Genomic DNA, 68,651 nt, shown 5'->3' on the forward strand with positions numbered 1-68,651 from the left:
AAGAGGAACATCTAAGGGGAACACCTGTGCAGCCCCCGAGAAGAGCCGGCCGGCGGTGTGCCGCTCCCCTGCGGAAGTGGGGAATGTGGCCAGGGGGAACTGCCCTTCCACGGAGGTGGAAGGGATAGTAGCCAACCCGGGAAGAACCAGCAGCAAACCCGGGGAGGGCCGAGCAGACGAAAGAACAGCGCAGGGTCCTGTGTCGTTCCTCCACGAAGAGGGGGAGCGACAGCTCAGTAGCTTAATCCTCTGCCTGCGGCGCCGGCATCCCATATGGGCGCCAGTTCTAGTCCCAGCTGCTCCACTTCCAATCCAGCTCCCTGTTACAGCCTGGGAAAGCAGTGGAAGATGGCCCAGATGCTTGGGGTCTCTGCACCTGCATGGGAGACCTGGAAGAAGCTCCTGGCTCCTGGCTTCAGATAGGCACAGCACAGCTCTAGCTGTTGCGGCTGACTGGGAAGTGAACCAGCAGATGGAAGACCTTTCTCTGTCTCTCCTTCTCACTGTCTATAACTCTATCTCCCAAATAAATAAATAAATAAAATCTTAAAAAAAAAAAAAACAGAAACAAGAACTTGGGTCTCTGCCACCTGCAGGGGAGACCTGGATGAGCTCTGAGCTCCTGGCTTCTGTGTGACCCAGCCCCGGTCATTGGTGGTGTCTGGGGAGTGAACCAGCAGATGTGCGCGCTCTCTCTCTCTTTGTAACTCTGTCTCCCAAACAAATGAATCTTTAAAAAAGCAAATAAATCATAAATAAACAACATCATGAGTTTGCGGAGGAGGGGACCTCACGCACATTTGAGAACAAGGTTACCCCGATGGGGCTGGCACTGTGGCTCAGCAGGCTGAGTTGCTCCCGGCGACACTGGCGACCACATCGGAGCAGTGCCCGTCAAGTCCAGCTGCTCTGCTTGTGAGCCACCTTCCTGCGCATGCGCCTGGGAAAGCAGGGGAGGGTGGCCCAGTGCTGGAGGCCCTGGGAGACCCAGACGGAGTTCCTGGCTCCTGGCTGATCCTGGCCTAGCCCCAACCATTGCAGTCACTTGGGGATTGGACCAATAGATGAAAGATTCTCTCTCTCTCTCTCTCTCTCTCTCTCTCTCTCTCTCTCTTTCTGTCACTCCGCCTTTCAAATAAATAAAATAAAATGAAATATTGAGAAAAACTCTATCAAAAGCCTCCCAGAACCAGGACCTGGCACCAAGGCCACCGGAACCTTGCACAAAATCGTTCCCGAAGGGCCAGCAGCTGCTTGCTTCATCTTGGACAGCGCCCCTGTCCTCGAGCCTTGAGGCCAAGGATTACTGCTCCCAGAGCTGTGTGCCGTCCTGCCCACCCCACCCCCGCCTCGGCCCCCCTGAATACACTCGGAGGTGACGGCAGGCTCTGCGAGGCCGGACGCGACCTCAGCTCTTGGGAGACCCTTAGGTGACAGGCTACCAGGCCGCCGGGTGTCAATGCCTCAGGGCGCTGCTGAGCCCATTTCACAGATGGGGAAAGTGGCATTCCGAAGGTGGCGGCCTGTGGCCCTGGCCGGCGTCCTAGACTCTGAGCTCGGCGCTTTTGCCATCCGCTCTTCCCGGGTGCTCCCCCGTGGGCTCGTCCAGCCTGGCTCCTGCCTGTCCTCGGGCTGCCTCCTCAGGAGGCCCTCCCTGATCACCCTGGCCATGTGGGCTCCCACAGGCGCATATGCGATTCCAAGTTTATTCACTCGGGGGTACCTGACAGTCATCGCCTCCTTCGGACTGTGAGGTCCTTGAGGGCAGGGACCCCGGCCATCTTCCAGGGCTTCAGCCTTGGTGCCGAACGCTGTGCCTGGCCCAGGGGAGGAACTCACCGCACGCTGTTTACAGGTGGCTGGGCTGGACTTGACCCTGAGCCCCTCCGCCCCGGCCCCCTCCCCAGTTCCCACAGTGGTCTGCCTCTCTCCCAGAACCAGCTGGAGCTAATGTGGCGGGGTGGAGGAGGGAGGGAGGGCCTGGGTGCCCTCAGGGTGTGGGTGAGGCTGCCCCCCGCCCCCCGGGGCTGAGCTGCCCTGGGCACACTGACCTGGGCTTGAACCTGGGCTCTGCTCTCACTTCCTGTCCCCCAGTGACCCCTCCTCATCCCAGGGTCCCTTTCTCCAGGCTCTGACACCACTGGGAGAAAGACCAGAAGGCAGGGGGTGAAATTGCAGGGGCGGGGGGCCCTGGTGAGACATGGAGTTGCGTCTGCCGACTGCGGGGACTGTCACCAACACCCGGGCGGGAGGAGGAAGCTAGAGCCACAGAGTCTGCTCCCTGAGCGGGGTGAGGAACTGGATGAGCGGTGGCTTGCAGGGGCGGGGCACAGGGGGATGGACAGGATGACCTCCGGAAGCCACTCTCTTGGCTCAGGAGCTGCTCTGAGGGCTGGGGAGCTGATCAGGATGGAGAGAAGGGGTCAGCAGCTGGGCCTGGCACTCTGGATGCTGGCGTGGGCATGGGGGGAGAGGAGAGGCACATGGCAGGGGACAGGAGCCGGGCTGGCCTGTAAGCGAGGTAGTCAGGTCCCAGGGGCTTCGGAGCCCCCTCAGCTGGGTGTAGGGAAGGCAGCTGGGGCTTGAGCAGACCAGCCTGGCTTTGTGTCCTGCCTCACTGCTCACAGGACAGGAGCTCTGGGCACGGCACTGCCTTCTCTGGGCCTCGGCTTCCTCATCTGTGAAGTGGGAATAATAACGCGGATTGAAGGAGGCAACACCTAGGAAAAGGACTGTGCCGAAAGCACTGGTGGGACAGACTGGGCGGGGCTTTCTCTAACAAGGGCCGTGTTCCTGGCCTCAGCTTAGCCAGGTGCCAGGCGGCCGTCACTCCATCCTTCCTTCAATGGATATCCCGTTGTGGGAACAGCGTCCTTCCCGATCCAACCACCAGAGGGCAGCAAAGCCCAGGGCTGGGGTGGTGGGGGCCCTAGAGTCAGGCTCTGTTCTTGGCCCAGGTCTCTCAGGCTGGGTCCTCCCTATGCTTGGCTATGCCCACCTGGCAGGGGCACGGAGCTGGGGCCATGCTTGGGGCAAGGGGACCCTCCGATCACAGAAAACAGGTGCCACGTGCCCAGTCCCCACCTTAGCTTTGGGGTTTCTTTCTTTCTTTCTTTTTTTTTTTTTTTTTTGACAGGCAGAGTTAGACAGTGAGAGAGAAAGAAAGAGGAAGGTCTTCCCTCCATTGGTTCATCCCCTAAATGGCCGCTACAGCCGGCGCACCACGCTGATCCAAAGCCAGGAGCCAGTTGCCTCTCCTGGTCTCCCATGGGGTGCAGGGCCCAAGCACTTGGGCCATCCTCCACTGCACTCCCGGGCCACAGCAGAGAGCTAGCCTGGAAGAGGGGCAACCGGGACAGAATCCGGCGCCCCGACCGGGACTAGAACCCGGTGTGCCGGCACCACAGGCAGAGTATTAGCCTAGTGAGCTGCGGGACCGGCCAACTTTGGGGTTCCTTAAGACCAGAGGGTGCTTACCCTAAGGGCGCTGAGACCACTCCCTCGGCCCTGCAATGTCCCAGTCAGTCCCGTAGGCCAAGTTCTTGGCTGGGTGCTGGGACAGAGAACGTGCCCACCACCGCGCCCCGAGACCTGAACCACGTCGCTGGCACCAGGATCCTTCGATCCCTGTCGCAACCCCAGAGCACGCTCTCGTTTGCATCCTCCAAATTTTACAAAGGAAGAAGCTGAGTTCCAGAGAGGGCCAGCGACCTGCCTGAGGCCACACAGCAAGTTACAGGCGGACCTCTCTGCGCCCGCTCCCCTGACCCACGGCCTGTCCCTGCAGCCCTCCCCTGACCGACCTCCCCCAACCCAGTGGGAGCTCCCAGCTCACCAGCCCCCAGGGTCCCACAACAGTCCTGGGAGGCAGGCAGGTGGGGACAGGGCGTGTGCACCTGTGCTGTCCGGAGCCCACCCTCACGGGCTCTTCGCAGTATCACAGTGGGGTGAGCTGGTGGTGCTGGAAATGGCCGCGGTAGGCCTTGCACAAGGGAAAGCAGCCCATACCAGAACCTGTTGTTTAGCTCTTCCCAGCACTCCCCTGCGTGAGCACGGGGCCCTGAGGCTTGGAGGGGGAGCCCACGGGCCCTCAGCCTGGCCTCCCGCGTGCCTCTGCACCCTGCTCTTTGCCCGCGCCCTGTTGGCTGTGGTGATGATGCAACGTCTGTGGGAGCGGAGCCCCTGATCCTGTTACCCCTCCCAGGCGTGACAAGGGCCCTGCCTGGCACCTGAGGACCGGGGGTGATCCTGAACTTGGCCTTTTTTCTTGACCCCAGCTGATGCCTCGGACCCAGTCCCACAGAGGCCTTGGTGCCCGTGGCAGAGGGGCACTGCTGGCCCCCAGAGAAGGGGTCAATGAGAAGCTCCTCTATCAGGCCCCTGCAGGAGGCCAGGAGGGCCGTGCTCCCCGGGAGGCCATGCCATCGGCGGAGCTGCTGGTGGCAGCACTGGTCACTCGCAGCCAGCCCCACCCCCTCGGTCTGGTGGCCCTGGGCGGTGTGGACACACAAGAGAGGCTCCTGGGGCGCCTGGGGGCCTGGGGCGTGCAGGTGCTGGGGGAGGGGCTGCAGGGCACGAGGGGGTGCCCACACTCCCCGTTCCCAAATAGGAGCCTCCCGTTTTCCAGGAAAGGGCTGAGGCGTGCTGAGTTGGCGGAGCGGGGCTGGTGTCACCTGGGCGGCTCGTCCTGTCGAGCCTGCTGCTTCCAGGGCCGGCGCCTGGCCAGGCTCCCGCTACCCGCCCTGCACCACTTCTGCCCGGCACCTGGCCCTGCCTCTCCCCACCACCCCACCCCGCAGCCCAAACATCACCTCCCGCCCAGCCCAGCCTCTCAGTCCCACAGCTGCCAGCCTTGTGTGTCCCCGGGGGCAGGCCAGGCGCCCAAAGACCTGGGCTTGAATTCCAGGCCCACGCTCCTGGCCGCGTGGCCTGGAGCACTTTCACCTCTCCGTCCCTTTGTAGGAGGGGCACGCTGTCATCCCTCGCCCCCTGGTCGTGCTGCTAAGTTATCCAGTGTCCCGCACGGCGCCCCCACACGGCGCCCCCAGCACGACCTGTTCTCCCAGGGCTGTGGGAAGAAGGAAGCCCCTACAGCTAGCATTCGTCAGCGTGCAATCATTATGCGCCACACACAGCTTCGATCATCCTCTGGGGAGATGGGCTGGCGTTTCGGCTCCTGTCTCAGCCGGCTCCGGGTTCCTGGCTCCGTACCAGGTCTGGGGCTCCCAGTGCCAGTGGAGCCAGAAGCACCAGTGGATGAGGGTGGGATGCAGCCTGTCAGGGAGGGGAGTGGGCGAGGCTGCCCCGCGGAGGGCATCGGCCAGGTGCCCGCAGGCTGGAGGCCCGGCCTCCTCCCGGCACCTCTGGGTGCTGGCGCCCGGCCAAGCAGCCCAGGGAGAGGCTCCGCGCCCCAGCCTGGTTCTGGTGCTCGCACGTCGGAGCTCCTTCTTGGCTGTCAGGGGCCGGAGAGGAGTTCCTGAAATTGTGGCAGGCATTGTGCAGGACCGGCGTGGGGAGCAGCGGGCCTGGCCCACGGGCATTTCTCAACGGATGACGGGCGAGGAGGGTGTGAGGCCGCGGTGGAGTGAATCAGTGAATGAGTAAGTGAGTGAATGAACGAATGTGGAAGCGAGGGACTGACGTCAGCGGGGAGCCCAGCACCCATGAACCCCCCGGAGGCAGGCGGTGTCATGTGCTGGGGGAAGGACGCCAGTTGTCCAAAGTCCCACAGCTGGAGAGCGACGGAGCTGGGACTCGAACCCAGGCCCCAGACCCAGGGTCTCTGGGCCCCAGCGCAGACCACAGCTCCAGGACTGTGCAGGGCGCTTGCAGCCCAGGGCAGGCGAAGCCTTTGCAGGCTGGGCCTTTGGACGTCAGTGGGTCCTTCATTCATTCCTCATTCCGCCGTTTTGCTGGCCACTCACTCGTTCACCCACTCCCTGCATGCTGGCTATGGCGGACCGGGGTGAGATCAGGCTCGGGGCAGTGGGGGCTGGGGGAGGGGCTGGTGGTTAAGATGTTCAGCTCCCACAGCAGAGGGCGTGGGGTTGGACCCTGGCCCCACCCCTGGCTCCAGCTTCCTGCTGCTGTGGCCCAGGGTGGGGGGGTGGGGGGGTCAGCAGTGGCGGCTCCCATGATTGAGCTCCTGCCATCCACATGGGAGACCGGGAGGCAGTCCCCAGCTCCACCGGCCCGGCCCAGTCCTAGCTGCTGCAGGCACTTGGGGAGTAGAGTAGCCAGTGGAAGCTCTCTCTGCCTCTCAAATACATAACAAATAATGATAATAAATAAGAGTCTGGCAGAATGTGCCCTTCTGGGCTCCATTCAGATGCTGCCTCCTTCAGGAAGCCTTCCCGGACTTCCTCGGCTCTCCCAAACCAGGCAGGGGAGACAGCTGTCTTTTATTTATTTATTTACTATATGAGAGGCAGAGAGAGAGACAGAGGCAGAAAGAGAGAGGGAGAGAGAGAGAGAAACAGGGATTCTTCCATCCGCTGGTTCGCTCTCCAGATGGCTACAATAGCCAGAGCTGTGCCGATCTGAAGCCAGGAGCCAGGAGCTTCTTCCGGGTCTCCCACATGGGTGCAGGGGCCCAAGGATTTGGGCCATCGTCTACTGCTTTCCCAGGCCATAGCAGAGAGCTGGATCGGGAGTGGAGCAGCTGGGACTGGAACCAGCGCCCATAGGGGATGCGGGCACTGCCGGCGGCGGCCTCCCCTGCTACACAGCAGAGCGGCCCCTAGACTTCTGTCTTGAATTCTTGGAACACCCTGGATGCTCCGAGTCCTGTGAGGCATCTCCCTGCTGCCCGGCCTCCTTCCACTCCCTCCTGCTCGCTGCTCCGTCTCCTCACCCCTGCCAGGACACTCTGGTTCCCAGGCAGAGCCCCAGGGGCCCCTGCACCCCCAGTGCCCTTCCCACCCCCACCCCCCAGTGGAGTGGAAACTCCCCAGGCACTGCTTCCAGGCGGGGGCCAGGGCCGGCCATGGGCCTGGGATTCACCCCTGTGCAGGGGAGGGAGGGACCTGGGCCCGCCCTGGCTCGGAGACCAGCAGCAGCCTCTTCCTTCCCTGGCTAAATGTTTGTTTTCAAATTCCTGAGGCCTGCGTCACCCGCCGTGTGTCCGCTGGCCCCGGCCTGCCTTCACTTCCTTCCTCCGCCGCTGGACCAGGCTGGCGTGCGGGGTGGGGCTCCCTCTGCCCGCAGCTAGGCCCAGAGCCTTGAGCCGGGAGGCCCAGAGGTTGGTGGAACACAGGATACGGGCCCGGAGAGGCCTCCCAGTCACTGCTCGCCAGGGGACGGAGCAGGCTGGCCGGCCGGTGGCCGCAGCGAGTTGTCTTCCAGGCTGAGTTAGCCAGGTTGGAGAAGCCCTGATGAAGGCACCCTTCCGCCCCCCCCCTCCCTGCCCCGCCCTGCCCCGCCAGCACAGGTGGCCCAGCACAGGTGAGGCCTCTCTCAAGGCCTCTTCCCGACTGGGAGTCTCGAACCTGCAGGGCGATGGACCTCAAACTTGACCTTTGTATGGCAGGAGCAGATGAAAGTGGGATAAAGGCACAGACCCGGGCCCCCGCCCCTGAACAGCCGCCGTGAGCATGAGCGGAGTTGGGGGAGCAGAGCCGTGATTCTGTAGCCAGAGGCCCGAACTGCGGCAGGGGCCTCCAAGCCTAGCTGGACAAAGCTGTGTCACACAGAGCAGGCTTCTGACCTCAGCTCCCCACTTCACGGACGGGGCTGACCTTCCAGAACCTTCTAGAACAGGCCTGCCATTCCCCGGGGCCACAGGGATTTAACTTACAGTGAAATCAAAGTCAAGTCGCTCTCGGCGGCACTGTCCGTGTCCCGGTGCTCAATAGCCGCGGTGCCCGGCAGCAACGCTGCAGCGCAGACCCCGTGCGTCCCCCCAGCCCGGAAGGTTCTGGATGGTGCTGTCCTCCAATGTCAGATCGACAGAGGCAGAGAATCTGTTACTGCTGCCACAGCATCCAACCCAGTGCCTGGAACCAAGCTGTGGATCCACACAAGTTTGTTTCTAGTTCTTGTTTTATTGTAGCAAAGTAGACAGAAGGCTTACCATTCTTTTTTTTTTTAAGATGCATTTTATTTGAAACGCACAGAGAGAGAGAGAGACAGAGAGAGAGGATATCTCCCATCTGCTGGTTCACTCCCCAAATGGCCCCACCATCTGGTGCTGGCCAGGTAGAAGCCAGGAGCCCGGAACTCCATCCCGGTCTCCCTCGCAGGTGGCAGGGGCTGAAGCGCGTGGGCCACCTCCGCCGCTTTCCCAGGCGCATGCGCAGGGACCAGCCGGGACTCGAGTCGGTGCTCACGGCTGCACCGCAGGCAGCAGGCTGACCTGTGGCACCCCACGCGGGCTCCAGGTTTCCTGTTGTGGCCATTTGTGCATGTGTAGCTCAGTGGCGTTCGCACTGCCGTCAGCCGTCACCCCCGACCCTCTGCAGATCTTTCTCAGCCTCCCAAGCTGAAACGCTGAACCCACGGGCGAGGCCATCAGTCAAGAACCTGGTTCAAATCACCGCGCCTCTCTGGCCTTTGGCTTCCTTATCTATAAAATGGGCGGCAGGTGTGTTGTGAGGATCAGCTGTCCTCACCCAGGCCCTGCGCTCCGCACATGCTCTTCAAACACGAGCCGCCCCTGTGTGATCGCCGCAGCCGGCCGTATTTCCGGCAGATCCCACACCCCGGCCTCCGACCTCCGGACGCATGGAGCATAGCTCAAGTCAACAGAAGTGCCCGCACTGCCGGTGAGCGAGCGTGAATCACGCGGGCGTGTTGTGTCTCCAGGGCATGAGTTACTGCCCATCCTTTGTGTCCTGGCCAGACTAATTACCCAGATGACCAGCGGCCTCCTGTAGGGCGCTGCAGCAGGTACGGAGTGGGAGGAACCCTTCCGCAGGTGCAGAAGGGAGGCCGAGGCCTGGGGTCGCACAGGAAGCCACGGCAGAGCCAGGACTCGGGGCAGGAATCCGCTTTCCAATCTCCATCCAAGCCCCCGGCCGGCACGCCACCCCTGGTAGGCACGGACAGACGCATGAATGAGGAGCGGGCACAGCCAGGCAGGCTGCCTCCACCGCGCAGCTCGGGGGCAGGCTCAGGGAGGTCCAGTGTGGTGCTGGGGACGCATCCTCGGAGCTGTGACGGAGGGCAGGATTCGCCGGTGGGGAGGGGCTCTGAGCCTGTAGTCCCTCCAGAACCCGCCCCAAACAGGAAGCTGTCACGGTAGAGCAGTGGAGGAGCTAATCCTGGCGTCTCAAGGAAGGGAAGAGAGGCTTGGCGCAGGGCGCAGCCGGCCTGAGCCCTCCCACTCCCTGAGCAGGGACCCTCCCGAGACGCCTCAAAGCTGGGGCCTGCGCCCGGGGAGCCGGTCAATGCAGAGCAAGAAGCAGGCAGCGGGCGCTGCTTGCAATCCCAGCTCCCTGCTCATGCGCACCCCGGGAGGCAGCGGGTGATGGATGGCTCAAGCACTTGGGTCCCTGCCACCCACGAGGGAGACCTGGATGGAGTGCGGGGCTCCTGGCTCCAGCCTGGCCCGGCCCTGGCTGTTGCAGGCATCTGGGGAGAGGACCAGCAGATGGGCCGTCTCTCTGTGGGTCTGTCTCTCTGCCTTTCAAATAAAATGAAAATAAATTAATTAAAAGTCTAAAGGAAACAAAAAGAAGACGATGGGTGAGTCAGAGAGAACTCTACAAGCCACGCCCAGCGCGGGTTCGCATCTTTCGCTGCGTGCTACAGTGGAAGAGTTCTCAGCACAGGTGACTGCACGGTGCGGGGGAAGCCAGGCCCCAGGAATCCACGCACATCTCCCCAGCTCCACCCAGGCAGGCCCCGCCCCTTCCACGCCTCACTGACCTCATCTGTAATGTGGCGCTTAGGGGTTCTGTCTGTGGCTGCTGGGAGCACAGAATGAAGTATTTCCCTGCCCCGACCCGAGGCAGAAGGGTCGGTGCCATGGGTGGGGGCTGTGGAAGGCCCCCTGTGCCAGCCCTGCCTGTAGGTGGGGAGTGGTGGGGCTGTTGGCGGGGTGGGGGTGGCAGAGGGGAGGCAGGAGCGTGAGCTGTGGGGGCCCCCCGCAGCTTATCCTGCCCTGGTAAGCAGAGGTGACCATGCAGGGTCCTCTTTTCCTTTAGAAGGCAAACAAGGGGAGTCAGAGCAGCCAGGTCTGGACAGAGGTTGTCCAGACCTGGGAAGCCAGGCTGCCCGCAGCTAGGCCCAGAGCCTTGAGCCGGGAGCCCCAGAGGTTGGTGGAACATAGGATACCGGCCCGGAACACAGGATACGGGCCCGGAGAGGCCTCCCAGCCACTGCTCGCCAGGGGACGGAGCAGGCTGGCCGGCGGGTGGCCGCAGCGAGTTGTCTTCCAGGCTGAGTTAGCCAGGTTGGAGAAGCCCTGATGAAGGCACCCTTCCGCCCCCCCTCCCCGCCCCGCCCTGCCCCGCCAGCACAGGTGGCCCAGCACAGGTGAGGCCTCTCTCAAGGCCTCTTCCCGACTGGGAGTCTCGAACCCGCAGGGCGATGGACCTCAAACTTGACCTTTGTACGGCAGGAGCAGATGAAAGTGGGATAAAGGCACAGACCCGGGCCCCTGCCCCTGAACAGCCGCCGTGAGCATGAGCGGAGTTGGGGGAGCCCTGGTTTGCTGGTCCTGCCCCTCTTACCCTGGCTCGCTGGCTGGCACTGTGGGAGATGAGGAAGTCCCCTCCGCACGGGCAGCCCCTCCTACCTCGCCTGAGCCCCGGCATGGCCCTGGGCACGAAGAGGGCGGCGCCCCCACTCGGCTCCCCTGCCTTTGGCTGTGGCGTCTGAGGACAGGGTGCTGGAAGCCCAGGGAGGCGGCCTCCCCGAGGAGGGTCCGTGGCCCCTGGGAGGGCAGCATCCCTGGCAGCGCTGTTCCCGGAGGGTGCTGGGCGGCCGAGGCAAGCCCGTGTGACAAAGACGGGAGGACCGAGGCCAGTGGGCAGAGCCACACAGACCCAGAGGCTGAGCTGGACCTGCCTGCCTGCGCCCTGGACAGCCAGTCCCCTCCTGGCGTCTCCCTGCCTGGCAGAGGACTGAAAAGGTGGGGCACCCAACAACGTGGCCAGCCAAGGCCACAGCCAAGGGAGTTGTCCCACACACCCGTGCTGGGTGACCCTCGGGGGATGGGCTCAGCCCCCGGGAAGGAGCCCCCAGCCCCGGGAGCACCCAGGAAGCTGAGAAGCACCGTGAGCATGGCGCTGTGGGACAGGTGAGGCTGCAGGCGCCCTCTTCCTGCCTCCCCGGGCGGCCTGAGCAGCGCGTGGGCCCCTTGCCATCCGCCTCTCTGGCTGGTTGGGAGCCGGCCTGTGGTTTGGAGCTTGTCTTCATCGACAAAATTATTTTCTGCCCACAGAGGGACAGAGCCAGGGAAGCCGGCGCTTGGGAGTGGGGCCGGGAGGTGGAGGAGTCGGGCCTAGGGCTGGGGCGCTCACCAGGGCTTTTAGGGCAGGGGTCGGGCCTCGCCTCCAGGAGGGACTCCCTGGCACCCAGGAGCTGGGGGAAAAGAGATGGAGAGAGACAGAGAGAGGAGCAGAGGATGCAGGCACAGACAGAAGCTGTGCAGGGAGAGATGGGACGAGAGGAAGAGGGGAGAAGAGAAGGAACACATGTTTCCACTCAGAGCCCTTTGCTGTTGAAAATAAACCCGATCCAATAATCTGCACTGCTGACGGTTGGCACGAGCCCAGGCCCCAAGCAGTGTGACCGCGGCCTCCTGGCCCCAGGCCTGGAAACTCGAGTCATTGCTGCCCAGGGGAGCCCTGCTCTCCGCACCTCTGCCATGGCGCCTTGTCCCCTGGCTCGGGTCTGAGGGTCCCAGGAGACACCCGCCCCCTCCCCCCGTCTCCCCAGATGCCCTGAGGGGCCGCGCCTGCCAGGGCATTTGGTTCTTCTGGGCTGGAAGCAATCAGCCAGGGCCTGAGGCTGAGGGCCAGGCTGGGGCTGCGGCCTGCAGAGGGCTCGAGGAGGGACAGGCTCAGGCTTGGCTTGCGTCTCTGGGGACACAACCCCCACCCTGCAGCCCCAGGCCCAGGACACTTGACTGGGAGAGAGGCTGGAGCTGGGAGACTTGGGGAGGGTGTGGTGGGAGGAAGAACAGGCAGAGGGCAGCCGGGTCAGGGGGCTCGGTTCCCGGCACACCTGGCCTGGCTTGCCCCGTGCCCCTCCCCCCCACCCCCACCCAATGCACGTATATTTTGATCTCAGACTCAGGGTTTGTTGTGCCTGAAGCCCCACGTACTCAGGCAAGACTGAGGCTGGTCTCGGGGCTGGCTGGCGAGTTAAGTCACTGCCTGCAGTGTTGACATCCCATATGGGCGCCAGTTCAAGTCCTGGCTGCTCCACTTCCGATCCAGCTCTCTGCTATGGCCTGGGAAAGCAGTGGAGGATGGCCCAAATCCTTGGGCCCCTGAACCTACGTAGGAGACCTGGAGGAAGTTCCTGTCTTCAGCTTGGCCCAGCCCTGGCTTTTGCAGTCATTCAGCAGATGGGCGACCTCTCTCTCTCTCTCTCCTCCTCCTCCTCCTCCTCCTCCTCTCTCTGTAACTCTGCCTTACAAATAAAGACATCTTTAAAAAACAAAAAAAGATGAAACTGGTCTCACAGCAGCTGCCACCTGCGGAGCGCACACTCGGGTGCAGGCCGTGCCAGCCCCAAATGATCAGCTTGAGGAATCCTCACCCTGCCCGAGGCTGGCACTATTATAATGTCCACTTTACAGACAATGAAACTGAGGCTCAGGGAGGTTAGAATGCTTGCCCAGGGGGAGGTGTTGTGACCCAGCCAGTTAAGCTACCGTTTGGGATGCCTGCACCTCATATCAGAGTGCCTGGTTTGGGTCCTGGCTCCTCCACTTCCTATCCAGCTTCCTGTTAATGTGCACCCTGGGAGGTAGCAGATGATGGCTCAAGTGCTTGAGTGTCTGCCCCCTTGGGCAAGGCCTGGATGGAGCTCTGGGCTCCTGTCTTCCGCTTGGCCCAGTCCCACCTGTTGTAGGCATTTGGGGAATGAACTAATGGATGGAGGATTTCTCTTTCTCTCTCCCTCCCTCTCTCTGCCACTTTGCTTCTCAAATAAATACTTTTTGAAAAAAGACTTTTTAGCCGGCGCCACGGCTCACTAGGCTAATCCTCTGCCTTCCAGCGCCGGTACACCGGGTTCTAGTCCCGGTCGGGGTGCCGGATTCTGTCCCGGTTGCCCCTCTTCCAGGCCAGCTCTCTGCTGTGGCCTGGGAAGGCAGTGGAGGATGGCCCAAGTCCTTGGGCCCTGCACCCCATGGGAGACCAGGATAAGTACCTGGCTCCTGCCATCGGATCAGCGCGGTGCGCTGGCCGTAGCGCACCAGCCACGGCGGCCATTGGAAGGTGAACCAAAGGCAAAGGAAGACCTTTCTTTCTCTCTCTCTCTCTCACTGTCCACTCTGCCTGTCAAAAACAAAACAAAACAAAAAAGACTATTTATTTATTTGAAAGGCAGAGTTACAGATAGGCAGAGGCAGAGAGAGAGAGAGAGAGGTCTTCCATCTGCTGGTTCATTCCCAAATGGCTACAAATGCCAGAGTTGGACCAATTGGAAACCAGGAGGCAAGAGCTTCTTCCAGGTCTCCTACGTAGGTGTACTTGGGCCATCTTCCACTGCTTTCCCAGGCCATAGCAGGGAGCTGGATTGGAAGAGGAGCAGCTGGGACTTGAACCGGTGCCCGTATGGGATGCTGGTGCTGCAGGCAGATACTTAACCTACTACACCACAGCACCAGCCCCTCTCAAATAAATATTTTTAAAGATTATTTATTTATTGGAAAGGCAAAGTTACAGAGAAGCAGAGGCAGAGAGAGAGAGAAAGAGAGAGAGAGAGGTCTTCCATCCACTGGTTCACTCCCCAAATGGCCACAATAGCCAGAGCTGGGCGGATCTGAAGCCAGGAGCCAGGAGCTTCTTCCAGGTCTTCCACACGGGTGCAGGGGCCCAAGGACTTGGACCATCCTCCACTGCTTTTCCAGGCCATAGCAGAGAGCTGGATCAGAAGAGGAGCAGCCAGGACTTGAACCCGTGCCTGTATGGGATGCTGGCACTACAGGCGGTGGCTCAGCCCACTAAGCCACAGCACCGACTGTCAAATAATAAATCTTAAAAAATGCTGGAGTCTCACGATGGCTGATATGGGATCTGAGCCCAGATGGGCCCAGGGACCACAGCCCCGCTCTCTGGGTGGTGGGGAGCTCCTGGGGTGTGGGGGAGCAGAGCTCACCGCTCACCGCTCACCGCTCAGCCTCAGGCCCAGGCTTCGCTCTCTTCCGGAGCTGAGAGAGGCAGGTCTGAGAACAGCTGATCCCAGGTTTTGTTCTTGGCACAAAGGCGCCCGGATCCAGGCTTAGCAGTGAATGGCGAGGGGCCCGCAGCCCCCTCCCTAGGGCAGGCCCCGCCCCTGCCCGCTTCCCCTGCAGCCCGTGAGCCCTCAGCTTCCTGTTCAGAACCCGGCTCTGCCACCCGCAGGGGTATCCCAGGCAGGCTGATCTGGATCTCAGAGATTAGAGGAGGCAGTGCAGGGTGGGGGGTGAGGAGGGCGGGCTGGCAGAGGGCCTGGGCATGCAAGTGGGATGCTTGCTCTCCAAGGACCTACTATGTGCTGGGCACTCGTGCTCCCATGTGCGCGGTGAGCAGCCCTCACCCAAAAACCTGAAACTGGACATTTGAAAAAAGATTTATTTACTTATTTGAAAGTCAGAGTTAGAGAGAGGGAAGGGGAAAGAGAAAGAGAGAGAGAGAGAGAGCGAGCTTCCATCTGCTGGTTCACTCCCCAAATGGTTGCAACAGCCAGGGCTGGGCCAGGCCAAAGTGAGGAGCCAGGAGCTTCTTCCAGGTCTCCCACGTGGGTGCAGGGGCCCAAGCACTGGGGCCATCTTCTGCTGCTTTCCCGGGCACACCAGCAGGGAGCTGGATCAGAAGTGGAGCAGCCAGGACTGAAACTGGTGCCCATATGGGATGCTGGCCCTGCAAGCGGTGGCTTTACCTGCTACAGCACAACATTGGCCCCTTGAAACCTGAAACTTTTCTAAGCCCGGACACGACACTCACAGCGTTTCAGATTTTGGAAGATTTTAGAATTTTGGATTCAGGATGCTCAGCTGGTAAAGTCTACGCAGAGTCTCAAATCTGAAAGACTTCTGGCCCCAGCCTTTCGGATAAGGGAGAGACACCTGCAGGTAGCGGGAAAGGGATGGCGGGTGGGAGGGGTCACCAGCAGGTCTGGCAGGCCCAGCTCCCAGGCGAGGGCTCCTGGCAGGAAACAAGTTTCCCACGTGCTCAGGCGTCCTGGGAGGAAAAGATGGAGGTAAAAGTACGCGGAGGGGGACCCTGACCAGGGTAGCCCTGGAGGGAACAGAGCGGGGAGACAGAAGCCCGAGGTAAGGGTCTGCCCAGGGAGGGGCGTGGGCCCGGGGGGACCTCACTGACCCGAAACCCAGACTTGTACAGGAGAGAGGGGGTACGGGTCTCACTGCCAAGGCTCTGTGGAGGGTCAGGGGCCAGCTGGGCTCTGGGCCCAGCCCTGCTGTGTGGCCCTAGAGAGGTGCAGAGCCCTCCAGAGCTAGAAGGCCTCCCTCTCCCTGTCCTGGGGGGTCAGGCAGCTCGTGCTAAGCCCCCCACCCCTGACCTGCACTCCTCCATCAGTCCTGGCAGCGGCTCCATCAGAAGATGGTGCTATTTCCTCCTTCTCCCACTTTGCAGGTGAGAAAACTGAGGCCGAGAGAGACCTTGCCCAAGGCCGCACAGCTTGTCCATGTCAGAGCCTCGCTGCCTTGCTCTGGCCCCCTCCCCTCAGGATGCTGGGCCCTGGCTCTGAGCATGCCCCCCACCCCCCCACCCCGCAGGCTGGACCCAGCGCTGTGGTGTGAGGGATCCCTCCTGCCGGGTGCCAAGGTGGCAGAGGAAGGAAGATGCCTACCTGGCCCCCAGCCGCAGGCCGCAGCACCCCCCAGGAATGTTGCTGCATTCCTGTGGCGGGGGTGTGGCTGCCCAGGGCCGTGTTTGCCGCAGGCTCTGCCCGTTGCTAGGCTAGCCCCAGCTCCGGGTGCTGAGTCAGCAGGCTGGGCAGCCCTGTCACTCCCAGCAAACCCCACAGCACCAGGAAGGTGGTGGCAAGAGGGGGAGGAAGTTGCACTTCCCTTGCAGGAGGGAGGGGTGCCTTGGGGTTCCCACCTGGGGAGGAGGCTGGGGGAAGTGGACCCGGCGGCGGTGGCAGGGGCGGCGGCCCCCCTTCCCAGGCGCAGGCAGGGGCAGGTGCACGGATTCGGAGGGCAAGGAAGAAACTGCTCGGCAAGCACCCTCTCTGTGCCCGGCGCCACGCTGGCTGCTGCACCATGGCCCCTTATCTCCTACAATAAAACTGACTCACGCCTTTAGCCTGGGTTTGTCTTGTGGGGAAACTGAGGCGTGGTCTGCGCCTCCGCCAGCAGAGCACCCGGGTCTGGGATGCCCATGTATGCCGGGACTCCCCGGCCCTCCCACTCCACTCCTCCCCTCTGGGCCTCAGTTTCCCTTCCCGGAAGCCCCGAGGAGGAAGGTGAGAGTGACAGCCCCACGGCTCTTCGCTCCTTGCTGGGGACAAGTGACTTCCCTCGTGGCCTCTCCCAGCAGGGGCCACCCTCAGCCTCAGCCCCCAGGATCCCTTTCTTTCTGTGAGCCAGGCCTGGCCCATCCTCCCCCCCGCCCCCATTCCCCTGCCGTCTACACTGCCATCAGAGGAAAGAAGAGTGGGGCTGGGAGCCGGGGCCTGCGGCGGCCTCCTGGGCCAGCTCTGCTGCGCTCTGGGCTTCCTTGGAGCGCAATGGGCAGGGTGTCGGTGCCGGGTGCCAGGGTGCGGCAGACGGGGTGTGGAGGTCAGGAGGCCAGGGAGTTTCGATGGCTGGTTTTGAGGTGTGTGTGTGTGTGTGTGTGTGTGTGTGTGTTTGATAAGCGGACCCAGGGGTGTTCAGAGTCGCTGGGAGACAGGGTGGGCCACAGCAGGCCGGGGCAGGCGGGGTCCAGGCTTCTGATTCCAGCCCTGGCCGGCCAAGCTTCTTGCCCCAATGCAGGAGACCTGAGCCAGGGTCTGAGGAGCTGCTGGGGTTGGGCTCGGGGTCGGGGCTCCAGCAGACGACTCCGATGTGGGGAGGGGGTGGTCAGGGCTGGCAGAGGCAGTAGCTGCTGGCGGAGGTCCCCATCTGATGTGTGATGGCCCGGACTCTGCCCCACCTGCACACCGGCTGCCGGAGCCGGAGCCGGAGCCAGAGCCAGAGCCAGAGCCTGGCTGGGGGGGAGGGGAGGCACACTGCAGGCTGCAACGGGAGGCGGATCTGCTGGGCAAAACAGTCATTACCTGCGCTCCTCCTGGGCCAGCGAGACAGGGAGGGTCTATCACAAGGCTGGAGCCGCGCAGCCCTCCCAACGGCCACTATGCACAGCCCCACCTGCGCCCCCGGGCACGCGGGCTGGCTGTGTGGTTTTGAGCAAACCCTCGCAGCTCCCCAGGCCCCAGTTTTTCTGTCTGTGAGTGAGGAGAACAATGCGCAGGCATGCACAGGCCGTCCTGGGACAGTCAGATCCCCAGGTGTGGACACACGGGGACCCCACATAGCCAGTGCTCCCATACGCCCGCACAGCCCCGCTCAGCCCCTGGCACACACACGCACACGCACGTGTGACAAGCACACACACAGGTGTATGGGAAGCTGAAGGGCCATGGCAAGGACCCCAGGACCCCAAAGGAGCCCCCCCTCTGCCAGCGGTAGCCTTTTTGTTGGGGGCAGGCCCCCAGGACAGCCAGGGTCTGTCTGCAGGTTCTGGGCCCGTTTTCCTGTCTTCCAGGCAAATATCGATTTGTCAGGAGGAGAACAAGCACATGTGGGAGCCCCTCATTCTGGCTTCTGATATGCCTGAGCCTCAGTGTTCTCATCTGTGGAATGGGGATATGAGAGTCATGGCGGCCACCCGGGGAGGGGTAGAGGTGGGTCCTGGGAGCAGATCTGTGTCTCGGGCGATGTGATTAAGCGCCTGGAACAAGTAGACGCTCAGAACGTGCTGGTTGGGTTGACTTGGGAAACCAGGGCCTATCTGGAGTGTGGACGAGATAATTATCAGGTGCAATCAACAAACCTGTTATATTCTAGGCCCTCAGCTGGGCTCTGGGGCCTCAGATTAAAAGCAAAGCAAACCCAAACCAAACCCATGCCCCTCCCTCCCTTGGGGGTGCTCAGTGGCCAGTTTGAAACCATGAGGCATGCTGGGAGACAATGAGAGGAGGCGGGGAGCCATGAGGCATGCTGGGAGACAGTGAGAGGAGGCGGGAGCAGGGAAGACCTGGGCTGCCTTTCGCCAGCGGGTGAGGCCGATCAGCTGACTTTCCCTTTTTCTAAAAAAAAAATATGTATTGGGGCCCGTGCTGTGGCACAGTGGCTTAAAGCCCTGGCCTGAGTGCCGGCATCCCTTATGTGTGCCGGTTCTAGTCCTGGCTGCTCCACTTCCAATGCAGCTCTCTGCTGTGGCCTGGGAAAGCAGTAGAAGATGGCCCAAGTCCTCGGGCCCCTGCACCTGTGTGGGAGATCCAGAGGAAGCTCCTGGCTCCTGGCTTCGGATCAGTGCAGCTCCAGCCATGGTGGCCAATTGGGGATTTAACCAGAGGATGGAAGACCTCTCTTTTTCTCTCTCTCTCTGCCTCTCCTTCTCTCTGTAACTCTGCCTTTCAAATAAATAAATGTTTAAAAATTATTTATTTATATATGAAAGGCAGAGTTACAGAGAGAGAGAGAGAGAGAGAGAGAGAGGTCTTCCATCCGCTGGTTCACTCCCCAATTGGCTGCAATGGCCAAAGTTGGGCCCATCCGAAGCCAGGAGCCAGGAGCTTCTTCCAGGTCTCCCACATGGATGGCAGGGGCCCAAGCACTTGAGTCATCTTCCGCCACTTTTCTAGGCCATCAGCAGAGAGTTGCATGGGAAGAGGAGCAGCCGGGACTTGAACCGGCGTCCATATAGGTTGCCGGCACTGCAGGCGGTAGCTTTACCCGCTACACCACAGTGCTGGCCCCTGACTTTTCCTCTTTGACTCAGTTTCCTCACCTGTAAAGTGGGCATGAAATCTTCATGCCGCTATTCAGTGTCCAGGCTCAGGAGGTGTTGGGCATGCAGCCACGCTCGCCAAGCGGGAGGGGGGACGAGTCTGGTGTGGCTGCTGCCCGGAGGTCACCTCGGTCTCTGAGCCTGTGCTGCAGCGAGGCGCTGTGTCCCAACGGCGGAGCCCGCGGTTTCACTAAGAATCCAGAACCTGGGAGCCCAGATCTCGGGGAGGTGAGGAGCTCAGACGGCCCCTGGCACGTGCTTGTCCAGGGAGAGGCGTGGTCTAGCAGCTCCAGCCTGCCTTTGGGCATTTCTAGTGACCACAACGCTAGGGGCCTGGCAGAGTCACAGTGACACTTAGGAGTGCCTAGTCTGATGGGGGAGGCACAACCTCTTGCCCCAAGGAGCACCCAGTCGGAAAGAGGAGGAAGTGCAGCAAGTCACTGGAAGACCTGAGGCTCCTCAGGATGTCGGAGGTGCAGGGGTGTGTGGTGCAGGGGCTGGAGTCGCTGGCATCCCACCTGGCAGTGCCTGGTTTGAGACCCGCCTCTTCCGCCTCTGATCCAGCTCCCTCCTAGTGTGCATGCTGGGAGGCAGCGGATGATGGCTGGAGGTCTGGGCTCCAGGCTTCGGCCTGGCCCAGCCCCATTTGGGGGCACTTGGGGGCGAACCAGCAGCTGGAAGATTTATCTCTCTGTCTCTCTGAATGCTGGAGCTGGAAGGCCCCATAGAGGCGTCTCTATTTTAAAGATTCATCTATTTATTTGAAAGGCAGAGTTACAGAGGGGGAGAGAGAGAGGGATAGGGGGAAAGAGAGGGAGGTCTTCCATCTGCTGGTTCACTCCAGCAAGTGGACACAATGGCTGGAGCTGTGCCGATCCGAAGCCAGGAGCCAGGAGCTTCTTCCGGGTCTCCCACTGCAGGGGCCCAAGCACTGGGACCATCCTCCACTGCTTTTCCAGGCGGCTTAACCTGCTATACCACAGCGCCAGCCCCTTAGAGATGTCTCGATGTCTCTTGAGTCGCCGCCAGCTGGGCTCTAAGAGGCCACTCAAGGGAGGGACGCTCTGGGGGCAGGGCTGGGACCGTGATGCCGCAGGCACTGTGCAAACCAGAGTCTGTGTTCTCAGACAAGAGGCCCCAGAATCAGAGTGGTGCCCTCTGCCCGCCTGCCCACCCCGCGGTCACTGGCAAGCCCTGGTACAACCTTCCTTTGTTACAGATAGGAAAATGGGCCAGGTGAGGAGGTGATCACCTCACCAGGAGACCCTGACCAGAACGTCTTCCAGCCTGCGTGTGAACAGGGACAAACGCAGCCCATCCCAGCACCGGGAGCTTGAGGACAACGGACCGAGCGCCAGCGCCAGCTCCCATGCGGCGATTTTTCATCATTTTCATTACCGAGGGCCAGACATGGTGGCAGAGCTTGAAGACCTTCTGGAGGAGGTGACTTTTAAAGGCAGGGTGACCGTTTGGAGCGGAGGGGCGGAGAGAGGGGTGGGGCCCACGGGGCTGATTAGACCCGAGGGGAGGGGCATACAAACAATATGCAAAGTGCGCCCTGGGAGCGCCAGGCCCGCGTCTCGCAGGTCCACCCCGTGCAGCCCCCGGCCTCCGCAGCCGTCACCCCGGGGCCGCCCCCGTCTCCATGGCTACGGAGGGCCTCGACCCCCATAACGAGGCGCAGGGGCGGTTCCTCACCGCGGGGAAGCGGCTCGGACCGCGCCATAAACCGCGCGCGGCGACCCTCAAAGGCGGCACCTGCAGGGTCGGAAGCCGTGGCGGAGGTGGGGGAGTGTGTGTGTGGGGGAATGCTGCTGGGGGAGGGGCCGCCCCACCCCCTTCTCTCTCGTCTCCACGGAGCGCTTTCTGCCTGGGGAGCCCGGGGTCCCCCGACACGCTCCCTAGACAGGTGGGGCTCCCCGCGGGTCCTGCTGGGGCGCAGAGTTCCGATCCCTCCATCGCACCCCGGGCCGGAGCCACAGTCCCGCCCCGCTCCCCGCCTCTCCTCCACGTGGCCCGCGCTCCTCGGGTGCCTCGGGTGGGATGGCCACAACGCCCTTGGGAGGAGGAGCTGAGTGGCCCCTAGTCGGGGACTTCCGGCCAAGTTTTATGGAATCAAGGTCTGAGAAAGGGGCTGGATTTTTTTTCTTTGCACCTGGTGAGAGTGCAAGCAGTACCCAGGAAGAAACCAGTAAAACAGCCCCTCCCACACCGGAGGTTCCCTGCTACCCCCACAGACTCCAGGGCACACAGACTCCTGCAGGCAGCACCGGTCCAAATCTCAGGATTCCACACGGTCGTTCGAACGCGGGTGCCCTCCACACGGGCACCTGCGCGCACACAGGTGCACACCCCTCACACCCAGCACCCGGCGGGGGAGCCAAGAAAGGACAAGTGGCCTGTGGCATGACGGATGGGCTGGTGGACAGATGGATGGATGGGCTGGTGGACAGACAGACAGCTGCCCGGAGGTGACTACCTGGGAGGTGATGGATGGGACAGAGAGAGAGAGCTGAGAGGCCTGGCTTGTGTAGGGAGAGGAAGGAAGTAGGGATGGATGGATTGACAGACTGACAGATGAGGGAGACAGATGAGGAGGCTGGGGCTGGCGGGGCGGGGGTCTGGACGAGTGATGAGAGACCCTGCTGGGGACGGCACAGGGTCTGGCGGCGGCGGGGGGGGGGGTGTAGCAGAGAGGAAGGACGGGACTGGTGAGGAGGACTGACAGAGGGACCCCTGCAGGGGTGGGTGGAGGGGCATGGGAAGGGGCCAGAAGGGTCCCTGGGGACTCCCTGATGGCGATGGATGGACAGCAGGCGGGGGGACAGGACAGGAAGGACGAGCAGGGGGAGCCTGGAAGAGGACCCCATCCTGTCCCCAGGTGGTCTCTGCAGAGCCCCCCGCCCCCGACTCGGCCGTCAGAAGCGCTGTTTTGTGATCCCTGCTTGTGGCACATCCTAGTGTGTGTGAATAGATTGTGTGTGTGTGCACGCACACGTGTCTGAGCTGTGCACAGATCTGCGAGGGAGCTCTGGGACTCACGGTGTGCGAGGAGACCCTGAGGGCCTGGTGCTGGGTGTAGGAATTGGGCCTGCCATGTGGGGCTCCCTCGTCGGCTCCTGGGGGCTAGGTGGGGACCTGGGGGGTTTTCCGGGAAAGGGGCCTGCAGCTGACTTCCTGGTGAATGGGACCTGTGTGTTCCTGCTGGTGGCGCGGGGAAGGGGCGAGGGCAGAGTGGAGGTTCTCAGCGGTGGAAAGCAAACAGAGCAGCTTCCCCTACCCCTTCCTCCCTTCCTCCTTCCGCCTTCCGCCTCCACCCAGGCCGGCAGCCAAACTGTCAGGGCTCAGGAAGGAGGTGGCACCTGGCAGGTAGCGTGGCAGCCTGGGCCCCCCGAATATGGTGTCAGTGACAAAAATAAGCATGCTGACATTTGTGAAGTACCTGCCATGTGCCCGGCACGGGGCCAAGTTTCTCGTGCTTTCCCGTCTGCCCCCATAAGCTGGGTATTGTAGCCTTATCCCCACTTGACCGAGGGGAGTATCAGCTCGGAGCACCGAAGCCCACACCCGAGTCTGCCAATCAGTGGTGGCTGTGGGAAGCCAGAAACGTGTCCCGGGCCCCTGGCAGCCATAGCAGCATCGTCCTTGTCCCACCTTCCCTGGAGTCTCTGGTGGTCAGGCAGGGCCGTTGGAACAGCGCAGGAAGAGACCAAGGCCCGTGGCTGGCCGAGCACCATCAGAGCCTGGCTTTGTCACTTAGGGGACTTGGAGCAGGTCATTTGGCCCGTGTCAACCTCAGTTTCCTTGTGGAATGGGGAAGCTGCCATTCACAGGGAACAAACTAGCATAATGCAAGAGGCGCCCCCGACAGGTGCGAAGACCCCGGCGCCACAGCAGAGGCCCCTGGGCCTCAGGTCCCCACTTCCTGGGGGGCACCACCTTCTGCAGCGAAGGGAATCCCCAGGAGTCGTTATCGCCCAGGTTCATCCTGGGCCTCCAGGCAGGATGCCAGGCTCTGTGCTCGGCGTGTGATAACCTGTGCCATCTTCGCACCTCTTGGAGAGGGTGAGCTGCTGTTCTCCCCACCGTGCACTGGTGCAGAGAGGGGGAGACGAGAGAGAACGGGCTACCATCCGCCCATTCACTCAGCAACCTGTGGGTCAGGCTGGCAGACAGCAACCCTGGCCCTCCAGGAGCTTGGAGTGGAGAGCACAGGCGACCGTATGTAGAGCGTGGCAGGGGAAGCTAGGGGCTAGGGAAGAAGATACAGCAAGGAATGGGGGCAGGGCATCCGGAGTGAGGTGGGGCACTGCTATTTAATTTTTTAAAAAAAGATTTATCTATCTGAAAGGCAGAGTTACAGAGACAGATGGAGAGAGGGACACACACACACACACACACACACACACACAGAGGTCTTCCATCTGCTGGTTCACTCCCCCAAGTGGCTGCAAGAGCCAGAGATGGGCCAGGCCAAAACCAGGAGCCAGGAGCTTCATCCAGGTCCTCCACATGGGTGGCAAGAGCCCAGGTACTGGGGGGGGGGCATCTTCTGCTGCTTTCCCAGGCACATTAGCAGGGAGCTGGATCAGAAGTGGAGCAGCTGGGCCTCCAACTGGTACCTGGCCCCTGCTATTTTAATTTTTATTTATCTATTTTCATTTTGTCTTAAAGGGAGAGACAAAGAGTAATCTTCCAGCCGCTGATTCACGCCTCAAATGCCTGCATTAGCCAGGGCTGGGCCCAGCTGAAGCCAGTAGCGCGGAACTCCATCCGGGTCTCCAACGTGGATGGCAGGGACCCAAGTACTTGAGCCATCATCTGCTGCCTCCCAGGGTGTGGATCAGCAGGGAGCTGGATGGGCAGCCAGAGTCAGGGCTCTGAATGGTGGTGCTGGGATGCTGGCATCCTAAGTGGGGTCTTACCCTCTGCACCATGTCTGCCCTGCGTGTTGCTACTTTTTAAAAGGTGCTGGGGTGGACGGCTGTTTGGCCCAGTGGTTGACTCGGTTTGGCAGCACCCCGCATCAGAGAGCCTGGGTTGGAGCCCTGGCTCAGCGCCTGGTTCCAGCTTCCTGCTAATGTGCACCCTGGGATGGCTCAAGTACGTGTGTCCCTGTCCCCGCCACCCACGTGGGAGACCCAGAGTGAGCTGCTACCTAGCTTTTGGGAAGTGAACGGGCTATGAGGGCTCGCTGTCCCTTTGCCTCTTGGGTATATATAAATGAATGAGGTGGTCAGGAAAAGTGATCCAGGCAGAGGAAACCCTGCCTGCAAGACCCCCGAGGCAGGTCTGCCCTCTTTGTGTATTGGAGATTCGCTCACGGCAATGAAACAGCTTCCCTGCAGCTGATAGTCTCTGGGTGCTCGGGGGTGGGGGGGGGGGGTGGGGGTTCGCGGGGAGAGCAGAGAAGCAACAGAGGAGCGGATCGCCCAGGGTACCTGGCCACCTCCGGCAGCCCCTTGCCTTATGGGGGCCTTCGACCCCTCCTAGGTAAAACGCACACGTTGGACTTCACCTAAAATCACACGAGGCAGCCAAGCGGGCCAGGGAGCGCCGTGCCCGGGGGTGGGGGGGTGGGGGGGTGTTTCTGTCTGCAGGGCCTCGCCTGGAGCAAGTGCTCTGAACAGCATTCAGGAGCAAGCTTCTCTGAACTTCCAAGCTCCCGACCGTGAAATGGGGACAGAACCCACCCCCCACCCCCCGGTCTCCGTGCACGAGACGAGGCGACAGGCAAGACCCTGGCGCGGAGCCTGGCACGCGGACAGTGCTCTGATGTCTAAAACATCTGGCTGAAGACCCGCACGCGGGACCGGTGAGGGAAGGGAGGTGGGGGAGGGGAGGGGGGTCTGGCTGAGCTGGAAGGGCAGGAGGAGGGGACTACACCCGGTGCAAATAGGGGCGCCCGCTGCGCTGCGCTGGGGGCTGGCGGAAGCGGGCAGACGGAAACCGACCCTGGCGACCCCGCCCCGGCGGCTCCCCAGGCTGAGGCCCCGCCTCGCCCGGAGGCTCCACCCCTCTCCAAGCCCCGCGGGCAGGATTTGCCCAGAACCCACTTCAAAGGGTCCCAGGAAGCAGGATCGAACCCCAGAGGAAGCGGCGCAGCCTCTAATCCAGCTCTGGGGGTGGGGAAACCCCGCAATTATTGGGGGGGGTTTCCTCTCGCGCCACCCCCGTCAAACTCTGGGAGCTCACATGTAAGACCCTGCCACCCCCACCTCAAACCCCTCATTTACGGGGTGGGTGGGTGGGAGGGGAGGGGAGTGGGGGTCGCCCGGCTCAGCCAAGCTTTTGTTTAAGCAAAGTTCACCCCAAAACCCCACCTGAAAAGCTGAACCTCAAGTCTCACTTTGCAGCTGTAGTTCAGGAATGTGTTCTTTTGAAAAAGACGTGTGTGTGTGTGCAATCCACAGACATGTACTGAGCACCTACTGTATGCCATTGGGGGTGGCAAAATGGGGTGCAACTGGGCCTCTGTGGTTCCAGGAGCTCCCTGCCTGCCCGGGAGGGAACTGTGTGGGAAGGCGCCTTCAGAGGTGACGGCGACTGTAAAGACAGCAATGCTGAGATTCAGTGCACATTCGCCAGGTGCCCGACCTGTGCATTAGGCTACGCTCCCACTTAATCATTCCACAGCAGCCCTGAAGTGTGGAAACCATTATTATTATAATGTTGAACATTTATTTGATAAGTAGAGTTACAGTCAGAGAGAGGGAGAGGCAGAGAGAAAGATCTTCCATCCGCTGGGTCACTCGCCAAATGGCCTCAATGGCTGGAGCTGAGCCGACCTGAGGCCAGGAGCCAGGAGCTCCTTCCGGGTCTCCCACACGGGTGCAGGAGTCCAAGCACTTGGGCCATCTTCCACTGCTTTCTCAGGCCATAAGCAGAGAGTTGGACTGGAAGAGGGGCAGCTAAGACTCGAACTGGCGCCCAATGTGGGATGCCTGTGCCAGGGGCAGAGGCTTAGCCTACCATGCCACAGTGCCGGCCCCTGAAAAACTATTATTATCATGCCCATTTTATATATATATATGTATATATTTTAAAGATGTATTTATCTATTTAAAAAGTCGAGTTAGAGAGAGAGAGAGAGAGAGAGATCTTCCAACTGCTGGTTTACTCCCCAGATGGCCGCAATGGCCAAGGTTGAGCCAGGCTGAAGGTAGGAGCCAGGAGCTTCATCTGGGTCTCCCACATGGGTATCAGGGGCCCAAAGACTTGAACCATCTTGTGCTGTTTTCCCAGGCACATTGGCCTGGATCTGGATCAAACCTGGAGAAGACAAACCAGTCCCCATATGGATGCTGGCATCACCGGTAGCAGCTATACCTGCTACGCCACAATGCTGTATCATGTCCATTTTACAGACCACACAGCTGAGGCAACACAGTTGGTTTCATGGCAGAATCCAGGTCTGCTGGACCCACTGTTCGTTCACTCATGCACCGAAGCAGCCTTGGATGCACGCAGTAGGCCAGGTCCTCTCCTGCTCTTGGGGCTCTGTTCCGGGAAGGTCTGGAAGAATGAGCAGGAGTTGCCCGGATGGGAAGGACCTCCATGGAGAGGGTACAGCTGGGGCAGAGGCATGCAGTCATCAAAGCACCTGTTGTATTCAGAAAAGAGCAGGCTCTGGGGTGGACTGGGTGAGTCACTTCTCCCTGAACCCCACTTTCTTCTGCAAAAGTGGGGACGAGTTAGTTTTTCCTTCCAGAACTGTTGGAGGAGAGAATGCGTTCACACAGGTGCCGTGGCCTGACACAGCGGGCCTTCAGAAAATGAGGTGAATGGAGGGAGCTGTGTGTCACCAGCAGACGTGCGCTTCTATCGAGTGACCCATGTGCGGGGTGCTGCTGTCACTGGTGCCAGGAATGCAAAGGGCTGCCAGAGCCATCCCTGGCCTCGGGGAGCTTTCTAGTCTCACTGGGGAGACAGTGCAGAGGCTGGGAAGGCAAGAGAGTTCAGCGGGCTGCAGGCTGGTTTCGGGGGGCATGAAGTGTGGGGGCACCATGAACTCAGGAGAGGGAAGAAGCAGTCATGAGGCTGGCCTTAAAGATCCCAGCGGCATTCTCTCCGGTGAGACACACACACACACACACACACACTGATCAATTTTCCCTCCACTGGTTCACCCCTCAAATGGCCGCAATAACGACGTGGGTGCAGGGGCCAAAGCACGCGGGCCATCCTCCGCTACTTTCCCAGGCGCATCAGCAGGGAACTGGATCTGAAGTGGAGCAGCTGGGACTCAGATCGGCACCTATAGGGAATGCCGGTGCTGCAGGCAGCGGCTTTACCTGCCACACCGCGGCACCGGCCCTGGGCACGTCATTCCAGACGTGGATTTGCCCTCTAAGGTCTGTGGAATTCAGAGGCAGGAGACAAGAGAGGGATCCGGGAGGGTGTATGCTGGATCCGCCCCCTGAGCTGGCAGCCCCTACAGGCAAGCTTTTTCCTCTGCAAGATGAGGACAGAAACAGTGCCCGCTCTGTGGGGACATAGTGGGAACCAAGCAAGGCAGCCCAGGTAGAGTGACTCTAGCCCAGCCTGCTCTGCAGTGTTGGCTGCTGCTGTTTTTTCTGGTGCTCTCGGCCAAAGACAGGCACAGAGCAAAGGTGGGCGGGTGAAACCGTGGCTTCCACAGTCATGTACGCCCTCAGTTGAGCCCAGCCGAGGTGGGCGCCTGCACAGGCTGGTAGGCTGCGGCAGGATTCATAAGTTAGCAGCCACACTCGGGCTCCACCTGCCTGGGCTGGGAACTCTGCCTGCTGCCATGGCACTGAGGCCCTAGGGGCTGTTTGAGGCCCGTAGGGAGTAATTCCATACCCACTAGGGCTGATGATGTCGCAATGAGCGCCACGTTTCCCGGTCGCTGTATGAGACTCACCAAAGGCCTTTCCGCATCCAGTCACCCAGAGAGGGAGACTTTGAGCTGGAACAGGAAGACAGGTGGGTGACTAAGGCTCAGGACACTGCCCCACCTGCACCCGCGTGCCACCTCCCATCCCACCCTGCCCGCAGGCAGAGGCCTGCGTCACACACTGTGGCAAGTGAGCCTGCACTGTGCTCCGTGCACACACCTCCAGGCCCGCATCCACAGTCAGCGCCTGCTGCACCTGGGCAGGTGTGTCGGAACATACGTGTGTGTACCACCCAAAGCACAGAGGCTCGCAGGGGGCACAGGGATTGCCAACACGGCACACGTTCTTTGCACTTGTTCACTCACTGGGCCAAGGTTTGCTCAATAGCTCCTGTGTGCCAGGCAGAGTTTTCCGTGGACAAATGTCCCTACTCTCTGTCTTCTGCTGTCTTCACACTCCCACGGACAGAGCCTGCAAATGGCACCCAACACGCATGTACGAATGGGATCTTACAAGTAACTCACATGAAATCTTACACCACACGGCGTCTCTAGCCCGCTGCAACCAATGCATCACACACAACACATAGCCATGCCGTGTGTCACACACGCACACGCACACACAGTCATGGACACACCCCAGTGCCCCTCCACGCAGTCATGTGCGCACCACATGCTCCTCCCTTTGCAGATGCAACTTCCCTGCGGAACCGCATGGAATGGTAATAACAGCCGAGACCTAACTAGCAATTTCTGTAGTCCCAGCCTGTGTGGTTTGCATCCATGACCTTATTTGATCTTCACAGTGACTCTCCCAAGTCTTTTTATTTTTATTTTTTTTTTTTAAGATTTACTTTCTTTATTTGAAAGGTAGAGTTACAGAGACAGAGACACAGAGATCTTCCATCTGCTGGTTCACTCTCCAAATGGCCGCGATGGCTAGTGCTAGACCAAGCCGAAACCAGAAACCAGGAACTCCATCCTGGTCTCCCTCGTGGGTGGCAAAGGGCCCAGGCACTTGGGCCGTCCTCCGCTGCTTTTCCAGGAGCATTAGCAGGGAGCTGGATCGCAAGTGGAGCAGCCGGGACTCGAGTTGGCGCTCACAGGGGATGCCAGCGTCACAGGTGGTGACTTAACCCACTGCACCACAATGCCAGCTTCGGTTTTTAGATCTTCCCAGTGAGCAGACTGAGGATCAGAGAAGCAAAATGACTCCAAAAACTCGTCGGCTGACCTCACGGCCAGTGTTCTAGACCACAGTGAAGTGCCCACACTCACACACAGTCCTCTCCCATCCACACGGGCTCATACATGCATACATCACCCCCACACACGCTGACACAAATGCCGCTGTCACACGGGCACTCAGATGCAAGCTCTCTCCTGATCACACACACGCCTCATGCACACACTACCTCGTGCACACGCCACACACACACCTCATGCACACACTACCTCGTGCACACGCCACACACACATGCCTCATGCACACACTACCTCGTGCACACACCACACACACATGCCTCATGCACACACTACCTCGTGCACACACCACACACACACGCCTCATGCACACACTACCTCGTGCACACGCCACACACACACCTCATGCACACACCACACACACACTCACACACATAACTCATGCACACACTACATCATGCACACACTACCTCGTGCACACGTCACACACACACACGCCTCATGCACACACTACCTCATGTACACATCTCACACACACACGCCTCATGCATACACTTCCTCGTGCACACGTCTCACACACACGCCTCATGCACACACTACCTCATGTACACGTCTCACACACACACGCCTCATGCACACACTTCCTCGTGCACACGTCTCACACACACACGCCTCATGCACACACTACCTCATGTACACGTCTCACACGCACATGCCTCATGCACACGCCACACACACACACTCACACACATACCTCATGCATACACTACATCATGCACACACACACGCCTCATGCACACACCACACACAAACGCTCATGCACACACTACCTCGTGCACACGTCTCACACACACGCCTCATGCATGCACTACCTCATGCACACGTCTCACACACACACACACACACACACGCCTCATGCACGCACAACCTCCCACACACCGGCATCCTTTCTCATGGACACTGGCATGCTCACACACTCCCATCCTCCTGATCAAAGACTTTCATTAACCCCAACACCTGTAATTAATCCTTCCTCTCCCCCTCCAGGGAGATGTCTGGACCCGCTTCCCAAGGGCAGGCGCCAAGGCCAAGACGTCCACAGCTGGCAGGGAGGACCCCCAGACCCAGGCAGTCCAGCGCGGCTGCGGGGTGAGCAGGTCCTGGGGAGTTGAGAGGAGGACGGGGCCGTGAGACGGAGGTGGGCAGAGCGGGGCGGGGGCTGCCCAGCAAACCAGGCTGCCGCAGCTGCTGCTCGCTCACCAGCCAAATGGTGATTGGGCAACAGGCAGCCGTGGGTGGCTGGGCAGGCCCGTGAGAGGACATTTCCCGTTTGTTTCACCGACACCGGCGCTTCCATCAGGATGAGCTCCCGTCTGAGGACGCTCTGGGGAGAGGCCCCTTGAAGGGGCAAGGTGTCCTCCAAAGTGTCCAAATATGCCAACTGGGGCTGCTGTGCCAGGCGTAGGGACGGGGCCTCTGCACGGCAGCCCCCTGCATGTCCTGCCCAGTGGGGAGCAGTGATTAAAATAGAGACCACTGGCCGGCATCGTGGCTCAACAGGCTAATCCTCCGCCTAGTGGCGCTGGCACCCCAGATTCTGTCCCAGTTGCCCCTCTTCCAGGCCAGCTCTCTGCTGTGGCCCGGGAGTGCAGTGGAGGATGGCCCAAGTGCTTGGGCCCTGCACCCAATGGGAGACCAGGAGAAGCACCTGGCTCCTGCCTTCGGATCAGCGCAGTGCGCCGGCTGCAGCGTGCCGGCCACGGTGGCCATTGGAGGGTGAACCAACGGCAAAGGAAGACCTTTCTCTCTGTCTCTCTCTCACTGTCCACTCTGCCTGTCCAAAAAAAAAAAAAAAAATAGAAACCACTGAGCTTCAAGTCCTGCCCCTACCACCTGCGAGTTGTGCAGCCTTTGGCCATACTGTATACACGTCTGGAGCCTCAGCAGTCTTTTCTGTAAAATGGGAACACTGCTCCTTGTCCCCCAGGTGACACCGTGTCCGTCTGACCCTCTAGGGACTCAGAGGCCTTCTCCTTGACCCAAGCGTGGGCTGCACCCCTCGGAAGCCCCAGGAAAGGAGATGTCTGGGTCTGGGTCTCCCCCCAACCCCGGCTCCTCCCCTGGGTTGTTACTAAGGAACCCCTAACCCATTGCAGCCCAGGCCTCAGGTCAAGACTGATTCCGGGCTAGGGCAAAGGCTCAGAGTGGGGGCTAGCCCAGTGTCCCATGCAACAGCAGCTCCACCTAGGGCCTTCCTTGATCAAAGACCCCCAAGAGTAGCCTTTGGGGGTGCCGGTGCTTTGAGGCGCTCAAACTCGGGAGCGCCTGGAGGCGCCAGGGGTCCAGGGGGCCCTCCCCAGCCCCCTACCCCCCCGACAGCCCCTCCCGCTCCGCCCGGTGCCTAGCCCGGCCCCTTTAAAGACATTCCTGAGGGCGTGGTATCGGTGACGTCGGCGCGGGGCATGAATGAACAGGAGCGGGTTCTCACCCAACTTCCATTAAGGACTCGGGGCAGGAGGGGCGGGGGTTGCTCGCAGGCAGGCGGGCGGGAGTCGGACACCAAGGCCGGCGTGCGGGCGTGTGGAGCCGGGCACCAGGATCGCGCCGAGAGCCAGCAGAGCAGCATGGAGCGCCGGGGAGCCCGCGCCTACCTCGCGCTGCTTTGGGGCTGCGCTCTGGCCGCGGCGGCGGCGGCGGCGCAGGGCAAGGAAGGTGAGTTCGCTCGGCGGCCGCCCAGCCAGACCGGGGCCAGCCGCGGGACCCCGGGACCTTAGGACCCCCGCGCCTCCCGGAGCCTCGCGCTCTTGGGCGCACGCAACTTTGGATCCGACCTGGTGCCGCCTAGTGTCCGCGCGCTGGGACCGGGAGGGCGCGCGGGCTGCCCCCGGGATGACTGCGGGACCCCCAAGCGGGGTTACAGGGACTCCGGGGACTAAAGGGTTTTGGATCCGGCGCGCGGGGCTCGGAGGCCGCGGAGAAGGGGACGCGGCGCCGGCCACGAGGTTGCAGCCCTGGCGGCGGCTTCAGGAACGCGCCCTGGCGAGGGGCGCCGGGGTCTCTCGGAGGCGGGGGTGTCCGGGTGCACTTTTCGCGGGTTCGGCTTCTCAGTGGCCAGAACTCACTAACTCACTTGCCGCGATTTTGCGGGGAAGGCATTTCTTGGCAGGCCCCGCGTTTTGGGGACGGGGCTCCCCGCGGGAACTCCTGTACCCCGAGATTCTCTCCCACGCCCCGCTTTGCCTCCAACCCCGAGGGAAGAGCAGGGGTCAGGCTCTGGCCCATCTCCTTCCCGGGGACAGTTTAGGGGCCGCGAGTGAGAACAGGAAGTCCCCAGGTCGAGCCTTCTGAGCAAGGGGTGACTCAGGGCGAGGAAATGCAGCAGGTGGGGGCGCGGCCTCCCTAGGTGTGGAGCCGTCACCTCGGGGCCACCAGGGAGCCGGGGCACCCTGGGGCGGGACCCTGACACCCCCCCCCTGCACTGGGTAAGGGGCCCGGCAGACTTTGCCCAGGGCGGGGCACCTGTGTGAGCCGGTGCCGTCCCCTGCTGGGGTCGCAGAGAGGATGGGGGCTCCAGCCTTTAGGAGGACCTTCCTGTCCACTCGGTGGAGGCTGGCTTCGGGCCTCAGCGATGGGAGCCAGTTTCCCCACCTCCGGGGAGGGGGGGCACCGAGCGGCTTCCGCGGGCTCCACCGGGGGAAGCCGAGGAAACCCTGGGCAGCGTGAGGTTCCTTCCAGCCTTGCCTTCTTTTTGTGCCTCCCAAACTGGGGCTGGTGGTTTTGCTGCTGTTCCCGTGGGGAGGAAAAGAGGCGGGAGCGGGAGCCCCTGGTCCCAGCTGGGAGCTCTGGTTGCAGGAGTGTGTGGCAGGGATTTTGCGACACCCCCCCCCCCACGCCCGCCGTTTGGCCCTCCCCCTTGCTGGGGACCGTGGTTGGAGAGAAGGGGGAGACAGCTGGAATCCCAGGGGCCTTTCTCCTGGGCTGCCCATGGCGGGCGGGGGATTAGGCCCAGCCACCAGCCAGGAAGGAGGCTTCCGACCTTGGGCGTCTCTCTGCCAGCTCAGGTCGCTAGCCCAGTGCCCCCAGTCCCTGTGGGATGAAAGACGAAAGGGGTACCCGGTCTCCTGGGGAGGGCGGGTGTTTTAGCTTATTCTCCAGGAGTCCCCGTGAACCGGTCCCCAGGGATGTGTGCCTCCCAGGGGTGAGGAGGTGGCCGTGGCGGCCCAGCTGGCAGCTGCTGGCGTCAGTTCTTGGGGACTCTGGCTGGGTGTGATGGATCTGCTCTGGGCTGCCCTTCCCCCCGCCCCAACTTCTCCTTTCTGCCACCCCAGGACCCCAGCTGCACTCAGCAACCCAGGTGGAGTCCGTTTCGGTTCTCAACACCCCCGAATTTGCCTCCTTTTACCAATGGGGAACTTGGGACCCCTGAGCCCTCACTAGCCACGGCCCTCTGCAGAGAGGGTCAAACAGAGCGTAAGGGGCATTGGCCTGCGATTGGTTTCAGGGTGCATTTTCCCGGGCTGTGATTACAACGGGGCAGGGGCTGCTCACCTGGGTGCTGCAATGGGAACAGGGCTGGGGGGCGAGCAGGAGGCCTGGGAAGCCCTGTTTGCCCTCTGTCCCCTTGCCCTTTTAATCCATTTCTTTCCCAGAGTCCCCTGCCTGCCCACTTTCTGTAGGTATTCCCTGGTCTTGGGCAGTGGCAGCAGCGGGGGTGGGTGGTAGTTCTCCATTTATGTGAACAGCTGGGAAGCCCTGTGGACCCACAAGGGTGGCGTCCGTGGTGACTTCAGGCGGAGAGGGAGGCGTGGCAAGGTGAGGGGCACAGGGCTCCTGGCCAGGCCTCTCTCAACAAAGCCAGGGGGCAGTGGGGGGTTCCCCAACTCCCAGGGACGTCAGGGCCTCTGCGTGTGGAAGGGCCGCAGGAGAGAGCTGCGCCCATGCCAGGGCCGGGGTCAGGGCGGAGGACCTGGGCCGGTCGCCTCCTGTTCTGGTGGCTGGGTCTAGGGAATTTCCTGGGGCGGGGGCTGTGGCTGGAAGCCCCTGGGGGAGGCTCCTTCCTGTGTGAAGGCCTCTTTTCTTCTCAGGTAGAGCCTGGGATCCCTCGGGAGGGGAGGGGAGGGGAGGGGAGGGGAGGGCTAGGGTACCCTGTGAGCCAGCTTAACCCTTCAGGGCCTGGGTGCCCCACACCCTCCCTCGGGGCCACAGAGGCAGCGTCTCCCCGCCCCTGCAGTGGGTGTGACGGCAGCACCCGGGTCACCCTCCTGCCCCCCTCGCCGGAGGCAGGAACCCCCAGATTCCTTCCTGTGTAGCTGGAACATTCCATTTGCTAGTGGGGTTAGAGAGTTTTCCAAGCCCCAGCCCTGGGCATGTCTGAACAAATCCCTGCCCCTGCCCACCTCACCGGTCACCCTGCGGGTCCCCACAGCCTGTGCCGTGGGGCCGGTGCCACATCGGATTTCCTCTTCCCTGTCTGGGCTGCCGGGCCCTTCCTAGAGACACTTGGCCAAGGTCAGCTGGGGGTGGGGGTGGGGGAGGCAGTGCTTACTCCTAGGCCTGGGGGCTTCAGCCCAGGGGAGGGAGAGCAGTCTACCATGGGGGCCTCCTACCCTCACCAGCATCTCAGGCCAGCCCTGCTCTTGCCCCACTCCTGCTTGACTGGAGCCCCATGCTAGGCGTCCTCGCCCTGGGGCCCAAGGGCAGACATGGATTGGCTGGTCTTTCCCTCTTCCTCAAGGCTCTGCCTTCTGAACCTGGGAACCTTGCCTGAGTTCCATGCCTCAGTTTCTCCCATCCTCTTGCCCTCGGTGGGGGCTGTGCTTATCAGCAGCTCCCTGGCCCTTCCTTAGACACAGACGGGCAGCTATGCTGAGGGCCCCACTGCTGCTGCTGGGCTGCTCATAGAGAGTGGGCCGGCGCCGTAGCTCACTTGGTTAATCCTCTGCCTGCAGCGCTGGCATCCCATATGGGCGCCGGGTTCTAGTCCCGGTTGCTCCTCTTCCAGTCCAGCTCTCTGCTGTGGCCCGGGAAGGCAGTGGAGGATGGCCCAGGTGCTTGGGCCCTACACCCGCATGGGAGACCAGGAAGAAGCACCTGGCTCCTGGCTTCGGATCAGCACAGCGCTGGCCATAGCGGCCATTTGGGGAGTGAACCAATGGAAGGAAGACCTTTCTCTCTCTCTCTCTCTCACTGTCCACTCTGCCTGTCAAAAAAAAAAAAAAGAAGAAGAAGAAGAAGAAGAAGAAGAACTGGAAAAAGAACAGAGTGGACTGGCGGGAGGGGCCTGGAGGCAGGGCCATCAGGGAAGCCCCTGGCAGTGGGTCCCCTGCCTGCTGCAGATGCCTCTTGGGCACAGTGTGGCTCTGGCACCTGGTCTCCGCAGGCCTGGAAATTCCCTACCGAGATTTCCATCTCTGTGCCCCTGGCACCCCTGGGAGTGACTTTCCCAGAGAGGCTCTCGCCAGCTGTGTGTACCTGTGGCCCCTCCTGGTTGGTTCAGGCCGCTCTGTGGCTTCTGTGGCGGGAAGTTTGGTTTCCAGGCATCCTGCTCCTCCCCGAGCTGTTTGCACCTGTTAACAGGGCTCTCCTCCTGGAGGGCGTGAGACGCATGTACATACATGTGCATGTGTGTGCTCTGTGGCCTGGGTGGGGTTGGGGTGTTTTAAGCAGGGGCATGTGGTGGAAGCAGAGACCGGTGTCTCCAACACCCACCCGTGTGTGAAGTGCTCCTGGGGACGGTATTTAAGGAGGTGTCATTCAATCCCCCTGCCAGCCCCAGCCCCGGCCCCGGCCCCGGTCCCGGCCCCGGCTCAGCCCAGCTGCTGTTCTCCTGCTAGGCCGCGGCCCTGTCCTGCTCTTCCCAGCTTGCAGGCTGAGCTGGGGCGGGGCAGGGCTGGAGCCTGGCCTGGGAGAGGCAGCCTCCCGCACAGGCTCGGCTGGGCCCCGTCGCTTCTCCAGACAAGGCCTCTCCGAGGGCTCCTAGGGGACCCTCACCCTTCCTGCCAGCGTCTTTCTCTTGTGGACGCCCCCACACTCACCTGGCCCCTCCCATCTCTTGCAGTTGTTCTGTTGGACTTTGCAGCGGCCAAGGGGGAGCTGGGCTGGCTCACGCACCCGTACGGTAAAGGGGTAAGTCAGCCCTGGGGGATGGGCAGGGTGCGGGGCTGCCAGGCCCGTGTGCGGGTGGGGAAACTGGGCCTGGCTGTGCTTGGAAGGCAGCGAAGGGACCTGGGAGGTGCAAGGAGCTGGGCAGACGTCTACACCCCAGGTGCCCCCAAAGGGTTCACAGGCCCGGGGAGTCTTCCTCCCTCCACCTCTTGGAGGGGTGGGGCTAAAGGCTGCTGTGTCCTGGAAGTCTCAGCTCAGGTGAGGGGTGAAGGGAAGACAGGAACTGTGGCTCCCAGCTGCCCACAGCTCCCAGGGAAACCAGAGTGAGTTCCTGCCCCCCCCATCTCCCCCGCCCCCCTGCCTCCCTGTCTTGTGCTGCCCTGATGTGACCAGAGCTGGAGGGCCGGAGCTGCGTTCTCCCCCCCAGCTTTGCCTTGACTGCTGTGTGATTCTGAAGGTGTGGCTGCTGCCTGCCTCGGTTTCCCCCTGTGTACAGTGGGCCCTCACTGTGCCCTGGGCCCTGGGACCCTGAGCCAGGGACAGGGGTCTCTCTGGGGGGCTGCTGGCCGGGTGTGCCTGAGTGGGGAGCCTGTCCCCGGCCACCCTAGTCCAGGGAGCTGGAGTGCAGCTCTGAGCCGATTTGTAGGGTCCTGAAACCCCCAGCCGTGAGGGGCACAGACCACCTAATCCAAGCACGCCTTGGCTCAGAGTGGGAGGTGGAGACCTTGGGGTGTGCAGGGCCTTGGGCCAGTGCCACACCGTGTAGTCCAGGCGTTTTCTTGTCTCCTCTGCTTTCATTCATTCATTCAACAAAGACTTCCCTGAGCACCTGCTCTGCCCCGGTAGGCCCTAGGGATACGGAGATGACTTAGATGTAGTCCCTGTCCCGAAGAGCTCAGAGTCCAGTGTGAGAGCCAGATGTGTGCACACGTGCCAAGTGCTATGATAAAGGGGACGTGCAGGCGAGGAGCCCAGGTTGGGGGGCATTGGCCCAGTCTGGGAAGTCTTCCTGGAGGAGGCTGAGCTGGATTCTGAGAGGGAGGAGTGTGCACTGCTTGTTGCAAAGTCTAAGTGGTGGCAGATCAGCCACTGCCTTTGGTTTAACCCCTTGCCTGCCCCCATCTCCCGAGGCGCTGTGAGAACTAACAGCAATGACAACAGTAATTCTGCCTTGTGTGACTGTCCCTGGTGCTCTCTGTAGATATTGTGTCATGTCCCCCCATGGCAGATGTGAGCGAGGGGACACTGAGGCTCAGAGCTTACGTGACCCTCCCACGTGGAGCCCCGGATTCTACACCAGGCTCCTAGTCTACTATGGAGGCTCTGCGCTCACCCTTTGGGGCCACCTAGACCAGAGCTCAGGTCCCAGCCCAACTGTTTCCAGAAGTCCGTCTCCAGGCCTCAGTTTCTCTTTCTGTAGAATGGGCAGGGCAGGAGCTGTTCGGCGTCTTCTTGATGCCCAGCTCGGCCAGCCAGCGCCGGGCACATTACCCACACTAGGCCGTCTCTCTGCACACAGTGGGACCTGATGCAAAACATCATGAACGACATGCCCATCTACATGTACTCCGTGTGCAACGTGGTGGCCGGCGACCAGGACAACTGGCTGCGCACCAACTGGGTGTACCGGGGCGAGGCCGAGCGCATCTTTATTGAGCTCAAGTTCACGGTGCGCGACTGCAACAGCTTCCCCGGCGGCGCCAGCTCCTGCAAGGAGACCTTCAACCTCTACTACGCCGAGTCGGATGTGGACTATGGCACCAACTTCCAGAAGCGCCAGTTCACCAAGATTGACACCATCGCGCCCGACGAGATCACCGTCAGCAGCGACTTCGAGGCGCGCAATGTGAAGCTGAACGTGGAGGAGCGCTCCGTGGGGCCGCTCAGCCGCAAGGGCTTCTACTTGGCCTTCCAGGACATCGGCGCCTGCGTGGCGCTGCTCTCTGTCCGCGTCTACTACAAGAAGTGCCCCGAGCTGCTGCAGGGCCTGGCCCACTTCCCCGAGACCATCGCCGGCTCTGACGCACCCTCTCTGGCCACCGTGGCCGGCACCTGCGTGGACCATGCTGTGGTGCCCCCGGGCGGTGAAGAGCCCCGGATGCACTGTGCCGTGGACGGCGAGTGGCTGGTGCCCATCGGGCAGTGCTTGTGCCAGGCAGGCTACGAGAAGGTGGAGGACGCCTGCCAGGGTGAGTGACGGCTCGGGGTGGCAGGGCGAGAGTGCTCGGGGGCGGGAGACTGCCTGCCTGGGCGCCAGTGTCTCAGCTCTGGGGCCCTGGGACCTGGGTAAGCTGCTCCCTGCTCTGACACGTTGTGGGTCCGACGGTGGCCTTCTTTACGAGTGGGTTCAGTCGTTGGTTGAGCAGGAACGAGTTGAGAAACAGGATGGAATGCAGATTCCGAGCGAAGCCTCTGGTACAAGAGTGCTTTGTGTTCAGTCGCTGCGTTGCGTTTCGCTGGGTGATGTCAGGCCCTCTGCTTCTTCTCTGTGGGGCGGCCTTGCCTCATCCGCACGGTGGAGACGATCGCGGGCCCAGTTCCGAGGGCGGCTGTGATAATCAAATGATTTCATGTTCATGAAGTGCTGAGGTCATCGCGTGACACATCCGGGCTCTCCGTGAGGCTGTTACTTTTGATTCATCCCGCAAGTATTCCCTGAATTCTTTGCTGCGCTCCGGCCCCGCAGACCTGGAGTTTCGTCCCGGGAGCTAGTTCCTTACTGTGTGACCTTGCACAAGTCACTTGACCTCTCTGGCTCTCTGCGTCCCCTCTCGTCCTTGGAGAGGCGACTGCGTTGGCCCCAGGGTTTGCATCCCCTGGCTGCACACCTGGTCTGCTTTCCAAGCTGGGCTGTGTCGAGGGAGGGAAGGAGGGAGGGGCGGATCGAGGCCCGGGGTTCGCCCAGCCCCACACGGGGACCGAAGGCCCAGATTCTCCGTTGGTGAGCAGCCTGGTCCAGGAAAGAGGCGGGTGGAGGGACCGTCTCTGGAACGGGGCCTGTGACAGCGCGGGTGGAGGGGCCGTCTCTGGAACCTGTGACAGCGAATCTCCCGCAGCGGGCAGCTCTTCTGGAAAAGGCTGTGGGTGGGGTGGTTGTGGAATGCGCGCCAGCTCATCCCTTTCTCTGGGAGCTGCTTTGCTGAGATAAGCAGGGTGTTGAGAAATTGGGGGGTTTAGCCCTTGCGGTGGCGCATACCTGCCGGGTGGGAAGTGCGTCCTCCCCTCTGGCCTTGGGTTCACTGGGACTAAAATGGGAAAATTCAGTGACAGCAGCAGGTTGTGTGTGCTTGGACTTCAGCCCTGGATCCTGCAACCCAGGACGGGGGTGGATGCGCGGGGGACCCGAGACGGATCCTGGTTGCTTCTCAGAGCAGATCCTCAGGGCCTTGCTTAACAGAGTCCATAAACCCCTGAGTCTCTCTCCCATGAGCCTGTGGGGCAGCTCTGCCCAGCCCCTCGCCGGCCCTGCCTTGTCCTCCCAGCTCCCCTCCGTGGAGTGAGCCCCCTGCCCCAGGCAGCCCTGCTTTAGTGACCTTGGACGCACACTGGCTTCTAGACAATGGCTGTGGGGTAGGGGGGCAGCCCAGTTGGGCCCGCAGGCTCCTCCCACATGACATCCTCGCCCAGGAATGCGGGGGTGGGGAGTGAGGGGCAGCTGAAAACTTTCCACAGGCTGGGGATTCAGGTCCTGCAGAGATAAGAGGATGGGTGATGGGGGGGGTCTCTCCAGGAAGGGGCTGCCAGCCCGCCTCTGGGGGTGGGGGTCACGGGTCTGGCCAGCCTTGTTTGTAAAGAGCAGAATGGGGGGGCCCTGGCTGGGAGGACGCCCTTCCACGAGTGGGATCTCTCGCTTCGCCGTGGGAACCTCTCAGCTGCACCAGCTCTTGCCCTGGCTTTTCCTCCCTGGGATCTCCCCACCGAAATTCCCTGCGGCGTGGCCCGGCCTGGCTGCTCTTTCCGCTTCCAGACGCGTCTCGGCAGCCCTGACTTCAGTGCCAGCTGTTACGTATTCCCAGTGCTTTGTCAGACGTCGCTGCTATTCACCCATTGGGCAGATGGGGAAACTGAGGCTTGGAGTTGAAGGCAGACAGCTAGCATGTGGCTGCATCAGGATTTGAATCCAGGCAGCCCGCCGATGCCCCAGCTGCAGGCTGGGTCAGGAAAAGGGGAGGGAAATGACCAGTTCCTGTGGAATCCCTGACTCAGCTCCGGGCAGCCATGCGGTGGGCTGGGGGCTCCCTCGGGGGCCACATGAGGGCGCACGAGGTGTCCCTGCCTGCTCCTTCCCAGTCCGGGAGCCAGCTTCTTCCCTGGGGTCTCTGCGGACCACCCCAGGTGGGCCGGGTTATCCCCAGAGTTCATCCGTTTTGCCCCAGGGTTCTTTCCCAGGGAGCCCCAGGAGCTTAGAGAGTTCAGGGCGGTGGAAGGGGAGCGTGCCGGCACCCAGGTGCTGTGTGTGGACAGGTGGGCACCCTGCCCAGGAGCGCGCCCGGGAGCTATGTCAGGAATGAGCCAGCTCCCTGCAGCCTCCCTCCCCCTCCCGGGGACAGTGGAGTCGCCCAGGCTGACCGTTGTCCCCTGGGGCTGCTTTGTCTCCCTGTTCATCTCAGCTTCCTGTGCTGGCATTGGCAGCTGAGCTGGCGGGGCCCGGCTGGCGCCTCGGCCCAGGTGAACAGGTGGCCAGCGGCCTTGGCCAGAGGCTCAGCCCAGCAGCTGGGAGCCAGAGCCATGGGGGCGGCTGGAGTGCCCTTCTGGGAGGCCTCTGCTCCCTCCAGGGTCTCGCTCTCCAGGCACCATGCTAAGCATTTCACAAGCAAGGTTCCCTTCAGGCCTCACGAACAACCCAGAGAGGGCGAGGACTTTATCCCCAATTTACAGATGAAGAAACTGAGGCCGAGGGACCAAAAGCACTGGGGCCTGGCCACTGCCCTCAGTCACCCCTGCTCTGTGTCCTTTCACTCACAAGCTGTGTGACCTTGACCTGTCTCCTCGGGCCCCATTCTGGCCGAGGACCCTGCCAGTCTGGGGACCAGGGTGCACCTGCTGTGACTCTGCAGAGGCCCCCTGAGTCACCATGCTTGGTGAGGAGGGGTCCCTGGGGTGGGCGTCCCCAGTGGCTGAAGGGGAGGCTCCCCAGGGGCTGGGGTGTGGCTCTGGTTTGGGGGTCAAGGCAAGAAGGCCTTGCTCAGACAGAACTCCAGGCTGGGGGCTCTGTGGGCTCGTCCCCCTCCTGGGAAAGCCACTGGCCTACAAGGGTGGGACTGTGGTGGCGCCTCCCCACCCCGGCTAGTGGCTGTGACCCCTGGCCCTGTCGCCTGGCCCTCTGCTCACACCAGGCGGGGCCCCAGCCGCTCCCTGCCTCCAGGAGGTAAGTGGGTCCCCAGAACGGAAGGAAGGAGGCAGGGAAAGCAAACAGGAGATAAAAGGCTGGTGGATGGAGGGAGGAGGCGGGCTGGGGCAGCCGTGCTTATCTCGGCTTGGCTGAGGAATGTGCCACAGATAATTCCCCAGGGTGTGTGCGAGGGGCAGGCTGCTGGGCCGCGGGCCTGGGCACGCTGGCTGGCCGGGGCCTGCTGGCCGGGGCTCGCTGGCCGGGGCTCACTGCCCCCCTTCTGCAGGGCCTGCTGGGAGGCGAGAAGCCACAGGGCCTGCAGTTATCAGGTACCCTCATTTGCTGGGTGAGTAACTTCCAGGTCACCGCTCGCCACCGCAGAACAGGGTACAGAGACAAAGTCCAGGTCTCGGCGCCTGTGAGCCCGGGCCGGGCCTGGCTTGGGAGGTGACCGGCCCCAGCGAATTGCCACCGCGACCTCTTGACCTCACCATCTTGCCGCCACCACCAGCCTGGGAGGTGGCTGGGCCTGGGCGATGTGCGTCATGAAGAGGGTGCCTGTCCCCGAGTCACCCCACTCTGCTGCCAGAGGGATGGGCATCGGGAACTGGAAAAACTGGGGTGCAGCTGTAGGTGCAGCCGCCGTGCCCCAGTTCCCCTGCGTGGAGTGGCCTGGGGCCCTCCCAGGGGAGCCAGGGCCAGAGACGCGCCCCACGGGTTGTCACAGGTGTGCCACCAGCCGGCTCCTGCCAGGCAAGTGGGCGGTCAGGTGTGCAGTCTCCACCGGGTCCCCCAGGGGCTAAAACACTGCTCACTTCTGTGGCTTTAATGCATGCAAGTGTCCGAGTGCTTCAGTCACTTATTCATTCACTCACTCATTCATTCGTTCATCTGTCCACCCACCCATTCATGAGGATTAGCTGAGTGTGTGCTTTGTGCCAGGCTGACCTGGGCTGATACAGACTCCAGTACGTCAGTGTCTGTCCTGCTGCTAGACTTACAGAGAATCCTCGTAAGTACAGAAATATAACCTCCAACAGTGCGCCAGCCAGCCGACGCGGTGTTTCTGATCTTCCTGTCTGACCCCAGCATCCAGCACGGTGCTAGACACGTGGGCAGGGCTCATTTCTGTTTGGTAAACAGAAGATTGAGTGACAGGTGCCCTGATGGGGCTCAAGGGGGCCAGGAATTGGGCCGTCTGGGAGGGCTGTGTAGAGGGACTCATGCTGGGTCTTGAAGCATGCATAGGAGTTTGCTGGTTGGCTAAGGGTCAGTGGGTCTTTGGTGGGTGTGGCTGTGTCTGAGTGCATGGAACCCTGTCCAGAACTCCAGGAAATCCGATCCAGTGCCAGGAAGGTCAGGAAGATGGAGGGGCTTGCTGGTAGCCCACTCCCCAGCTCTGGGACCCCCAAGCACTGGCAATCCCCGCCTTGGTGTGGTGATGGGGCCTGGGGACAGCTCTGGCAGCTCTGTGGGAGGAGGAGGGCCCTGCCGCCTCGTCAGGCGAGCACATGCCCCCTTACCGCTGTATTATCTGGCACATCCGCAGCGGAAATCTCTCCAAATTCCCTCTTTCCTGCCGGCAGCGGGCGGGCCACCCCCGGGCTCCGGGGCCAGAGAATGGAGCCCGTCTCTTCCCCCACTTCCTCCTCTTGGCACAGGACTGGAGGGCTCGGGAGCCGCAGCGGAGCACTGGGGGCTTTGTGGGTGTCTGAAGCCCTTTGTGGGGGGAACCCAGCCTGGGCTGTGAGGGTTGGAGCCCCCTCCTCCCCAGCCTGACAGATTGTGGTCCTGGGCTGCCAGGACCACTGGGGGCCAGCACTGAGCTGGGCACAGCCCCCTCTTGGGCAAGCCAGGGCGTCTGGGGCACCCAGCCCCAGGATTAAGGTGACGTGGCTCTGTGGGGTCCTCCGGGGGGAGGAGGCAGCTCTTTTTGTATCAAAGCAGGTACGTGCCGGGCAGGGTGCAGAGGGTGCGTGGATTTCTCCAACCCTCAGGGAGCCTTGGAAGATGCTTGGGTCCTGAAGACCCCCTAGGTAGCCCCAGCAGGCCCGGTTAGAGATCGTGTCCAGGGTGCACCGGCCCCCGCCCCCGGCTACGCCGCAGAAGCGGGCCAGGGCGCAGGCTTGTTTGAGGGTGTTGATTTCTCGCCACTCCAGATTGAGCTGTTGCTAAGAACAGAAGTGCGAGGCGAGAGGGGCTCCGACGTGGGTGCCCTCGGCCTGCTTTCTGGTTTGGTCTTAGCAGCTCGGACACCTGGCTTGGGTCGCTTTGCCTCTCTGAGCTTGGCGGGCGTGGATGCGGGGGGCGCCCCTGTGCGACACGCGCGTTGTGCGGACTGAACGAGCGCACGGGAGGCACTTGGTCAGTGCTCTCGCTCTCCTGGGCCCCAGACTCTGGTCAGAGCAGGATCCCGGTCCTGGGCCTCCTTTGTCCCCCGGTGTGGCCCTGCCCAAGCCCCTCCCCATGGCATAAGCCCAAGCTCCCCTGGGGCCTCTGCAGGGGGTCTGCTAAGGCAGCTCGGGCAGGGGGATGACAGAGGCTGTTTGCACAGTCTCTGGGTGAGGGGGGCCGGGGGGGCTCATCAGGAGTGCTGGACCAGGAGGGACTTGGCTCGGGACTCCAGCTTTGCCGGTTAGCAGGGCCTGGCTTGGATCAGAGGTTCGCCTGGGTAAGGGCACTTGAAATTGGCTTCCCTTAGGCCGCAAGGGGCCAGGCTGCCCTGGGTCTTCCCAGCAGTCTTTGCTGCAGGAGGTTTTTCTGAGAGTGAAGATGATGCTGTGCTGTTACTCCCTGTAACAACCGGAGCTGCGCCGATCTGAAGCCAGGAGCCAAGAGTTTCATCTGGGTCTCCCACGCAGGTGCAGGGGCCCAGGCACTTGGGCCACCTTCCGCTGCCTTCCCAAGTGCATTAGCAGGTAGTGGCGAAGCTGGGACTTGAACTGGTGCCCCCATATGGGATGCTAGCGGCACCACAGCGCCAGCCCCTGCCTGCCCCCTTTATCGCACACCTTGTCATGCGTTAGGTCCCCCTGAGTTCAGGGACTTTGTTTTCATCCCTGGGGCTGTGCCCAGCCTGGGGCCAGGCAGAGCAGAGGAGCAGGGCACTGTTTAGGTAAGCTCCGATCAGGGTAAGCTGCAGGACGTGTGAGGCGAGGCCTCTAGGGTGACCTCACCCTACTCTGGCCACTTCAGCAACTGCCCAAGCCCTGGGCAGCCCTGCGTGATGGCCCTCTGTCTGCACAGCTTCCTGCCTATGGGGCCAGGAAGGGGGCTTGGGGCAGGGGCGGGATAGGGCCGTGGGAGGAAGAAGCCCCTGGAGTCAGGTGCCTGAGCCTTTCGCCAGCTGGGCCGGGGCAGGACCTGCGCCGGGAGGAGGAAGAACCACTTCCTGGCCTCCCTGGGAGCACGGAAATGACTTGGTCCTGGAAGAAGATCCGGAGAGAATGCTGGGGGCCTGGCCTTGCCTGCTTCCTGGCCGCCCAGCCCCGGAACGGGAAGGTGGTCAGGTCTTGGGGTGCAGGGAGCCCTGCAGGGGTGGCAGGCTGTTCGGTCGGGGAGTCGGTCAACAAACATGAGCAGCCGGGGCCGGTGCTGTGATGTAGCAGGTTAAAGCCCTAGCCTGCAGTGCTGGCATCTCTTATGGGTGCCGGTTCGAGTCCCAGCTGCTCTACTTCCCATCCGGCTCCCTGCTAATGCACCTGGGAAAGCAGCAGATGGCCCAAGTGCTTGGGTCCCTGCACCCAGGTGGGAGACATGGAAGAAGCTCCTGGCTCCTGGCTTTGTATTGGCTCAGCTCCAGCCCTCGTAGCCATCTGGGGAGTGAATCAGTGGGTGGAAGACCTCCCTCTCTCTCTGTAACTTTGCCTTTCAAATAAATAAAATAGATCTTTAAAATAAAATAAAAAAAAACCGCCGAGCGGATGCAGTCACTGCCCTGTGGGGACCTGACCGGCTGTGCTGATCAGATCAAAGGCGCCGAGGAAGGCGGGCAGTGCCTGGGGCAGGCAGGCTTCATGGAAGGCTGCAAGGCGAGGAGAAGTGGACCTTGAACGGCAGCCTCAGGGGTGCGGCTGCTTTTCCTGGCGGGAGCCAGTGTGGAGTGATGCGAAGGTTTGGGGGCATGTGGGCGAGGCACTTCCTGGGTGCCCAGCGCACTGCAGGTGCTGGCCTCACCTTTTCTCACCGCGAGCTGAGCTGTTTTACCGCGAGGCAACAGGTCCTTGGTGATTTCACGCCCAGCGTGGGGCCGCGTCGTCGTGGGGGAGCGGCTCAGCCACTTGGGGGTGGGGACCAGGGAAAGTCACGTCTCTGTCGTCCCCTGTGCCTGCAGCCTGCTCGCCGGGATTCTTCAAGTCCGAAGCATCCGAGAGCCCCTGCCTGGAGTGTCCCGAGCACACGCTGCCGTCCCTGGAGGGCGCCACCTCCTGCGAGTGTGAGGAAGGCTACTTCCGGGCCCCCCAGGACCCACTGTCCATGCCCTGCACACGTGAGTCTTGCATCGGGGGTGATGGCGGTGGTGGGTGTGGCCTGAGGGTTGGCACTGACCTCTCTCCATGGTGCAGGCCCGCCCTCCGCCCCGCACTACCTCACGGCCGTGGGCATGGGCGCCAAGGTGGAGCTGCGCTGGACGCCTCCCCAGGACAGTGGGGGCCGCGAGGACGTCGTCTACTTTGTCACCTGCGAGCAGTGCTGGCCCGAGTCAGGCGAGTGTGGGCCGTGCGAGGCCAGCGTGCGCTACTCGGAGCCTCCGCACGCGCTGACCCGCACCAGCCTGATGGTCAGCGACCTGGAGCCCCACATGAACTACACATTCGCTGTGGAAGCCCGCAACGGCGTCTCGGGCCTGGTGACCAGCCGCAGCTTCCGCACCGCCAGCGTCACCATCAACCAGACCGGTGAGGCCTGGTGTTGGCGGCTGTGCCCCGGGTGGGACTTAGGGAGGCCCAGGCTGCGTTCAGAGAGGCAGCAGAGCAAGGTGCCCCTCCCAAGACCCAACTGGGGCGGGGGGTGGGGTGAGGGGTGGCTACTTAACCTCTCTGGGTCTGTTTCTCACCTGTGAAGTGGGGGGATTTAGCACATCATTATCCTGGAGGCTCTTGGCACAGGGTCTGGTCCAGAGACAGGGTTCTGCAGGACTTGGCTGAGCTGCCTCTTTTTTTTTTTTTTTTTTTTAATGTCACGTATGCACTTGATCGTACTCACTGGGCACCTCTGGCGGCCAGTGGGGTGCAGGTGTGGTGGGGGCTCTGTGCTCGGGAGCTGGAAGTCAGGGATCCCAGGATGGACTCTGAGCAGCCTGGGGGCTGTGGGAGGGCCTGACTCCAGGTCCCCTCATCTCCCATCCCTGCGCACCTCACACCTCTCTCCCTCCCTCCCCCACCCAGAGCCCCCCAAGGTGAGGCTGGAGGGCCGCAGCACCACCTCGCTGAGCGTGGCCTGGACCATCCCCCCACCGCAGCAGAGCCGCGTGTGGAAGTACGAGGTCACCTACCGCAAGAAGGTAACGGGTCGGCTGCCCACCACCCGAAGAGGCTCCCTTCTGCAGCTGGGGAAACTGAGGCCTGGGCTCTCCCAGGGCAGCACGGCATTGACTCCTGGGGGGTGGGGGACCACGCAGCATTCCGATCCTGGGAAGGGGTGGTCGGGGCGGGCGGGGGAGACCAGGCAGACCTGGGCGGTGCATTTGCTGGGTTGGACTTCGAGTGAGTACTTCCCTTCTCTGAGTCGCAGATTCGCCCTCGGCGAGTAAGGCGTCGAGCTTGCTGGCTGGGCATGGTCTCGGGTGGTCCTGGGTGAGGCCCCTGCCCCGCCCTCATTGCCCCTCCTCCACCTGTTGGCCACTCCCAGGGGGACTCCAACAGCTACAATGTGCGCCGCACTGAGGGCTTCTCTGTGACCCTGGACGACCTGGCTCCGGACACCACCTACCTGGTCCAGGTGCAGGCCCTGACACAGGAGGGCCAAGGGGCCGGCAGCAAGGTGCATGAGTTCCAGACGCTGTGTGAGTTAGGGACCCCCGGGGCACGGGCCAGGGCCCTGAACCAAGTGGTTGGGACCCACTGAGGGAGGGAGGAATTGGATCCCAGGCCCCACTCCTGGGCCAGCAGGGCTGGGGCAGCCTGGGTCCCGGGCAGGGCTAGGGCTGCAGGTGGAAGGCCAGGGCCGTGCTGTGAGAGGGGAGGCCCGGGTTCTGGCACTGGCAGACCCCAAGTTCAAGTCCCGCGGCACAGAGTCTCACAGCTGGGAGTTGGAGGAGCCACTGTGGGAGCTTCGTGAGGGCCTCTCGTTGACCCTCTGTGACCTGAGAACAAAGGCACCTGAGCCCTCCCAGGTGTCTCAGGTCCCTGAGATGGGCCTTGGGGGCCAGGGGTGGTGTTCCCGTGATCGCAGTTGGAGGGGCTCCCTCGTCATTAGCTCGTCTCCCTTGGCAGCCGTGGAAGGGTCTGGCAACATGGCGGTGATCGGTGGTGTGGCTGTCGGCCTGGTCTTGCTTCTGCTGTTGGCGGGAATTGGCGTCTTCATTCATCGCAGGTGTGTCAGAGCCACACCAGGCTCCCCCCGGGCTCAGGAGGGCCAGGAACCTCAGTGTCCTCATCTGAGAAATGGGTCTGACGGCAGGTGGCCTAAGGTTCCAGTAATCCCTGCCTCCTGGTGGTGTGAAGCTGGGATGAGCCATGCATGCCTAGCACAGGGCTGGGCACGCGATGCAGGCCTGGGACAGGCGGCCATTATCTCTGCTCTGGGCATTAGCGGTGTGGCCACACTTCCTCTGGACGTGCTGGGTATTGCTAATGAGGAAAGCCCTCATTATGGCCACTTACGGGGCCATTCCAGGGCACAGATCCCAGGGTGTGAGTCGTGGCTGGCTCATTTCCTCCCCGCCTCTCCCCTGCCTTCCCCGTGCCCTCTGCCCCGCGGGGGATGGTGAGCAGGAACCCAGCACAGTGAGCTCTCCTCCCAGGCTGGGGTGGGGTCGGGGCCAGCTTCACTGACCCTTCCCGCGTGCTTCTCTGTGGCTTCCCACAGGAGGAAGAACCTGCGTGCCCGCCAGTCCTCGGAGGACGTGTACTTCTCCAAGTCAGGTGAGAGGCAGCCTCTGCTCTGACCTCGGCCCCGTCCCGCTGTCCCCTGGGGTCTCCCCAGCTCTGCGGCAGAGGTGGGGGCAGCCCCGGTGGCCCTGGGGCTCTGGGTGAGGCCCCGAGGCTTCCCTGGGCAGCGTTGAGGTCCAGGCCCCACAGCTGGCCTGGCTGGGCGGCCTCCTCCTGTGGGGGCTGCCCCTCCCTCACTGTCTGTGACCCACTCCTCCTGCCCCTTCCAGAGCAACTGAAGCCCCTGAAGACGTACGTGGACCCCCACACGTATGAGGACCCCAACCAGGCTGTGCTCAAGTTCACCACCGAGATCCACCCGTCCTGCATCACACGGCAGAAGGTGATCGGAGCAGGTGAGGCCGGCGCACCTGCCGCAGGGCCCCTAGGAGCCTGGCAAGGGGTGGTACAGGTGGGGTGGGGGCGCCCTGTGCCCGGGCTGGCTGACGACGGGGGTGCTCCCTCTGTCCTGCCTGCGCACAGGGGAGTTTGGGGAGGTGTACAAGGGGATGCTAAAGGCGTCCTCGGGGAAGAAGGAGGTGCCCGTGGCCATCAAGACACTGAAGGCCGGCTACACGGAGAAGCAGCGGGTGGACTTCCTGAGCGAGGCGAGCATCATGGGCCAGTTCAGCCACCACAACATCATCCGCCTGGAAGGAGTCGTCTCTAAATGTGAGGCTCGTGCGGCGCCGGGGGCCGGGGAGGGGCTGGCCCTGGTCCACCTGCTGGGGCTCTGTCTCTGACCGTGCCCCCTGCCCCTGCCTCGTGCCCGCTCACCACTGTGCCTGATCTCTCACCGTGCAGACAAGCCCATGATGATCATCACCGAATACATGGAGAACGGGGCCCTGGACAAGTTCCTTCGAGTAAGGATGGGGCCGGGGCGGGAGGGGCGCGTGCCGGGCGCGGGGCCGGCCGGCGGCTGACAGCCTGCGTGCTCTGGCAGGAAAAGGACGGCGAGTTCGGCGTGCTGCAGCTGGTGGGCATGCTGCGGGGCATCGCGGCGGGCATGAAGTACCTGGCCAACATGAACTACGTGCACCGCGACCTGGCCGCCCGCAACATCCTGGTCAACGGCAACCTGGTGTGCAAGGTGTCCGACTTCGGCCTGTCCCGCGTGCTGGAGGACGACCCCGAGGCCACCTACACCACCAGTGTGAGTTTGGGGAGGGGCTGGCCCCGCCAGGGGAGGGTGACTCGGGCCTTCACCCTGCATGCCTGCGGTGTGGACCTTGGGGTGGGGAGTGCCTGTGGCTTGGTGGTATGTGCTGGGGCTACTGGGGGAGGGGGAGGGTGGTAACCAGGCCCGGGTCCCCTGCAGGGTGGCAAGATCCCAATCCGCTGGACGGCCCCAGAAGCCATTTCCTACCGCAAGTTCACCTCTGCCAGCGACGTATGGAGCTACGGCATTGTCATGTGGGAGGTGATGACGTATGGCGAACGGCCCTACTGGGAGCTGTCGAACCACGAGGTAGGGCCCTGGCCCAGCCCGGGCCTGCCCAAACCTGGACTGAAGGGCTTCACTCATTCCCAACCCCAGGGGCTAGGCAGGGCCAAACTTCTTCCAGTGTAGATTGGTTCAGTGAATGTTTATTGCGGGCCTACTGCGTGCTGACTTCTACAATCTGGTGCCTACTTACAGTCCAGAGTACAGGGCAAAGAAACAAGGAATGGGGTGGGTGTGCATCGGTGGGTACACACAGGCACGTGTGCACGTGTGTGTGCCTCCGTGTGCCCAGCTGGCTGCCCGAAGGAGGTCACGCTGCTGCCGAAAGCCAGGGCACAGCAAAGCAGGCAGGTGAAGAGGAGGAGGAGGAGGAGGAGGAGGAGGCAGAGAGTTCTGGCCAAGGGCGAGCGGACACGGGGTCAGAGGGGAGGCTGGGCTGCCTGCAGGGCACACAGTGTGGCTGCTGCGTGGGGTGCCCCGTGGAGGAGCAGGTGGTCAGGCCATTGGTCTATGGCACTCTGGAGACAGCCCCTTAGCCCTTGGCCCGAGTGCTGCTCTCGAGGTTGTGTACTGGGGTTTAGAAGGACCCATCCTCAGTTTCTCCCCTTCCTTCTCCGGCCTGCCTCTGTGTGCTGACGCCTCTCTGCCCCCACCCCCACCCCCAGGTGATGAAAGCCATCAACGACGGCTTCCGGCTGCCCACGCCCATGGACTGCCCCTCCGCCATCTACCAGCTCATGATGCAATGCTGGCAGCAGGAGCGCGCCCGCCGCCCCAAGTTCACGGACATCGTCAGCATCCTCGACAAGCTCATCCGAGCCCCCGAATCCCTCAAGACCCTGGCTGACTTTGACCCCCGGTATGTTGCGGGCGGTCGGCCTGGGGCGGCTCCCACCTCCACGCCCGCAGCCTCCCAAGCGGTGCGGGTCTAGTGGCCGGAGGGGGGGCAGTCAGTTAGGGGGCTCGGGAGCTGGGCTTGGGCTCGACTTAGACAGGACTGGGGGTGGCTCGGAATCCAGCAGAGGTAGTTAACCTTGCCAGGGCACGGTGCTCAGCGCTGGGCATGATTGAGTTCATTGAAGCAGCTGTGAGATGGATCCTATAATTAACCCCTTTTTGAAGATGAAGAAACTAAGACACGATGTGGTTAAGTATCCCACACAGCTGGCTGGAGGCCAGACGGGGAGGGGGGCTCCAGGGTCCCAGGTCTCTGCTTGCCCAGTCACGATTTGGCCTTGACAGCGGTGGTCTTGTTGACAGGAGTGGGGCAGCCATAGTTTTAAACCCTGAGTGCTCCTGACCTGCTGGGCTGCCTCATCGAACCCTGCCTGATTTGGTTACCCCGTTATGCAGAGTGGGAAACTGAGGCACGGGGAAGCTTGTATGGGAAACCAAGGCATGGGGCAGTGCCGCAGGCTCGGGGGGCCCGTTGGGGGCTAGGAGCCGCCGCCTCTCACCTGCGGGCTGTGGGTTCTCTTGCAGCGTGTCCATTCGGCTGCCCAGCACCAGCGGCTCCGAGGGCGTGCCCTTCCGCACAGTGTCCGAGTGGCTGGAGTCCATCAGGATGCAGCAGTACACGGAGCACTTCATGGCGGCTGGCTACACTGCCATCGAGAAAGTGGTGCAGATGACCAACGAGTGAGTCGCACCCTCCTGTGCCCACCCGCCTGTCTCCCACCTCCGGAGGCCGCCTCCGACCCCACCACCTGCCCGTCCGTCTCCCAAGTCTCCGCTCCCGCAGAGCCAGGCGGCCACCTCGGCCCCGTCCCCTTCTGCCTCTCTTCCCAGCGTGGGAATTCATAGCGATTGTGGTCACAACAATAGTTGGCGTTTCGGAAGGCCCTGTGCTGGAGCACTTTGAATCAGTCCTGCTGGGCAGGGTGGGGCCTGGTAGTGTCCCCACTGGACAGGTGAGAGACGGGTGCAGAGAAGTGTGGGGCCTGTCCAGGGCCTGATCTGGGGAACAAGAGGATTTGCAGCCCCGGTCAGCCGGAGCTCAGGGACTGCAGAGCTCATTAGAGGAGAAACATGCTGAGAGGTGGCCGACCTGCCTGAAGTCGCACGGCCAGCTAGGGGCAGCGTCCTGTCCAGGTCGCTCTGCCCAGTGCCGCAGCCAGGGAGCTCCCAGGCACGTCTGCTCATCCGCCCACCCCCGGCCCGCCTGGGCTTGGCCTTGTCAGGCTGCCCATGGGAACGCCCATCTCCTTCTCGCCCCAGCCCTGGGACCTCTCCCAGTCCGACCTTGGCACGGACAGTTCTTCCCATCCCAAGAGAGGGAAGACATTATCCCCTTGGCCTTTTGTACCTCTAAAAATAGTGGTGGGTCCCAGCAGCCCAGCTTGTGCAGGGTTCAGGGTCATGGCCGAAACACCCTGAGGTTGGGCGGTTTTGGGAACCACACGCAGAGGAAGAGCTGAGTCTCCCACAGTTGTGGGACACAGAACTTCTGGGATTTGAGCCTGGGGATGGACATTCTCTGGGGGCTCTGGAAACTGCTCAGCTGAGCTGACCCGCTGGCCAAGGCCGTGGTCCGTCCCAGGGGATGGCCTGTGATGAGAATCAGCCAGGGACGGAGCCGTGTCCCGGGATGTCTCTTGCTGCTAGCCAGTGACAGGGCACACGCTCCGGGTCTGCGGTCACACTTGGGCTCCAGTGCCACACCTGCCACTTCCTCGAAGGTGACCTTGATCAAATTAGGTCCAGCTCGGAGCCTTGGTTTCCATGTCCCCTCGTGGGGATTGCATGGGTGCAACGCAGATGACGCGCCTGCGCACAGTAGGGGCTTCATCCGCGTCGCTCTCTTTTCCTTCGCTGCCCTTCTTTCTGCCTTAGTCTGTGGGTGAAACCAGGGTTCCCCACCCCCCTCTTCTCCGAGAACCTGACCCAGCCACGTTGGCTCCCACTGAGGACAACACGGCTTCTCTGTTGGTGACCAGAGCTGAGGGCAAGGAGATGTCCTGATAGGAAACACATGTTCTTGGAAGCTTCCCGAAATAGCCCGGGTGCTCCCCACCGATTCCTTTCCCACGAGCAAGGCCCAGCTAGCTGGGGTGGACGGAGGCCGTGCACGCAGGCGTGTGGCGTTTGGAAAAGGCCCGGAGAAAGGCAGGAAGTCATCCAGCACTCCCTTCTGCTTGCTCCTGCCCGCCGCTGCTCGGAGCTGGGCCTGGGTGACTCACCCCACCAGTGCCTGCCCCTTCCTGTCCGTCTCTCTCCAAGTAAATGGGGCTCTGGGAGCACTTTTAAAACCTGTAGGTGGTGTTCACCTGCCGGGGAGCCCCCTGGAGGCTCTGAGCCAGCCACGGCACGATTCAGCTCTTTCCTGATGGGGTCAGAATTTAGCTTCCGTGGCCCACCCTCTTCCCCGCCCCCCCAAGGGACCGGTCGCTTGTTCCCCGGGGGTCCCCCGACGTCCGTCTCTCTCACCACCCGATTTTGGAGCTGTCAGGCATCTAGCTGGACTCGTGGTTTCGCAGTGAGGAGCTGATGAAGGGGGGGGTGTTTACCCCAGCAGCAGCAGCAGGTGCTGACCGGCGTCAGGGCTGGGCAGGGTCTTAGCTGGGGTCGAGGGCCCAGGCTGGCGCGTCCTTGGTGCTGAAGAAATGCTCCCTGGGTAAATGCTCTGAGGCTCCAGGCTCCGAGAACCGTTTCTCACTCCCTCTCCTCGCGCCCGGCGCCAGCAGACAGCAGGTGTATCTATGGGCGAATGGCCTTGGGAGGCCCAGTGCGCAGCAGAGGGACCAGACCAGGCAGAGTGTCCCGAGTCAGGGCCCCCTGCCCCTGGGAGGGGAGGGGTGGGAGTGAGGCCGGGGCGGAGCAGCTCGGATGACCTGTGGGCCTCGTCCCAGGGTGCTGCCGTGCGCTGCGCGTGGGGGAGGCAGAGAGGGACGATGAGGGGCGCTTTGTTCTTAAAGAGGAGGGGGCTGGGCTGGCAGGGTTCTTTCCCCACTCGCTCATTCACCCGCTCAGCAGCCAGCAGGACCCCGGGGGCCGTGCGCTGGGTGGGGGCGCTGTCCTCCTGAGCCCACAGAGCCTCTGTGAGTCCTAGCCAGGCTCCTCCCCCATGGTCTTCGTCTGAGACCCCCAGGTGCGGGGTCCCCGCCTCCTTGTCCAGCAGCCCCCGCTGTCAGGGTCAGAGGCGCCCTGCGGTGGAGGGCTGGGCCGTTCTCCCAGACGTCTCACGTGTGGCCCTGCTGCTGCCACCCCCCACTCACCTGGCGGCCCTTCCTGGCTCAGCACTTCTCCGAGGGCTCCCGGAGCCTGTGGGAAAGTCATGGCTCCGGAATTGCAAACAGGAGCTTGCACCATATAATTACCCCATTTACGGCCAAGAGCCGGCCCATAAAAACCTGGGTGTTTGCATGGGTCTGGGCTGGTGGGTGAGCGGCCTGCTGGCGGGCTCCTGGGAGCGTAAGTGGTTTTACGAGGGACGAGGGGCGTGGAGAGGGGGAGCCCAGAACAGCCTGGCCCCAGGGAGCATGAGGGGGGCACAGGGCGGCTGGGCCGTGGGTGGTACTGATGCCCCCTCCTCCACTTGCTGCCCGTTCCTGGGGTCTCCTAGCCACTCGCTGGGCGCTGTTTTCCCATTGGATAGGTGAGGAAGTTGAGGTTCCCCAAACGGAAGGCACCTGCCTCAGGTGACGTGCAGGGCTTTGCCGAGCCCTCGCCCTATTGCCAGCAGGGGCCTTGGAGGGAGCGAGGGTGAATTGAGGCCGTGGCTGGGAAGAGGCCTTGGGCAGCGGAGCTCTGAGCAATACCCAGAGGGTGGTGGCCTGGCACTGTCCCTGGCGGGGGCCTTAACTGGAGACACACAGGACAGACAGGTGGGGAAAGGGAGGCACGTATGCACCGCGGGTCGGAGTCCCGGCCCTCCACCTGCCGGCTGTGTGACCTCGGGCCAGTCCCTTCACTCTGCAAAGTGGGGGTGACGAGGGCGCGTCCCTTGGGCACCTCGCAGGCACTGGCTTTGTGGAGGCGGCCCAGCTCGGCAGGCTTCCGGGGGGGGGACCCTCCTCTCGGGCTCCTCAGCGGGAGCTCTTTGGCCCCTCTCTGCTGCAGCCCCTGACTCTCCCCCTCGCCCTCCCTGCCCACAGGGACATCAAGAGGATCGGGGTGCGTCTGCCCGGCCACCAGAAGCGCATCGCCTACAGCCTGCTGGGGCTCAAGGACCAGGTGAACACGGTGGGCATCCCCATCTGAGCCCCGGCCCCTTGGGCAAGGATACTTGAAAAACAGCGGCCCGCGCCGGCCACCAGAGACCTTATTTATTTCTGATTGTTCCCTCATTGGTGCCGCTGGGGGCTCTCGGACGACACCCGTGCCTGATCCGGGGATCCCGGGCCAGGGGCCTCGTCCCCCCGGCAGGACAGATAGCCAAGCACTTAGCCGGCACCGCCATGTTCCCAGCATCCTCTGGGGCTGGAGCTGCCAGGGTCTTCATGGGACATTTCGAAACCGACCTCGCTCTCACCTTCTCCCACACGAGGGAGACTCGGGAAGAGGGGGTGGTGTCAGCCCACGGCCGTGCGACCAGGGCACCTCGGCCCCACCCTCGCTGTAAGGGGCACACTCGGACCCCGGCTGGGTGCGACCCACGTGCCCCTCCGTCCCTTCAGTGCCATCCTCAGACCCCCGGGCCCTGCCCTCGGCCCAGGCGGGCCAGACGCTCGCTTTCCTGGGGCCTCTGCAGTGTGCTTGGTTATGTTGAGTTTTTTTGAAAATATATATTTTGTACTTTGTGGAAAGAATGTGTGGTGGCAGGGGCCCTGCCAGGGCTGGGGGCAGAGGACGGACGGCCTGCGTCAGACATTCCCGGGCCCTGCCGGCCCGCCCAGCCCCCCAGAGGTGACACTCACTACTCTGTCAGTGTTAATGGTTTTTGTTTTTTTGGGACTTTTTTTTGGAATCTTAATTTATTATTTTTTTTATATTTATTGTTAGAAAATGACTTATTTCTGCTCTGGAATAAAAATTGCAGATGTTCAAACGGGTCTCGGCTTTCAGTCCTGGGAGCCAGGGTAGGGTCTGGGAGGGCTCCCCCCCCCCCCCCCCCAGTGTTTAAACAGTACTAATTTTGCAAGGCAGACGTGTCACGTCACCCTGGGAGCAGCGGTGGGTGGGAGGTGGGCAGGGGGCCAGGGCGCAGGCCCCGCCGAGCCGCCTGGCCTCCACGCCACAGGCTCCAATCACCTTTGATCTCAAGGCCGCTGGATGGCCGGGAGGCAGGAGAGCAGAGAGCAGCGGTCGCCTCCCTCCCACACCGCTCCGTGGAGCTGTCGAAACAGCGTGCGGCCATCTGCGAGGCTCTCAAACACTTTGCACAGGTTTTGGCTTGTGGGAGCCTCAGCACTCTGTTGTGAGTTTTGTGGGCGGCTCCATTGTACAGAAGAGAAAAACTGAGGCTGGGCTTGCCCAAGGCCACACAGCAAGCCGGGGGCTGAGGTCAAGACTGACAGGCTCAGAGATGTGCAGTCTCACAGCAGAGGAAGCCGGAATCGGACCCTCAGACCCTGTGCTTTCTCCCCTGTGTGCCTGGTGCCTGCCATGCATGTCAGAGGTCGTTTATAATGGGGCTTTGCAAGGTGTCAAGCACAGGTGACCAGGAACAAGGGCCAGCGGACAGAACTGATCCTGGGCCCAACAGGAAAGCTTCCTGGAGGAGGTGACCCTGGGGAGATTAGCCATGAAGCAGTGGGAGGGGTGATGCGCGCAGAGTCAGCTGCGGGGGTGTGAAACCACAGGGTTGTGCAAAGGAACCACAAGCAATTTGGTATCATTAAGGCGTGATGTGGGCGCGAGAGGTCTCCAGGGCCCTGTAAGGCAGGTCCACAGTAGGGAGCCAGTGAAGGTTTAGAGTGGAGTTTGCCATGACTGCTGTCACAAGGACTCTCAGCCTGGAGCCAGGGGGTGACAGGAGAGACCCTGACCCCCAGCCCACCGAGCGGCCAGTGACAGGTGGGGCGGGGGCTGGGTGAGGGAGCCAAGGGTGCAGCTGGCTGGGCCTGCCTCCGTTAGCGCTGGGCGCGGTGGCTGAGTCAGGCCTTCCTGGTGCCTGAGCCTGGCCTGGCCTGGCCCAGGTGACCACCGCGGCTCTGTGGCTGAGCTACAGCTGCTGCCGCCCCCACTAACACGGCTGCCCAGGCCAGCCGGGCGTGGCCTGCAGCTTGCGACCCCAGAACAACCTGTGCCGGGAGTGCAGGGAGAGGTCAGGCCGGAGCCAGAGACTTGAAGGCCTACTGGGGAGTGGGCAGGGACAGCAGGGGCAAGAGGGGCCTGGGGCTGGCTCCAAAGACCCCCCCCCACTACCAGCAGCGGGGGGGGGGGCATCTTCATTTTTATGTCAAACAAAGCCAGCTCTGAGCCCGGGAGGGCCTGGTCCCTAAAAGCCACTCTCCCAACAAAAGCAGGAATCTGGGCTCCTGAGGGAAGAGGCTGCCTCCAGGGAAAATGGAGTGAGCCTGGGCACCCTGAAGTGTCGGGGTAAGGGTGTACTCAGAAAGGACGCCGGGGCGTTTAGCCAGGGCCAAGACCTGCTGTAGAACCCGGTTCCATTCCCAGCTGTGGCTTCTGGTTCCAGCTTCCCACTAGGCTGGACCCTGGGAGGCAGCCAGAGGTGGCTCAAATGATGGGGCTGCTGTCACGCGTAGGGGAGACCTGGATCAGCCCCCAGTTTCTGACTGCAGCTCTGGCCCATTGCAGGTATTTGGGGAGTGAACCAGCAGATGAGAGCTTGCTCTCTCGCTCGCTGTCTCCCCACGCACCCCTTTCTGCCTCTAAATTAAGTTACTTAAAAAATCCCAGCAAACACAGAGGTGCGGCCATGCCACACAAACACAGTGCCAGCCTGGAAGCGCACCCAGTGGTCAAACCTGGAACAAGTTGAGCAGCGAAACAAATCGTCCAGCATTAGATTCTAACCCAGAGCGTGAGAAATACAAGTTAGCAGCGATACGTGGATTTCAAAATTGTTTTGCACAAAAATAAACTTGGCTCTTTTTTTTTTTTTTAAGATTCTATTTATTTATTTGAGATACAGAGTTACAGAGAGAGGGAGAGACAGGAAGGTCTTCCATCTGCTGGTTCATGCCCCAGATGGCCACAAAGACTGAAGCCAGGCTGATCCAAAGCCCAGAGCTTCTTCCGGGTCTCCCACGTGGGTGCAGGGGCCCAAGCACTTGGGCTATCTTCTACTGCTTTCCCAGGCCATAGCAGAGAGCTGGATAGGAAGTGGAGCAGCCAGGTCTCGAACCTGTATCGGACGCCAGCACCACAGACGGAGGCTTAACCTACTTACACCACAGTGTTGACCCTTCAACTTGGCTTTTAATTCCACTTTCCACGGGCTTTTTGAAGCGCCTTTGTACATAAGTTCATGCCGATAGAAATACATGATTGAATACGTACATCGGAGAGATTAGACAAACTTCCTTCCTGGAGAATTACAAATAATTCATACAGACTCTCTCCCTGCCCCTGGAGTGTGGACTGGGGCCCCTTCTAAAGCAAGGAAGTGTGGAAGTGGAGCAAAGGTTAAAAAAGCAAGCCAGAGCCAGTTACCAGTGTTGGGCCTCCGGTACAGCAAACACTCACCACTCACCCAAGGCATGCTGGGAGCCGAGTGCCGTCCTGCCCTTCCCCGAGTGCTCCGCCCCTGTTTGCTTACTTCAACCTCCCAGCAGCCCTGGGGGAGGGTGCTGTGAATTGCCCATCTCAGAGATTTGAACACTGAGGTGAGGGACTGGCCAGAGCCTCCCAGCTCACGAGGGGCAGAGCGGGAGCTGGTGCCCTGCGCCCCGGGCCACCAGGGTCCTCATGGACGTTTCCATGTGGTGCCCTCCACTGCCAAGGCAGGACCCTTTCGCCCTCTGCCGTCGTAGAGGACTGGGAGGCACGGGGCCGCGACACCTACCCCAGGCCCCTCCCACCACTGTGTCCCTCACCCAGATGCCCAGCCCCTTTGCTGCTTGGTGGCTTCCTGCTCTGGGCCAAGCTGGGCACAGGTGAGCCCCCCCCCCCACAGGGTCTCACAGCCTGGGGGGAGCAGCAGCGGCAACAGAGCGGGACCCAGGCTAAGACAGGGAGAAGCTGCGGGTGCAGGAGCCAGAGGACTGGAAGAGCAGGTGGGCTTCCTGGAGGAGCAGCCACCCACACGGAAGCCGGGGTCAGGTGGCAGCCCTCCAGGTGAGGGGACAGGAGACTGTGGCTCTGGCGGGGGGGCTAAGTGACCCCTTCAGCCCCTGGGTCCTGTTTGACCAGGACAAGCCCCCTCCAGCTCCAGGGCCACCCTGGCCCCCGGCTCTCAGCCCTGGGACACCAGCCCTGCTCTCATTCCCACTCCAAGCAGAACCCTCATCTCCGACCTCAGTCTTCTCAGCTGGGAAGTGGGCCTGCAGCTCAGTGCACTCCCTGGATCCTCTGAAGCCTCCAACCAAGCCCCGAGGGAGGCGAAGGCGGCAATGAAGGGAGAAGGGGCCGGCAGGGAGCCGCCCCTGGTGCCAGGCTCCCCCGCGAGGGGAACGAGAGGGAACAGTTTCTCGATAGGCCCTGCCGTGGAGTCGTAGGGGAAGGGGCAAGCTCTCTGTCCCCTCCTTGATTCAGCTCCCGCTGAGTGACCTGACGCTGGGGCGGGGCTGGGCACGGGGCACGGGGCACGGTCAAGCCCCCTGCGTCCTCCCCGGCTCTGCCTTGGGCCTGGACTGCCCCTCCCCAGAACAGCATCCGGCACCCAGTAGGACCTCAGTTAGTATTTGCTCGATGCCCTGACGAATGAAGTGGGGAGGGGCGGGGCTTGGGGGCCTGGGGGTCCAGTGCATCCGGATGGAGGCAGGTTATTCCCTCTCCCACCATGTGGGTTCTGGGGGTGTGGTGAGGGCTGGACAGGTGTTCCCAGCTGCCGCTGGCTGGCTAGGACCACAGAGACAGTGAAGGAGAAGCGAGCCAGCATTTCTGAACACCTACTATGTGCTGGTCACTGTGTCTAGCCTGGGAGCCACATTGTCCTATGGGAGAATCACAAGCAGCCTGCAAGGTGTGGATTTATCCCCACTTTACAGATGGGAACAACGAGGCTCAGCAGGGTTTTGGTAAGTAGGCCAAGACCCCACCCACCCCTCGCGGGTGACAGTGGGGCACCAGACCAGGGCCAGCTTCTCCCTCTGCCTGTTGCCAGTGACACCCGGGGCCCTGGAGGGATCTTCCGAGCAGCAGGAAGCCAGGCTGTGGGGCCTTGGGCATGGCCCTCGGTGCGCGGCCGTCTAGAACCTGTCCTGGCTGCACTGAGGGGCCCCTCTCCCCCCAGCCTTGCTGACCCACCCTGGCGCCTCTCCTGGCGCAGCCCAGGCAGCAGGCCCGCTCCCGCCCCCTGGGTCCAGCTTTCCCCGCCACAGCAGGCCCAGGCCGGGTTTCTGGGAAGCGGCGCCACATCCCACCCTGCCGGGGGGTGGGGGCCCCCTCTCTCCTGCTGGGCCCGGGCCCCAATTCTGCAGCCTCGTCACATTCCCCTGCGGCCTCGGCGGCCCGGACCCACGGCTGCTAACGGATGCTGTAGCCACACTGGTCTGGCAGAGCCGGCAGCGCGGGACTGGGTCTCCTGCTGGGCGGAGGGGCCTCTTCCCCCAAGACCAGGGCCTGATGCCAGCATCTGGGCATGCGCAAAGCTCCCACCGCGCTGCCTCAGTTCCCCGCCAGTCTTCCTCCCACCTGTGGACGCTGCCCCCGCGCCCCAGGCCCCGCTCCGATCCCCAGTCATCCCTGAGACCTCTGCCGAACTTCACCACCCACCACGGTGCGCGCATGCGCGCGTGCCCGTCGCCCCTCCCCCACGCCCCGTCCCGGCGGCAGCACAGGGGGCCAGGTTGCCTCTGACCCTCCCCTCCTCGCGGCCGCTTCACCTCCCTCCGTGTGTGTAATAGAATCAGAGCTGGCAATGACTGAGGCCACAGCGTGTGCCCGGCACCGGCCGCCGTGGTTCGGTGGGTGAGCTCACTTTATCCCAGCCTCTCCACGCACTGTGCCCGGGGAGGACTGGGGGAGCATCCCCCGCCCCGTTCCTCCAGGACCATCTGGCTCCGGCCTGTTGTTAGCAGTGCCCGCTCTCACTCTCTGTCCCTGTGTGGACAATGGGTTCTGCCACAAGGCTCAGCGAAGTGGCCAGAGTTCCCCCCAACCCAGCAAGTGTGTGGAGGATTTGAACCCAACTCCCTAACCCCGGGGCCCCGCCCTCCTCCCTTCCTGGGCCTCCCATGCCCCATCTCAGTCCCCCTTCCATCTCTCAGTGTTCCTGAGGGCCTACTGGGTGTCACCGGCTGCCTGGAGCTCTCCCCACACCCCGGACACGGGCAGCGTTCCTCCTGGCGTTGGCTCATATGTCACATCCTCCAACAAGGAAACCCTTCCTCCAAGAAGGAAACCCTTTTTTATAAAGAAAGATTGATTTATTCACTTGAAAGGCAGCGTTACAGAAAGATAGGGGTAGAGAGAGAGAGAGGTCTTCCATCCGCTGGTTCACTCCCCAGATGGCCACAATGGCTGGAGCTGGGCCAGGCTGAAGCCGGGAGCCAGGAGCTGCATCTGGTCTCTCCTGTGGCTGGCAAGCACCCACGTACCTGGGCCTTCGTCTGCTGCTTTCCCAGATGCAATAGCAGGAGCTGGATGGGAAGCAGAGCAGCCGGGACTTGCACCGAGGCTCGCGTACGGTTGCCGGCATCGCAGGCAGCCCCTTAGCCCGCTGCGCTCGAGTGCCAGCCGCCTTTGGGCTGTTCCGGTTCTGCAGCTGGGTGCGCAGGTGCGAGGCTTATCTGTCATGGAGCCTGCCTGGTGCTCAGCTCTGGGGGTGGGGGCAGCCCTATTTCCTGAAGGAATCAATGCACCGTGCTCAGTGCTGGGAGAAAGCAAGGGGTGGTGCCCTCACAGACCTCCCCGTCTGCCAGGAGAGGGACCTGGAGAATGCTGGAAGATTGAGGCTGTGGTACAACAAGCATGGGGCTGCAAGACCCAGAGCAAGAGCAGCGTGTTCAGCTGGGAGTCACAGAAGGCTTCCTGGAGGAGGTGGTGTCTGAGCTGAGCCCCTCAAGCTGTGTGGGTGGACAGGGGAACAGTAAGAGCAAGGCTCAGGTGTGGAAGCAGGGCCGGTGGGGAAGGCAGGCGACAGGGACACAGAGGTGCCCAGGAGTCTGAGCCCAGAGGTCCTTGCTGCCTGCTAAGGATTTTACTTTTCATCCTGACAGCAGGAACTGGGGACCCCTCAATGGGCCTTGACAGCAGAGAGCATGGTGGAGGCAGCGGTGGGCTGAGGGCAGGCTGATGATCGGTAGGAAAAATCTCAACTCCCCCCCCCCCACACACACACTGCGCTGTCCCCTTGTGCAACAATTGTCTAAGTTGACTCACACAGACAAAAAAGCGGATTTATTTGCCTGCTGTTTGGGAGACAGTTGCTGCCTGCCCGGCCCGGCCCAGCGCAGCCCAGCCAGGCCACTCCCAGGAGGAGCCTCGGAAGAGGCAGGTGCCCTGGCCCTAGCCACGACCCCTTCCCCAGACATCTGTCCCGCCCCCAGGCTGGGAGCTACAAGGGCCATTGTGGCAGCCTCTGACATCATGGCGGGGGGCAGCGTGATGTCACTCGGCCTCATTGTGGCCGCACAGGGGGGTGCCTCCCACCGGAGGCCCTTTCCCCACCCCCAATCCTATTAAGCACTGGGGTTGCAGACAAAGGAAGGCGCTTTGTGCTTTCCTGGTGTCCGAGGGAGGGGACGGTGAGGGGCTGTGCATTCCAGAGGCCCCGTGGCCCCACCCCATGCTCCTCCCACCAAGGGCGAGAACAGAGAGAACAGAGGTACAGGAACCCCGTTATGCACAAACCAGGCGCCAGGCGCAGAGCCCGTGAGGAAGAGGCTGTGGGCAGAACCCCTGCTTGGTCCCCACATTCAGCCTCTGGGAGGCAGAAGGGAAGCCTCGGGCCAGAAGCCAGGGAAGACAAAAGCCCCTGGGGACGCCACCATGGGCACAGGCAGAGGATGAGAGGGACAGGGACTTGTCCCCCAGTGCATCGTGAGCACTTGGCAAACACCCAGTGAGGGGTGCGGCCCACCTCCTGGGGCCAGGGCTCCAGCCCCACTTCCTCTGCTCCCAGCGCAGCTTCCTGCTAATGCACAGGTGATGGCTTAAGTACCTGGGACTCTGCCACCCGCATGGGGGACCCAGGTTGAGGTCCAGGCTCCTGGCTTTGGGCTATTGCATTTGGGGAGTGAACCAACAGATGCAAGATCTCTCTCTCTCTCTCTCTCTGCTCTCTCTCTCTCTGCTCTCTCTCTCTTTCTCTGCTTTCAAATAAATATAAATAAATAGAAAAATTTTAAAAATACTGCCTCCTGAGAGCTGTCCTGGGGGTCATTTGGTCCTCACCACCCTGGAAGTTTGCAGCCAACCCTCCTGCACACCAGCCGCACCTGCCCACTCTGGACGGGTTCTCAGAGAGGGAGGCCGAGCCTGGGGAACATGTAGCACCCCTCCTTGTCCTCCCAGGTGACCCTGAATCTCCCCTTAGCAGGGAGGAGGGGGCTCCGGCTCTGGCTTCAGAAGCCAGACTTGCACTTCCTCCTCTGCCATGAACTTGGCCCCTCCCTCACAGCCTGTGTTCATTCATCTGTAAAATGGGATGAGCAGTGTCCTCTCCCCGGGCTGTTGGAAGACTGCATGGGACCGGGTGAGCTCGGGCCCCTGCTCGACTTGGGGTGTTTCCTTAGTCTGGGTCCCGCCACCCCAACCTCCATGTCTCCTCAGCCAAGCCCCGGCCAGCCTGGCACCTGCGCCCTCTGAGGCACTGTCCAGGCACTCGGCTAGGGGTGGGGTGCGGCTGACCAGGGACCCTCAGAGGCAGGCGGCCGCTTCAGGAGAGGCCCCAGCACAACAGCACCCCCACCAACTGTGTGGGTTTCTCAGTCCTTGGCAGAGTGCCTGGGCACGCTCGCTCGGAGGCCAGCCGGGGGCGGCTCAGTTTCGGGCAACAAAGCCCCCTTTCTCCCCGACTCCAGGAATGCCTGGCACCCCTCCTGTGCCTGCCTGGATCCTTGATTCTTATCTGCTCCCGGACCCCAGGCTGGAGTGGGCAGCGCAGCCCTGGCCTTTCGGGGGTGGGGTGCTGCCCTGCTGCCCAGCGTCACACGCCCCCCACCACCCCCGCACACATGGGCACACATGTGCCCCAAACAGCCCAGCTCTTTGGTCAGAGCCCCCGGGGCAACGACCCCCAGCTGGCTGGGAATCCAGGAGGCCCCCGGCCCCCACCCCGTGTGTGTGTGTGTGTGTGTGTGTGTTTGGGGGCGCTGTCTCACCTCAGCTGTGCCTCCATCTTCTCTGACAGTGTTTTTTAAAAATATCCTCACTTGGCTAAGCGAAAAGTCACAGTCCACCCACACCTGCCCCATTTCTTGGACTTGGCATTGGCTGGTGAAACCCCAGACTCTGGGCCCCTGGCTCCCTCCAAGCCCCTCGTTTTCACTGAGGAGGGGGCAGAGACCCAGAGAGGGCAGAGGCTCCCCAGGGCCCCAGAGCCAGCTGGGACAGGGACCAGATGTGGCGTGGGGGCTGGTTAAAGCCATGCCAGGGCTCTGGTGGGGCCCTACCCTGGGTCTGGCCTGGGCCAGGGAGAAGAACTGGCCTCCTGGAGACCGCTGCACCCTTTGCACAGATGAGAACACTGAGGCTGCAGGGGGAGAGGTCCAGAGAGAAGCAACGCCTGTCCAGCCCGGGGCTCCCATGGAAGGGAGGGATGGTCCCATGAGATGCTGAGGTCCCTTCCTGGCCACCACTGCCCCAGCGTAGCCCAGGCCCCTTCTGGGGCAGGGCCCTTCGCGGATGCTGAGGCCCAGGCTGGTGCCCTGGTCTTGACCCCTGGTGGGATCTGCCCCTCCTGCCATGGCCCTGGCCAAACCTCTCTGCCCAGACACCTCAGGAATGCAGGGGGAGGGGGATGCAGGGAGGATGGGGCCTGGGGTCCAGCTTGCACAGAACAAAGAAGCCACATGTCTAGGCTCTCCCCGCACCCCCAGCTGGACTCCAGCTGGCAGAAGGAGGGCTCCGGGGCAGCTCAGGCATGTGTGTGCTGTGTGACCCCTGGTAGGCAGCTGCCTGTCTCTGGTTTTCTGGGTTGCAAGATGGAGTTCCTGAGCCTGGGATCCGAGGCAGAGGAGCCTGTCGGGGCTCTGAGACCAGGACTCGGAGGGCGAGGAGAGCAGGGGGCAGCCCCGTAGCGGGCTCCTCTGCCCGCCCCCTCCCGCAGCCTCAGGAATCATAATCACAGGATCAGCCTCGTGCGCTTCCTGCCATAAACCCAGGAATCTAAATTAGAAGGCAGAAGGCCGGCTCCCCCTCCCCTCTGGCCCCCCAAGTCTGCTGGGAAGTCCTGGAGACAGGCGGCCAGTGGGGGGCTAACTGGAGGGGCCCTGGACCCAGGCTGGGGTGGGAGGCGCCCACGGGACCCCTGAGCCTGTCCCCCACCAACGCCGCAGGACTGATGCCAAGATTCCTGCTTACCAAGGAGGAAACTGAGGCACACACCCAAGGTCTCACAGACCTCCGCAGAAGGCAGAGGGGCAGTGGGGACAGAGGAGACGGCCCGTCCACCTGGGGCCTCTGGACCTGACCCGTGCGTCTGCTTCTTCAGCCGCAGCAGAAGGGGCAAGGGGTCCAGGGGCTCCCGAACAGAGGCCAGGTGGCATGTGGGTATGGGGCAGCCTGGGCTCCCTGCTGCCCCTGACCCTGGCTAGGTAGGCACGGGCTGCACTGGCGCCGGCTGGGGTGTGTGTGACGGGGAGCGGCTGTGCTGTGTTGCTGTGGATTTGCGTGTGCGCCTGCCTGGGTGAGTTCACGCCCGTGTGGCTCCGTGTGTGACAGCGGGCCTGTGTGCGCGTGTGGTGGGGAAGTGAGGTCATCTGGCAGAAGGGAGCTGAGCTTGTCCAAACCACTGGAGCCACTGGGGCAGAGAGAGACAGACTGGGGCGGGGATGACCGAAGGCTCGGGAGGCGGGGCCTGAGGAAGGGAGGGAGGGAGCCCAGGGCTGAGACAGGCGAGATGGAGGGAGGATGGAGGGGCAGTGGTGGGGGCATAAGAAGCCCACAAGCGGGCCAAGGAGGAGGAGTTTGAGAAGGAGGTACCAGAGAGCAGAGATGGGAGGGTGGACAATGAGGCTTTGGGTCTAAGGGGCTTCCTACTACCCCTCCCCAGTGGGGGTGGAGGGAGGACCTTGGATGTTTTTCCTTCTGGACAAGGGGCTCTGAGGTCACCTGGTGGCAAGGCCATTCCTGGAGAGCCTGGGACAGGCCAGGGTCGGCTGCCCTAGGAGCACTGCTCAGTAGTGGGTAGTGGGAGGGGGAGAGGTGCCCCCCACCAGAGCATGGAGAAGAGGAGTTGTGAGCCCTGGGGAGCCCCAGAGGGATCTCAGATGGAGGAGGACCGGGGGGCTGCAGTTATGGGTCAGCCCCCCACCCCCACCCCTGGCCAGGGCTGGGCCAGGGGCCAGGGCTTCACTTCTTCTGGCGCTTCTTCTATTTTTTTAAACATGATTTATTTATTTATTTATTCTTTGAAAGGCAGAGTTACAGGGAGGGAGGGAGAGAGAGAGAGAAAGAGAGAGAGAAATATTCTGTCTGCTGGCTCACTGCTCAGATGGCCACAACGCCTGATGCTGGAGCATACAAAGCCAGACGCCAGGCGCTTCATCTGAGTCTCCCACGTGGGTGCAGGGGCCCAAGCACTTGGGCCATCCTCCACTGCCTTCCCAGGCACATTAGCAGGGAGCTGGATCGGAAGTGGAGCAGCCAGGACTCGACTTGAACCAGCGCCCATATGGGATGCCAGCGTCCCAGGCGGCTTTTCCTGCTGCGCCACAGCACCAGCCGCCGGTGTTCATGTCTTACTAGCCTGGGCCCACCCCTCTTTGACCTTCCCATCATCCAGCTTCTAGGAGTGGCTGTCAAGGCCCCACTGGGAACCGGAACCATGGCACAGGGCAGCCTGCAATGCCGGCACCTGTCTGAGAGTGCTGGTTCCCGTCCTGGCTGCTTCCTGCTCATGCCCCTGGGAGGCAGCAGGTGCAAGTATTGGATCAAGTACTTAGATCCTTGCCTGGGAGACCCTGATGGAGTTCCTGGCTCCTGGCTTCTGTCTGGTCTGGTTCTATTGTGGCTGTTACAAGAGCTAATTGGGAGATGGAAGTTTTCTCACTGTGGCTATCACTCTGACCTTCAAATAAATAATTTTTAAAAAGATTATTTATTTGAAAGGCAGAGTTACAGAGAGGCAGAGGCAGAGAGAGAAAGAGAGAGAGAGAGAGAGAGAGAGAGAGGTCTTCCATCTGCTGGTTCACTCCCCAAATTGTTGCAATGGCCGGAGCTGGCCATATCCAAAGCCAGGAGCTGGGAGTTTCTTCCAGGTCTCCCATGCGGGTACAGGGTCCCAAGCACTTAGGCCATCTTCCACTGCTTTCCCAGGCCACAGCAGAGAGCGGGATGGGAAGTGGAGCAGCTGAGACTCAGACCGGCTCCCACATGAGATACTGGCACTGCAGGCAGCGGCTTTACCTGCTACACCACAGTGCCGGCTCCTAAATAAATAACTTTTTTAAAGCTCCCATGGCCCTGTGACCTGTCCATGTGACCACCCTGCATCCTCCCTGACCCAGTGGTCCTCAGCCAGGGGACAGGGGACACTTGGCTCTGCGGGAGGTGTTCTGGTTGTCACAGTTGGGGGTGGCAGGGTGTCCAGTGCTGAGGCCGGGAAGGTCGCTGAACACCTGTCACAAGGCTTCCCAGCGCCCTCATCCCCTCTGCTCCCGGAGCCGCGTCAGCTGCTGCCCCTCGGCCTTTGCTCTCGCCCAGGTCATTACACGCAGGCTTCCTTCTCAATTTTAACAGTCTCCTCAAATGCTCCCGGATCCTCCCACTCTCTGTCGCAAACCTCCAGTGACTTCCTTCCCAGCACTTGTCCCTAAATCCTGAGGCTCTCGTCTCTCTGGGTCAGTGGAGACACTGCGTGTCCACCCTCCTGTCGCGGTGGCTCTCAGTCGCTGGGCAGAACAGCTCCTGGGGTGCTCACAGCACTTTGCACACTAACTCATTTCAGTCCTGCGAGGCGGGCCCTGCTGAAGGGGAAGCTGAGGCTCAGGGCTCTCAAGCGACTTGGCCGTGGCGACACAGTTTGTCAGTGCCTGAGCTGCCATGGGAGCCGATGGGCTGGCTCCAGGCTTCACCCCTCCGCTGCCACAGGACAGCCTCTGTGTACGTGAGCTGCGTGCGTACACTTCCCCCGGCATCAGTGCTGCTGTCAGCAAAGCTGTGGCTTCCAGGCCGGCGGGGAGAGCGGGCCCTCGGTGGCCGATTCCTGCAGTGCAGGCACCGGGAGCTCGGGTCTCAGCTGCTGCACTGGGGCCGCCGCTGACCCTCCCAGGCTCCGGCCGTGCAGCTCAGCTTGCGACAGGCCTGTCCCTCTGGCAGGCCAGAG

At 62.1% G+C, this 68,651-nt stretch overlaps 1 protein-coding gene across 1 annotated transcript; it reads left to right on the top strand.

Annotated features, from left to right (window-relative positions):
- Positions 1–31,675: 31,675 nt before the first annotated feature.
- Positions 31,676–56,141, top strand: EPHA2 (EPH receptor A2). The gene is made up of 17 exons (XM_002722324.4): positions 31,676–31,893; positions 36,239–36,306; positions 37,805–38,474; positions 45,951–46,106; positions 46,183–46,515; positions 47,005–47,120; positions 47,468–47,621; positions 48,052–48,151; positions 48,647–48,702; positions 48,939–49,064; positions 49,192–49,380; positions 49,513–49,574; positions 49,655–49,864; positions 50,030–50,179; positions 50,821–51,014; positions 51,638–51,793; positions 55,249–56,141. The coding sequence occupies exons 1-17, from the start codon at positions 31,806–31,808 to the stop codon at positions 55,352–55,354; spliced, it is 2,934 nt and encodes a 977-aa protein (XP_002722370.1). The 5' UTR covers positions 31,676–31,805; the 3' UTR covers positions 55,355–56,141.
- The last annotated feature ends 12,510 nt before the right edge of the window (positions 56,142–68,651 follow it).

This window comes from Oryctolagus cuniculus, chromosome 7, assembly GCF_964237555.1.
Source record: "Oryctolagus cuniculus chromosome 7, mOryCun1.1, whole genome shotgun sequence".
Classification (NCBI taxonomy): domain Eukaryota; kingdom Metazoa; phylum Chordata; class Mammalia; order Lagomorpha; family Leporidae; genus Oryctolagus; species Oryctolagus cuniculus.

Excerpts from the sequence above, each read along its gene's own strand:
- EPHA2 (XM_002722324.4), top strand. The coding sequence starts at position 31,806 with ATGGAGCGCCGGGGAGCCCGCGCCTACCTCGCGCTGCTTTGGGGCTGC. Across the intron at positions 38,475-45,950 it reads GGTGGAGGACGCCTGCCAGG|CCTGCTCGCCGGGATTCTTC; the intron begins GTGAGTGACGGC and ends CTGTGCCTGCAG. Across the intron at positions 49,381-49,512 it reads GGAAGGAGTCGTCTCTAAAT|ACAAGCCCATGATGATCATC; the intron begins GTGAGGCTCGTG and ends CTCACCGTGCAG.